Genomic DNA, 72089 nt, shown 5'->3' on the forward strand with positions numbered 1-72089 from the left:
ATTTTAAGGTTATTATTTGGTCTGTTTTAAGTGTCAAAGTTGCATTACATGTCCATTATTTACATATTTTATCCATTTTGATATTTTGACGTGTTTTAAGTGTCAAAGTGTCAAGGCTATTCGCGCACGGTAGTCCTAGTTTAAACCAATTTTTCCGGCGATTCTGAAGTCTGATCAGGGCGTGTTGCATACCATTCTCTTCGTCTTCAAAAGAGCTTCACGATGATACCTTGAAAACCTCAATCGGAGTTTTGTGGAGAAAGTTATGGTCATTCTATCAAAGCCGCGCAAAGTTGTCAAGTGCAAAATTTAGGCAGAAATTCAAGGAAAGAAAGAAGACATTACCTTGTGAAGCCAAATCTTTTCCTTAACCTATGACACGAAAATTCCATATTTGCTATTACTTGGAGCAATCTTTTTACTAAGTTTAAACCCTTTTCAAGTCTGTATATACCCCATAACCTAATTCATAATATTCACCATTCATAGTCACCAAAATTGGGGAGCCCACAAAGCTCCTCCTCCACTCTTCAACCCTAATTCCTCTCTCCATTATTCCATCCACCATTCTTGGAGATTGGAGCAAGGCAAGAGAAGACTAAAAATTGCACAACAATTCATCATTAGGTTTTGTTTGCTTTTTCTTTATGTTTTGTAATTTAATTTGTAGTTTTTGCTATTTGTCTATAAGTAGACAAACTATAAGAATTATTTGGATGTGTTAGTAACTTTTATCAGTTTATATAATTACAATTTTTGGTATCCGTTTTGTTCATTGCATGCTTCTATTCTAAGTGATGGATAATTGCTTCACGTTTGAGCGAGACATGATTTTATCCTTCAAAGTAATAGTAAAACATATATAGGGAGTAAAACATAAATATAATTAACTTACACATTTTGTTTCAATAGTAAGCTCCATTGATAAATATGACGGATTAAGAAACTGCATAATGTTATTTCATTTAGTAAAGTGGACTCAATTCTATAAATCGGAGGCAAATAGAGTGATTATGAGTAAACCAATGAAATCTGAATCTAAATCTCCAAATGCCGTCGCCCAAAATCAAATCGAACATACCAACATTTGAATCAACATTGAAGGTTTAAAAATCAAAATTGACAGCAGAAATCACCAAAATAAGCATTGCATCTAAGGAAAAAACATAAGAAGTTCAACGCATCTGACATTAAACCAGATTGACATTCAAGTTGAGAGACAAAAGCAGAACAAAAATATCTCCCCGCAAAACACTCAGAACCTGAGTTTGGTGAAGAACCAACGGTTTTTCCCTGTCTTGAAGCGCTCCTCGAAGCGCGATTTGGTCTCCTTTGCGGCCGTAACTTTCTTATCCTTGGACTGCAGGCAATCGGCTGTGACGACATCCTTCAGATCCACGTCGAGCGTGTAACGCGTCGGCATGATGTGGTTGTAATTGACGAGCTTGATGAAGCATTTGACACGAGATTTCTTCGCCTGCTTCTTCGCGGAGTCCTTGCGGATGACCTTGCGAGGGTACTTGGAGAGGCCTGCCACCAGGCAGTGGCCGTAGGGGCGATCGCGGGTTCCGTCGTCGAATGAGCGGACGATCACCGCCTTGCGGCCGGCGTAGCGGCCTTGGAGAATCACGACGGCCTTGTTTGGCTTTAGAAACTTCACCATTTCCGCCGCTCTAGAATGGGGAAAACGCGGATCTACATGAACCCTAGCAACTGATTTATACTGATATTTGGGCTTGGACTCATTCTGGCTATATTTGGGCTTATTTAATATTTATGACTGGGCTTCGATTGTTCACTAATTTTTTTTATTTTAAAGGGAAATATGTCATTCTTAAATTAAGATTATTTCTGTTTTATAAATCCAAATCTCACTTCACTACCCTCGCCTACAATCTTTTTCGTTCTTAAAGGTATAGGCCCATTATAAGCGAGTCACTTTTTTAAGTCATGAGATTTAAGGAATTGATATTTAAAGAGTTAAAATGGAAAGAGTAAAGTATGAGAAAGAGAAAAGTAGAGGAATGAAAAGAATAAAGTAAGTGGAAAAATAAAATAAGAGAGATGATTTAATGCTGGAAATGACTCACTTATGGTGGGACATCCCAAAAAGAAAGTGACTCGGTTATAATGGAATGGAGGGAGTATCTACTAGCATAAGTGGAATGGAGGGAGTATCTACTAGCATAATTTGTTGGACTCTGTGATAAAAGTAAATCATGTATAACGTGTAGTAAATCATGAAGGGTATGTTGTGATAAAAGTAAAAGGTTTGCTTGTGGTAAAAAAATTTTTAATCATTCCTCCCATTTGTAAATCATAAGCTAAGGTCCAATATTAGCTCATAAAAATGAGTATGTCTTGTCTTATAGGGAGTAGTATATACTATAAACTTAAATGACGGACATTCAAATTGTGTTTGTTTGGTAGCCTACATAACATCTAGATATATGAGTTATATGAATATTGGCTGCTTGGTAAATAAAATAAGGTCACGTTAGGCCATCAAAGCCCATCTTGGTCTGCTGAGGCCCGGAGCGAATTAGTGTAAAATGGTGGATTATTTAATAGCCCAAAAGAGTAAGATAGCATATCCTTATCTTAAAGCCCTTAAAGTCCATCTTAATTAATTATCTTGTACTTTAACATGTATCAGCAAGATTGAAAGCATAGAGATGTAGCATATCATTAATAGACACCTAAGATAGTATATGTGTAGCTTAGGAGGACATGTTTATATTTCCGTAAGAATATCTAATGAATATGTAAGAGTATTTGAATACAAAAGGCCCAAATGACAGATCCATATCACAGAATCTATTAGCCAAATAAAAGTAAAAGTTTCATTGCACTTAACAGGAAAGTAATCATTGCAATCATGAAATTAGTCGAATTTTGGTCAGTCATATAACCTTTGAAATTGGAATATTAAAAGTCATAAATTTTAATTTTTCTCATTTATCTCATTCTTGAACAAATTGACGTCTTTTTTAATGTTAAAAACGACAATGTTTCAATAGAATAAGATATAAAGCAAACTAAAAGGATAAATATGTTATGAAACAGGTGGTTATTAGCATTATTAAAAGACGATACTTTATACATGGATATGAAAGCTGAGAAAATTTCAAACTATATAATTTAATATTATAATTTTAAAATTGTGAAATTTAGCAGTATTCAATTAAACTTCTTCATTTAAATGTGGCTATTGACCGTCAGCAAATTGCATTTTAGTGAAGAAGCAATGAAAAATTAAATGGCTATGGGAAAATGTGAGATTTGTACACAACTCCGACCAGAAATGACTCAGTAGACCAATTGAAGACCGATTCTAGAAGGAAGAAATTGTCAAGGAATTCAGTGAGAAGGAAGTACGAAACTAGTACACAAAAATTCTATATATATAACCATAGAAAATAATGATTAACAAAATGCAAATTCGCCAAAGCCAGTAGAAAAAATAGGATCCCAATGCAAGAAGACTCGAACACAAGTGAAATACCAAGCCACATGCATCTTCACAATCCAAAAATCAATGCAATCATAACTGAACCATGAATGTGTGATTTGTAATCCCATAACATTATGTCAGTCTAATTCTTTAGGTTTACAATATATAGCTCTGGTGTTCTTATTGGCGAAGCATGATTTAGACGATGGGGAGCCCTTGAAATCGATGCGATGCGATGCAATCATAGTTATGGGGTATTTTTTTTATGTCGACGTTGCCTCAAGTAGTTGCAGCATTAGCGGAAGAATAAATGTCAACCTCAAAAGAGGTGACTGTTGCATACTCATAGCTGCTATTAATAATGGTCTTCCTTACGAATAAGTATCGCAATATCAAATAAATTACTTATATACTTTATATATTATGTTCTTTTCATATCTATAACTTTTATTAATGATTCAAAATCTTGCAATATTGTTTTGATTAATGATGATGGTTTTGTTAGTTTTCTGATTTTGTAATTACAGACACAACTCTATCGTGTTCCTTAAGTGAATGATGTTTTTTTCTTAATCTTAAATTTTCGTGACCTCTCAAAAATATTTAACACAATCAAATAAATGCGTCTCTAATTTTAGATTCTTATAATATAGGTTGTTATATATAGTCTTTTTACTTTCAAACTTTACTTGTAACAAACCATTTATGATTTATCATTAAAGTTATCAATCTGTTTGGTGTTGGTTTGTTGGACACAATTTTGCCTAATTCGTTTGTTGTGTATGTGTTCTTACATGACCTTTTATTTAAATTTTGAAGAGATTTTTATGTTACATTATAAATAGAGGAAGTCATCGGTGATTTTTTTAATTAAAAACCCCCAATATGGGCAGGTGATTTAGACAGACCCCCCAATCCGAGAATAAAATCAAAATATATCGTTCCAAAACATGACTCAAGCCTAAAAGTGGCTTGGATCTGAAGAGAGAACAAAAAACAATAAATTCGAAGCCCCACATTGGGGAACCCCCATACTATCAAAACTAAACTAAAACTAGGATGGACAAGTGGAATAACTAAAAACAAAGTATCATATACTAAACTAATAACAAGATCAATTCACATCACTACGTCCGAAACGAAAGTTAAGATATCCAAGCTCGTCCATCCTAACAAGCGCCTTCAGATACGAATGCACAGAGACTAAATCATAGAAGGACAAGGAAGGGGTCTAGGCCCCCCTCGGTGCAAGAAAGACGGCAGCAAAATTTCTCTCTCTGTAGATGTGCGAGGATTTTAACCTGCTGCTGAGAAATCAAGCTGCGAATCTGAGCCATATAATGTCTTAGATCAGCATAACTAAATTGTCTAGATGACAGTGAAGAAACAAGAGCCGTTGAATCCAGCTCTATCTAAATGTGAGTAGAGTACTCCATAGCCATCGATAAGCCTTGAAGAAGAGCCATAAGCTCCGCCTCGAAGCTCAACGATGCAACTAGAAGAGAATAGAAGGCTCTCAGAAGACCTCCATCAGCGCCACGAACCACTTCCTTTTTTGTTTTGTTCATGATGAATCCCTTCACATTAATTTGAAATTTATGTCTCGGGAGAAAGGAGCAAATAGTTGGTACTGATATTTCCCCATGGAAATTTTGGATTGATTGTGCATGTGAATTGGACTAATGATAAAATGGTAATGCTCAAAATCAAAGATCTCGAGTTTAAATTCACCGTAAAAATGATTTTTAAATTTAAATTTAATTCGTCTATAAATAAATTCATATTAGTTTTGCCTACAATATAATGACATCTAAAATGAAGAATCACCGTGACCACGAGATGCCATTTTTGACATTATGAAATATAACAAGGTTGAAGTACTCCAACTACTGGAGCAGGACACGACCAAACAAAATTGATGTCCATGTGAACAAATTATTAGTTTCTTGCTGTAAATTTAGATAAATTGATACCAACAATATTGAATTTCACATGAATAAAATTAAATATATACCCAAGCAATTAATTTAAGCCACATGACAAATTAAGACAATATAATTTGGAAAACATAATTGAGAATTATTTATTTTAGAACATGTACTTAAGCCGCTTTTTGGCAGTGGTTTCTAATAATCACTTTATTTCAAACTTCATTATTTTACATGAAAACATCGTGATGATAGATGTCGACCGTTGAGCAATACGCATATGTATGACACCTATATAATTAAGAGCCATTCACTTTTTCAGATTTCCAGTCTATATATATATGTTTGAGGGGGATAGGGATTTTGATATTTCATTGCATGACAAGTGATCGTGAGCCTATTATAATAATGAGTTTTGATGAAAAAGTTTGTGTTCTTTTATTAATGACGATCTTGGTTTTAGAAATACCTTCAAAAATCAAAATATATGGATTAATCCATTACTCAACGCATAATGGCTTCAATCCGTGAATAGGAGTTCCGGTTCACTTTTACCAAAAATAGTAATAGGGTTCCACTTTCCACTAACTCATTCCACTCACATTTCATTTAAAACTAATATATACAAGTGGGGATCCTTATTCCATTAACTTTTTTCCAATCACTTTTCTTAACATTTCTTAAAACTCGTACCGCCAAGAAATGAGACTGCTAATGGTGGACGGATGGAGTATAAAAATATATATATGAATTTGATCAAAATTACATTTTATTATATACAGTAATAAATTTGATATATTTATATAATATATATTTAATTATATATGCTATAGTAAAACAGTCCGACCAGTGGTTGGACCGATCCGACCAGTTAAACCATGAACCAGTAGCTTCGCCAGTTCGCTTGCCGGTCTGGTTTTTAAAACATTGCTGCCTAGTATAGCATGATTATGCAAAATTGACGATAGAATTCTCCTAGAATAGCCAACAAATATCCTTTCATAGCCAACCCATTTCTCTGCATTCCATCGATCATATCCATAGCCATCATCCAGAGTTACATCTTAAGAACAAGGTGGTTCCTCAAATGGGGAAGGATGATACACATATGCTCTTCCAAAGACATTCTTTGTTAACCTGATTTTAGAGTCAATTATTTAGTTTCATAGTTAGGTAGTGTTTGGTTTAATAGATAAAATAGTAGCAAGATATAATCGAGGATTAAGTTGTAAGAATATTTTAGTAGGACATGATTGACTATGACTAATTATCACATGACTATTCATCTAGGATTAAGTCATGAGATTCAATCTCATGAACCAAATATAATACAAAATTAATCACGTGATATAATCTTGCAAACCGAACACCCCTTAGTAGATTAGTCAATCGGTTATTTAGTTTCATAGATAGTGGATCAATGGATTAGCCAGTTGGTAGTGTTAGTATTTTCTTTAAATAGTTGTAAGTCCTTTGTGGCATTTCATCAAGCAATTAATAAAATATTTCCATTTCTTTAATTTGCCAAAGTTTTGTCCCTCAAATTTTCATATGTATAATTCTTTTTTAGAATCAACTAAAAGGATTCAAGTTCGTAACAACTTCTCTGTGGACAGCCACCAAACCGCCTAGGATGGAGAGCAAATAAGAGAATCAAAATGAGAGATTATCAAACAAATAAAGAGCGTGTACGATGTATGACTCTTTACCTTCATTTTTGCTATACACCAGTATATCGTAGAAATGATGATAGGTCGATTAATATCCATTAAGTTGGTGTTCAGTTTTCTAAATATGAGTAGTACTTAGTATCTAGATATAATTTAGGATTAAGTTGGTGAGATTATTTTGTAGAAGAGTGTTAAGAGCACGATTCTCTTAACGAAGAAAAACCTGCGATTTCACTCGCAACACCCCAATCCGGCGCCCCGATCGTTGGGGTCGGCGGCTCAATACGTGGCTGGCGCGGAGAACTTCCTCCGTCGGCAGTCTTCAAGGTTTGATAAGGAGTATTGCACAAGTAATGTGGGCAAATTATATCTTCATTATTTTCCAATCCATAGAAAGATAACAATCTACCCTATTTATAATAATCTAAACCCTAACTTACGGAATAAGAAACAAATATAAGGAAAGAAGATATGCAAATCCCTAATATATCTAAACTAAATAATAATAATAATAGGCTCGTAACAACTCCCCCACGGTTAAAATCCACCTTGTCCTCAAGGTGGAGACTACGAAGCAACGAAGAGTCGAACGCAGAAGCTGTGGCGAGTTATCTCCTCCTGGATCAAACGGACACGATTGTTGTTTCAATCTCCAATAACCTACTATTGTGTATTCGATGTAAACCTCCTCAACGAACTTCCTCATGATCGTAACATGAAAGGGCTTGTTATCAAGTTCCCCCATCCTCTTCACACCCATACGAGAGTATATTGACATGTCTTTCAACCCATTAATCGTACCTTCACGAGCATCATGTAGCTCATCTTTATACCGATTATGGAGATTCTCTGGTATTGAAGGACACCAGGGGGACCATGTATCTGCATTCACTCCCTTCACATATGTCTTTGCGAGACAACCATCGAAATTTAATGCTGCAGCTTTACTTGAATCATGATGACCCTCATCCTCAACAATTTTATCCACCTCTATAGCTCGTACTTCCTCATCTACTACTTTCTTCTCGTTGAGCCGCAAGTCAACTTGATTTAACACTCGTGAATCACCTTCAACTCCCAAGGGCATCTCTTCACAAGAAACAAGCTGCGTCGTCGGGCGGATAATTGGTAGATGCGAGGAGGGAGATGGGACAGCAACATATGCAATCGGTGGTATTGCTGAGCGTTGGAGACTTGTCGGACTGAGCAGCGGCTGCAGCACAACCGTGGGCTGCTCGTGGCAGGATCGGCTTTGGGTTGTGGCTGCCGGGGAATTGCTAAACCGATTGAGGGACTCCATATGTGCAGCAACAGGTTCGTGTTGCTGCCTATAGACGTCTTGACACCGCTGTGCGGGCCAACAACTTGGGGGTGAGCATTGCGGTGGCGGCCAGTCGAGAGGCTGTTCGTAGTAGGTGCGAAAACGAGTAGGGTGTTGGGACCCCCGATCGAGCTCCTGTGGGTAGCGATCCGTCGGCCTTTCCCAACTAGAGCGCGGTATAGCGGCCCCCTCGGTTGTGTAAATCGCGGGCATCACCACGCCGGCGTTGGATACCCCTACCACTGTCCCGCCAGCCGTGGTTGAAGGGCCAGGGGGCATCCTCCTCGGCCGTCCACCCGTCGCGCTGGGAACGATGCCCGTCAAAGTCTGCCTCATCCGAAAAATAGGGTGGATCCGGGTAAGGGATACGCGGCGTCCCCAGCTTATCAATGCGCCTATCCATCGAATCCAACAGGAACTCCAATCTATCGAATCGAGCCATGATCTTCTCAAACCCTAGCGACAAGGGGTCGCCCGTCCACGCTGTATCGATGTAGGTGCGTGACATTATGTAGGAAGAGCTATGACGAGAATACAGTGGCGCTGATAATGGGAAAAAATTGGATGCCGATGTCCTTCCACTTTGTAGATTACAAAAAAAGGCTAGCTATGGTGATGGGATCGAATAATGGATTGAATAATGTGGATTTTGGTTTGGTAGGTGGAGTTGGTGGTGATGCGGAGGAAGAGTACGGGATGAAAGCACCAGTTGTTAAGAGCGCAATTCTCTTAACGAAGAAATCCTGCGATTACACTCGCAACACACCAATCCGGCGCCCACGGCTTCGGCGTTCGACTCTTCGTTGCTTCGTAGTCTCCACCTTGAGGACAAGGTGGATTTTAACCGTGGGGGAGTTGTTACGAGCCTATTATTATTATTATTTAGTTTAGATATATTAGGGATTTGCATATCTTCTTTTCTTATATTTGTTTCTTATTCCGTAAGTTAGGGTTTAGATTATTATAAATAGGGTAGATTGTTATCTTTCTATTCATGGGAAAATAATGAAGAAATAATTTGCCCACATTACTTGTGCAATACTCCTTATCAAACCTTGAAGACTGCCGACGGAGGAAGTTCTCCGCGCCAGCCACGAATTGAGCCGCCGACCCCAACGTTCGGGGCGCCGGATTGGTGTGTTGCGAGTGTAATCGCAGGATTTCTTCGTTAAGAGAATTGCGCTCTTAACAAAGAGGTTGATTATGACTAATTATCACATGACTTCCTTCTAAGATTAAGTCATGAGATCATGAACCAAACATAATATAAATTTAATTATGAGATATAAGAACATCTCTAACAATATTAAATCCAAATTAATATCACCAATAAAATCCCATCCGCACCCGAAATCCTAATTAGTACCATAGCTTCAAAAAAGGATTAATAGTAGTCGAAAACCATTATAATTCGAAATATATTTGATTGACTCTTTTCCAATATAGTATATTATTATTGAATATATTTGATTACCATACATAATCACAAATGCCCTTTATAAATATTGTACACGTGATTGACCTCAATTTGTAGACTTATTACCATTAATGCCCATTACATAAATCCCAAAGTTCTATCTCTTGCTTTAAATAAAGCTGATTTTGTGTTAATATAGTCAATATCACGATTACTAAGTGGAAAATAAAAATATACACTCTATATCCAATAATAAACTTCCCATTTACTCATTTACGTCAGTCCACTTATAAACTTTTTTATTTTTATTTTCATCATCCCAATTAATTGGCACTATTATCTTTTACTTCCTGCGTCCCACTTTAAAAAGTCCCGATTATCTATTTTAGTCCGTCCCATTTTAGGAGTTCTGATTACCCATTTTAGTCCGTCCCACTTTAGGAGTCCAAATTAAAATCTTCCATAAGTGGTAATAGACTTCACATTCCGCTAACCTCATTTCACTCATATTTTATTGTATAAAACTATTATATAAATATTAGACCCACATTTCAATATCCACCATCATTTTTTTTTAATTTCTAAAAACACGTGACGAACTTAATTGGGACTCCTAAAGTGGCACGAATGGAGTACTATTTTTGGTAATACACTCATATTCCACTAACTCATTCCACTCACATTTTATTCTAAAATCAATGTATAAAAATATGACTCACGTTCAACTAATTTTTTCCCTTCACTTTTTTTCACTATAATTCTTAGAACTTGTGTCAAGTCAAACGGTGTCGATTAATGAGGGACGGGGGAGTACTATTTTTGGTAATAGACTCTATATTCCACTAACTTTCCACTAACTTTATAACACTTACGTTTTGTTATAAAATTAATATAATCCATCCATCCGTGAAATGTTATCCACTTTTGTCATTTCAGTCCGTCTGCGAAATATTGTCCACTCTGCTTTTTCCATTTTTGGTAAATTAACTCACTTTTTACTAACTCATTACACTCATATTCTATTATAAAACTAATATATATAAATATAGGATTTATGGAAAGTGATCAATTACTAACTAATTAGCAATCACAAGTGAAGACCGAATTTTAGCCATTAGATTACAAGACGTAGTGGTTGAAATAATGTCACGTATATTATATTTTAAATTAAAAAATTTATTAAATAAATTAAAGGGTATTAATGTCAATTCCCTCTCATTAAAACCATCTCAAAACTTTAAATTTACGTAACTCTCTCAATTTAAATTATTTTTTTGCAAAAAATATATCAAATTAAAGATAATTTTATAAGGATTCCAACGAGATCTCAATTGCATAAGTTCCAACGTTGTTCGGGTGATGAAATTGGATAAATTATATTTCAATTTTCGTAAGTGTTGATAAGTAGATTTTATTAATATAGTGTGTGCAAAATCTCAATATAGTGTAGGTAAAATATCAATAAACCCGTGTTGATATTTTCTTGTATTTGAATTGATATTGTTATGTAATATTGTTGATATTTGTAATACACTATATTGATATAAAAAACACCCACGAAAATTATTATATGATAACATAATGACGATATTACCATTTTGTTGATATTTTGTCTACTATTTATTGAAATCTGTGATCTTATCCACTCATTTCAAAATTCAAAGGTGTAGATTTAGTCTTAGTTTTGGATTATGGTGTTATAAGAGCATCTCCAATGCATGGATGTCCCACTCGGACATCCACTAGGACTTCCCAAAAACACCTCCTGTCACGTCACTAGGACTTCTCATCCCACTGCCACGTCACTAAGACTTCCCCTGCACAATCCGCCCTTCCTATCGTCCCCCTTTCCACTAGGACTTCCCGCAATAAAAAAAAATCACAAATTCACAAATAAAGCAATTTACGTTTACGGAAATAAAATTTCAACACGAATACGAACGGGAAAAATTAACAACTTCATTATAAAAAAAATAATTAATACCGGACGTCCGACCCACGCCACAATGGCGGACGTCCGCCCGCCCGTCGCCCGGACGTCCGAGGACATCCGACGTCCTTACGGGACGTCCGTATCCGAGTTGCTTCGTTACAATGGCGGACGTCCCGGTCGCCCGTCGCAGATGTCCGACCGGACGTCCGCCATTGGAGATGCTCTAAGCCTTAGAAGAGAATCCTAGGATTTATATTCTATTAATTTTTTCCACTCAATTTTCTTCATATTTCATAAACTAACACCGAATCAAATGTGAACAATATTTCACAAATAAGAATGAGAAGAGTATAAAAGTAAGAATCCACATTTCATTAATCTTTTCGGCCTAACTTTTTACTATATTTCTTTGGGGTCAAAACTCTCCTAGTATTTGTGAACGGAGTATAAAACCGTTATAGCCCCCACCATCCATGAAACACGCATTGCTGTCATAAAACCTGTCATCAATTCATTTACTCTCTCTCTTCATTCTCATCACCGCAGCTATGGCGTCTTCTTCCGACGACGAGGGGGAGGAGTACCTCTTCAAGATCGTCATAATCGGCGATTCCGCGGTGGGCAAATCCAATCTACTCTCTCGCTACGCGAGAAACGAGTTCAACATGCATTCAAAGGCCACGATTGGGGTTGAGTTCCAGACGCAGACCCTCGAAATCGACGGCAAGGAAGTCAAGGCCCAGATTTGGGACACAGCCGGCCAGGAGAGATTCCGCGCCGTCACCTCCGCCTACTACCGCGGCTCCTTCGGCGCGCTTGTCGTCTACGACATCACAAGGAGATCCACCTTCGACAGTATTTCCCGATGGCTCCATGAACTCAAGAGTACTTCTCTTTTCCTTATTCCTTCATTTTGTGCTTTGAATCGGAATCTGACGAGATCAGTTCATTTGTTCATATGATGGAAGAATCGATTTGTGTGAATCAGTTATAAGTTAATTCACAAATTCCGAGATCGGACTCAATGTCCCACATAGACTAGTCTCATCTCTTGGGCTGAGTTCTTCTGTTTGATAATATCGTTGCTTTCATTGAGAGCCCAAACGACTCGGAGTGGTGGCTGGGCAAAGAGCTGTGTCGATTGTTACGTTCTCAATACCCCACATCTATTGTAACAGCAACTAGTGTGGGGTTTATTGACGAAGTTGATTTTTTCTTCTGTTTGATTTCTAACATTGGGAAACAAGCATTCCTCAAAGAAACAGAGGACAAAAATTTTGAACAGATCTGCTTTTTTTCCCATGTCTAAAAATGTGGAGAGTATACCAACATGATGATATGATCAACCCTATAGAAAGCTTTAGTTAAGGATATACTCCAACAGAAAAGCTGCTTTTGTTTTAGTAGAAAGAAAATTTCTTTCTGGTTAAAAGAGAGTCAATTTCTTTGAGCTCAACTTATATGTTCTAGTCATGATCTTGATTCCTTTCCTTAGTTTCTTAACTAATTTGAAATCAAGATTGTCTGGTTTGTTAGTTGGCCCCTTATTCTGTAATTCTTGGATAGTAGAACAAGAGAATGTGGCTTGCCTTCCTCTTCTGTAGGCAGTTTATATCTGTATATATACTTATATTGCTATTTTAAAAATAGTATGTTTGTGCTCTTGTGACAATCGAATTCAATGTGTGTGTAAAGCCTAAAATTGGTCTCGTACATTTGTCAATATGTCAATAACAATTTTTTTGTCCTACACATTAAGTGTATTAGCTTTTGGTCATAGACAATATGTTGTGTACCAGATTTAACACTTTCGTAAAAAATCAACGATCAACCGCATTTAGGACCAAAAGCTAACACACTTAATGTGTAGGACCTTATGTGTTAATGTATAGGACCAATTTTGGATTTTTAAAACGCGATTGACCATTATGTTTTTTTACATAACCGTTAGATATGTCCAAAACATTATGTTTCGGACCAGAAACTAACACACTTAATGTGTAGGATAAAAAAGTTTTTTGAGCAAATGTACGAGATTAACTTTGGACTTTTGTCCGAAATTCCAAAGATTCATGTCAACCCCTCTCCTATAATTATGGAGAGGTGACATGGAGTGTCTAGATTCTTCTGTCCAACCAAGTCAGTTGATCATTGGTTAAATTTTTCATGTAAAATTCCACATAAATCAGTCAAATTTAGTCTTCACTTTTACCAGAGTAGTCTAGCTCCTTCCCGGTAAATGATGGATTTGAATTCCTTAAATCTGAACTTGTAGTCCAAATTTCCAGATTCAATCTACAAATTGTAGAAATTTGTTCTATTAGAAGGTGAGAATTGCTGTGTCTGAAAGCAGAGGAATATTTATTTATTTATTTATTCTGTTGCTTATTTGTATCTACTCTAGAGTGCATATTTCAAGATCCCTAATGTGAGATCTGATGCTCTTCATCCAGCTCATTCCGACACAGCAGTTGCGAAGATGCTGGTGGGGAACAAACTAGACTTGGACAGCATCAGGGACGTGAGCGTGGAGGAAGGTAAAAGCCTAGCCGAATCAGAAGGATTGTTCTTCATGGAAACCTCAGCACTGGACTCGACAAACGTTAAGAAGGCTTTCGATTTAGTGATACGCGAGATTTATAACAATGTCAGCAGGAAGGTGTTGCATTCAGACTCATACAAAGCAGAATTATCAGCCAACAACAGAGTGTCCCTCGTCCGCGACAGCTCTGATGAACCAAAGCCAAAAGGAGGATCATATACTTGTTGTTAGAGGTGATTCAATCAAAATACTTGACATTCTTGAATTTGCTTGATTTTACTCATCCCTATACTTGTTTGCTTCGCAAGTGTAAATTATACTCTATTTTTATTCTGTTAAAGAAATCACGCAACAGATTTTTTTTAATCATATTTAAAAACGCTGGAAAATCATAGTAACTCAGTTTAGTTTCTTCATTGTCTTGATTTGAAGCACCAACTTTGTATTCAGAATGTCCCAAGTGAAGTTTGTGCATCCACCAAAGTAAGTTCTTTTAAGATTCAATAATATAACTGTTATGTAACTAACGATAAGAATCTTTGACTTCTTCGTCTTTTCTTTCAACGCCAACAACAAAATAAATTCAATAACAACATTTTCGTGCACAATTCGAAAATTGAAGATTATGAGTCTAGTTAAAGTAGCAAATTAGTACTTGATAGCTAACGAATCAATCATTTTTTTTCAATTAACAAACTTGTCCAATCAGGTTAACCTAACCGATGAAGTAATTTTTTCTCTAATTTTTTAGGATTAATTACTTAAAACTCTATGAACTTTTGTCCAATTTAAAATTTAAAACACGATTCAATATATTTTTATAATTATAATATTATTTTTTATTTATAAAAAGATAGACAATCATTTTTAGGAGTACTATTTTTTAGGATTAATTGGGCTTGTTCATCATATCTTATTATGAACATAAATAAACTATATGAAGATAATTGTGCATTCTTTATAATGACTATGTAATACGTTGTGTTATGATATTATAAGTACGAAAATAATTACCCGATGTAAATCAAAATATTCATAAAATTAGAAGAGTTGAGTATGAATTTAAATTCCTAATCCTACGATTAAGAAAAAGATTATGATGGTATTATAAAATATCCAAAAAAATTATGCTAAGATTTGGTCAAATGCACCTACACAAAATTGAAACTTTTATGGTGCCAACCCTTCTGCATCACATTTGTTCACCGGTCCATTCTTAGCAAATTGGCCAACCGCAATTTAACTCGCCACGAAATTGATGGGTTATAATCACAAACGACAAGCTTGTTGACTCGCTGTGCTGGGACACGCCGATGATTAGACAGACTTAGGTTGCTCTCTCCTCTTCACCCCCTAAATTCAAGATTAGGCACCCTTACGCTGCTTTCTCTTCTTCTCCCCCAAATTCAAGATCATTGGGCCGTACAAACATAACCGGATCCTCCCTTCTAGCAGTGGTTGATGGAAGTAGCTTTTGTATAGGTTCCAAAACTCCTCTCTGGGAAAATGCATGCAGATGAAGTAGATGCAAATTAGCAACCCTAAAACAATCTTGATACAGCATAAATTTATGACGAAGAACAGTTCTAGAATGATCATACACTCAAGAACATCCCTAGCAGCTTGTGGACAATGAACCCTTCAGGATACATATTTTTAAAAGGTTCGGGATGTAATTGTGTGGAAAATTCGTGTACTGTGAAAAGATTTTGATGACAACAGTATCCCAGGGCAACAAGTAGATAGTTCATTTTGTATTATATCTCAGAATCAATTGAAAAGGAAAAAAGTCAGACCTGACTTGTGGAAGAGTGAACAAGGAATATCCCTTGACATCTGTGTTCATGTCAAGCACAATTACGGCTAAACGTGACAGCCCCAGTGCTTCCATATCAATTAACTTTTTAATTCTGAGAGAAATGTTTAAGATCATTAGAATGCAGCAAACAATTACCAAAACAAAATCTAATACAAGCCTGTCTAAAATTGTAACTCGGACATATTTACAAAAGGGTAGTCATCGTTAATAGGAAAATCTGAAGACAAATGTAACTGAATTAGATTAAAAATACTGGGAAAAGGGAGCAGATATGGAAACAAGAAATATATCAGAAGAAATACAAACAAGAATAAATCATGTGTACCTGCTTGGTGTGCCACTTGCAATATTGACACGATTCTTTAGTGCAGATACCTGATGAAGCATTAAAGTATATGTCAAACTAGAGATAAGCTAAGGATGTCAGACCTTGGGAGGAGAAGGAATATGAAACTTCGGTGAGAGAAGATTAGTTGCCAGTGCTAATTAGCTTTAAATCAACATAAGTTTAAGGGTTGACAAAAATTGAAATATAGCTACATCTTGTATCTATCATCCAAACAATTCTGAATTTGAACTTACTGGCCACAGCTAACCTAAACCGAGAAAGGAATACTGAAATAGATATTCATCTTCTTAGAACCCTACTTAAATTGCTTTTTGTACAGAATATATATGAGGAACAAATCTGAATGTATTACACATGTGAATAAAGTCAATTTTCAAGAAAGAATAATTCTAAACCAAGATTGCATAAAACACAAACTGAGAACCTGTTCTTCAATCTTCATGTGCTTAGAGAACAGCTTTGCAGCATGGCAGTCTCCTGTCAAAGATCGGAATTCCCTGGATGAGCAAAGTCACTAATTAATGAGTACGACCATGCTTTTGGATTCACAAAAGCAAATCTCAAAGACCAAAGCAACAACCTGAGAAGCTCCAGTGATCTCAGTGCAGACGAACTTATAACAAGAAGTGCAGGACTCCCTGGCTCAACTTTCCCTTCTTGAAGATGTTTTTCACAGAGCACTTCTTTCCATGATGATCCGAAAGCAACTTTTAAATCCCCAACTAAGTTTCCAGGTGCGTCCTGGCCTTGCTCAACAATGCATGTTTCTGTTAATTAAATGACAAAGCAAAGGATACTTAGAACGAGAATCAATTAGACCTCATCCATATGTTATATGTTCACAATCATCCACAACATGTATGTTTCTTACTGAAGATCAATAATTATATATAACCTTGATTAGAGAGCAACGTACTAAAGTAGAGACTTAAGAGTACTAAATGGTACATATACAAGCCTTCTAAGTAGCACGGAATTCTACAAAATTACATCCACCATAATAGTTATAGAGCTCATCTGCAAATTGCAACTATCACTTGCTCCTATATATGTGCATTTTGGAATTCAGAATGGACTGGTCCATGACCTAAATCGATGTTAACCAGTTCTGCATCAATTCAACTAATTTGCACCATAATAGGCCATGTTATATTGCTCTGGCAGGGTTGCAATCTCGGTCCGGGTTGGGTTTCAAAAGATTGCCTCACACATTCTTATACCTCATAGAGATTATTGCCCTTGCACATGAAAACTAAGAAGTACAGTACTTGAAAGAGCTATACATTTCCATATCTTTAATTCGTGAAAGGCAGCTCATATTCACATTCAAAATAACAGGAATCAACAGAGGAATACCGCAATTAACGAATACAGAAATTGTACATATAATAACTTAAAACGAATGATTAAGAAATTTAAAAAAAAAACGAACATTAATTGAAATATTAGGGAGAAAAGGGCGACCTTTGAGGGAATCGAGTTCAAGGGAAGAAAGCTGGCCGTTGGCTGATTGATAGTGGTGGATTAGAAAAGTGAGCTGCTGAGAGATGGTTGGCCGTTCAACGATAACTCTTTCAACCTTTACAAAGGGGGTTTCAGATTCAGAACCATTCTTCTTTTGATTTCTTTTAGAGTTACCTTTACTCGACTTTTTCTTCTTATCCTTAGTTTTGTTTTTGGCAATGGATTTCTTCGGCTGCAACTGCGGCCGACGCTTTTGGTGCTTTTTGGCGGCGCCGGTGGTGCCACTGCCCATTGTTTGCTGCAATGGTAGGGTTTTCGTCTTTCAATTCAGCCTAAGCGTTTGTTTTATATTTATACGGAAAATAAGACTTGTTTTTTTTTGTTGCAACTCCCTCCATTCTCTCGGCAAAACTTTTCAGCACAGAGTTAAAAAAATAATATTTTATTTCGAATTTATTTATAATTTTAAATATTTAAATACTAATAAAATAATAATCCAACATCTGAATATATAATAAAAATACTTAAAAATTTAAATAAATACACAAAATTACAAACCAACAATGTAATAATATTCATATATGGGTAAGAGTTATGCCAAGTGTAGTAGGTCGAACTAGTTTATGTTGACAATTCTTTTATGAAAAATGGACTTCTAAAATTTACATTTTTTAAAAGGAGTTTTAAAATTGAATTCTATTTTCCTTTTTTCGCTAATAAATAATCAATTGAATTTTCAATACTAATTAATCTTATTGTGACTTTTTTATTTAATACGGAACTGTTAATAAATTATTCACATTCAGATTAAAATTGTATATTAAATGAATTGTTACATAAATTTGTTACTCCCTCCGTCCCATTCAAGATGGCCAGATTCTTGAGTGATACGGAATTTTATGAAATGTTATTAAGTGGAATAAAGTAGAGAGGAAAAGATAGTTGAATATTTTAATGAGGAGAGAGGAAAGAGGAGGTTATTTCTAAAATTGGAAAGTAACCATCTTGATTGAGACAAATAAAAAAGGAAAGGTGGCAATCTTGAATGAGACGGAGGAGTATAAAGTTAAATTTCTATCATATGAAATGATATTTTATTTGTATAGTTCTTTTGAAAATTAAAAACAAACTTATGATGTTCTACTCATAGTTGTTAGTTCATAAAAAAATGGATTAGAAAAATAATTGTTGATTCAAAGCATCACAGTTTAAATTTTCGAGTGAACTTCAAAAATGGTTCCTGGACTATGAGTTTATCTCGCTTATAGTTCATGGACTTTAAAAATATCCCCAGTAGTCCCTGGACTAATGGTTTATCTAGAAATTCGTCTTTTTGCACTGTTTTCAGACGAAAATCCCCTTTTGAGGGTTTGAGCAATTTGGACATTTCAAATTTCTTACTGTTCACTAAGTCAGCACATCATTGATTTTGATTTTGTGTAGGTTTTGTCATGATTGTTTTTTCTCTCTCGCTTGCCTCTCTTTTAAATATGACTATATTCTCTCTCCTATCTCATTTCCCTTCTTCTTCTTCTTCTTCCTCTTGTGTCAACCATTCCCTCCGAAAAAACTCGACGCGATTCTTCTTCTTGTTGTTCCTGCTTCCCTCTGCAACGTCGAGCTTGTCTTCATGTCTTCGCTGCCCGTTAAAAATTCGGCTGATGAAGGAGGAGGGAATGGTTGTAGGTGGCTCCGGTTTGAGTACGGAAATTGTATGTGCCAGCAAAGAGCGATACTCAAAATCGTTGTCGACGCAAGAAAGCCATCAAATGGAATGTTGTACCTTTGCGAGAAAAAAGGCAAGGTTGGAGGCTGCAATTATTTTCGGTGGTGTCATCCCAAGTGTGTGGATTTTGAAGGCTGCAATTACTTGGTTAGGAACAGTGGGCGTGAAGACGAAGTTGGAGGAGAAGACAATTTGATTCTGAAGTATATCCAAAGCGGTGTGAAGGTGGAAGTAAAGTGAAAGATTGTATTTTTGTGTTATTTGCTGGGTTTTCATTGAAAGATTGTATTTTTGTGTTATTTGCTTGGTTTTCATTGTTAGTTTCGTTTGTAGCCATTCTGGTGAGTTTGATGAAGTAGGTTTTGACAAGTAGATTACAGTGTGTGGGGGGAAAAATTAGGTGAATAAACATTTTGCGAAGAAGATTTGTAATTTGAAGTGCGTGATCCTGGGGAAAATTTTGAAGTGTTTAAATCGATGTAATTTGATTTTGTTTGATTTATGTGTTCTAAGTATGATTTTTTTGAAGTTTCAAGTTTTAGTTTTTGTGATTTGAATAATTTAATTTGTCGATGAAATTAACCATGGCAGAAATGGGTATTCTTCAATGGGTATGAAATGGGTATACGAGGGTACCTAGTAAGGAGTACTGTATCTAGTTGGAAATCTTACTGAGTTGCTGAAATATATCAGATGTTGTATACTATACGGATAAAACAACACAAAAATATCAAAATTGGCTATCAGAGGCGGTTCCAAAAATAATATCAAATGTATATACCATACAGCTAAATCAACAAAAAATAATATCAAAACTGGCCATCAGATGTAGTACATAAACTAATATCAAATGTCGTATAATAATGTATTGTACGCATAAAATAATATCAAATAAGATACCTGATAGTAATAACTGATACTTCAAAAACTAATATAATTTCGGGTTTTAAAGAAATATCAGATTTAGTCCCTGGGTATTGGGCATTTTATTGACATTTCAAAAATTTAACTTTTTCAATCTGTCAGCCTCACCCGGATTTGCATGTACTCTCATATATACACATATGGGGTGTTGACACGTAGAGAGAGAGAGAGAGGAAAATTTGAGTGACTTTCGAGAAACCCTTCCATCTTCCCACCATTTTCAACCGTTCATCTTCCTTCCCTCGAACCAACCCTCCATTTTCCCTCTCATTTTCCTCTCACCTGCTAGTAACATATGCATTTTCTCACTCTCACTTCTTCTCTGTCGTGACTGGTGACCAAGCAAATCGTCGGTGCCCACTCTCCAAAAGTTGTATCTCCGGCCACAATCTCGAAGGGGACGAATCAGCGACCATGATGCTACCGAAAAAAAGGAGCTGAAAGAAGAAGAACGATGATGGTGCTGGGTCAAGTCGAAATACGTCAAACAATGATGGTGCTGGGTCGAGTCGAAATACGAAGAATAATGGTGGTGCTGGCCCTAGTTGTCCTCGGGTGATAATAGACCTTGAGCAAGAGACATGGCAACTCCATGGTGGACATATCTCCATCTTCTACCCGGAGCTTGAATATGGTACGCATTTTATCCTTTAAAAGTGTTCTGCTATGTACTTGAAACAATGAAGAATTTGTAATTATGTAATGTTGAGGTTAGGGTTCTGTGAACATTGATCGATTTTATGCATCCGAAAATGGTAGACATTTTTGAATTAATGGATTTTGTTATTTTGCGTGACTTTGAACAGAGAATAGGCCCGATTGTTTTACAATTGCCCTTCACCACCATGGTGTGTTCCGCGCTGGAGATTACATTACGGGATTGTTAAACTACATCGACTACGTGAGCATATTGCAGTTTGACCTGTTCGAATTGGCAAGTATGATGGTCAGAGTTGGGTATCCAAGGCACGCTATATGTGAGTCTTATTATTGTTATCCCCATTTCAATGATGGATGCGTGGGTACTCAAATTGGGCATCCTCCTGATCCGCTCATCAAAGAAGACAATGTCTCTCGATTTAGGAAGGTTGCTAGTAGCTCGAAATCGAGGCTCGTTCACGTTTACCTGGCTGAGATGACACCTGCAAACGCTCGGGCACGACAACAGGAGGACCAAATTGAGTTGTTTAAAAAAAATTTGCAGTCGAAATCGTCTAGTAGTGTTGTGATTGAAGAAATAGAGGAGCCCCCTTTGGTTGTACGAAAACTGACTAGGAAGAAGGCAAAGGCTATTCCACAAACACATTTGTTAGGGTGGTATGAACATTCCATCAAGTTTGACGACTACCTCGTTGATAGCCTGGTGAAAGCACGTGAGGAATGGAATGCGAAAGAAAGGGAAAATGAAAGCGTTATAAAAAATCTGATGGATGAATTTGTTGTGGTTTAGGTATCCTATTTGGTGTTATATTTGTTTGTGTTATAACTATAATAACTACCATATCTAAATGTTGACATTACCTTATAAGATGATGTTGGTGATGTTAATGCTGGTGATGCAACGGAGGAAGATGATGTTGATGTTGTACAACATGTATTAAAGGTGTTATTTCTCCATATAAGTTAACTGCATACTTATTGATATGCATGTTGTAGGTTGACAAAGCCCATGGGGTAGGAAGATTACAAGGACACATAGACCATGCAGTTGGACAAGCTGATGTAGCACAAGCGCAAGTTGATGAGGTACTGTGATTACTGACTCTGTATGTATTTTGATATTAGTTTTCATGCATATTGATTTTGATATTATGTACTCTTGGTTTTTAGGAGGAGATTGATGTGGTTAACAAATGCATTTTTGTTGACTTTGCAGCCAACGAAAGCAGTTGAACAAGCTGTTGAAATTCAAACTTCATCTTATGTAAATGTGTCTCATGTTGATGAGGTACTGTCATTGATATTGAGATTTAATTTTAGGATTGAATTAATGTTATGGTTGCATACTTACTAATTTGGCTATTATGTTGTGAAGGTATGCGTGTTGTGTAGGTTGATAAAGTGGTTGGAGTGGGAGTATTACAAGATGAAGTTTGAGATGATGTTCAATCTGTTCATAGTGCATCTGATGAAGCCCAATGTAATGTTGATGAGGTAATGTTACTGCCTCTGTCATTGATAATGAGATTTATTTTTGAATTGACTACATTATGATATGATGTTATGGTTGCATAGTTACTAATGCAGACTGTTGTTCATATTAGTTTTCATGCATAGCATATTGATTTTGATATTATGTTGTGTTGGTATGCATATTGAAGGTTGAGAAAGTGTTTGGAGTGGGAGGACTACAAGATCAGGTTGGACCTTCGGTTTGAGATGAGGCTCAGGTTGGAGATGCGATTGAAAAAACATCTGATGAAGCTCAAACTCATGCTCATGGGGTACTATCATTGATATTGAAGAATTAAATTTTCTTTTTCTTTTGAAATTGAATTGTATTTTGTTTTGTTTGTGAATCACTGACTTTGTATTTATTTTGATATTAGTTTTTATGCATATTGATTTTGACTTTGTAGCCAACTAAAGCAGTTAAACAAACCGATGAAGTTCAAACTGCATCTGATGTAGATGTGTCTCATGTTGATGAGGTATCGTCATTGATAGATATTTAGATTTAATTTTTGGATTGAATTGAATACATTATGATTGTTATGGTTGCATAGTTACTAATTTGGCTATTATGTTGTGTTGGTATGCATGTTGTAGGTGGAGAAAGTACTTGGAGTGGGAGACTACAAGATCAATTTGGACCATTGATTGGAGATGAACTTCAAAATGCATCTCAGGATGCCCAACCTAATGTTGATGAGGTACTGTTACTGTACTGTGATTGATTTTGAGTCATAATGTCGATGAGGTAATGTTATTGTCCTGTGATTGATTTTGAGTTTTGTGTTTGAAATTGAATATTGTTTTGTTTCACAATGATTTTATATTAATTTTGATATTAATTTTCATGCATAGCATATTGATTTTGATATTATGTTGTGTTGGTTTTGAGGAGGGGATTGATGTGGTTAACAAATGCGTTTTGGTTGAGTTTACAGCCAACTGAAGTTGTTGAACAAGCAGATGAACCAGAATCAGTTGCATATGTTGGTAATGCACAGACAGAGGGTGATGTGTACATGACAATTATGGATGGTTTGGAAGATTACGTGCCATTTAAATCACACTCAAAAGGGCAGTTTGTGCCAGACTTTGTTGAAGCAGCTGTTGTGTTTGAGGAGTATCTTGTGCGGCTGACTGAGGCTGAGGAGGGGAACAATGGAGGAGGAACAAGATTTCCACTTGTGGTTGAGGAGGTGAACACAGAGAAAAACCAGGGAGGAAAAAACACAAATGGTGCTGAGGATGTGATCAATGGAGGAACAATAATTGCACCTGAGGAGGATGTGAACATAAACTTGCAAGACGGCCAGGTCGAGGACGAAAATGACGACGTAGACATAGGCGACTGCCATCTGCACAACGAGGGTTTTGATATGCATAGTGATGGTGACTTCCAAGACTTCGATTCATTCATTTCTCTGGCAAGCATGTGTCGGGATAAGCAAATGTTTGTGTCTTATTTCGAAGAAATGACCAGGCAACGCGAAGCTGAGAGAGCCGCAGCCGCAGCCATATCTTCCGCTGCAGCCGCATCTAAATCTACCTCGAACATAAACAAACGCCGCAAATTCTCTCCTGTGGTAGATACTCACAATCATGAAGCCCAACAGATGGCTGAGGATGCTGACATGCTAGATGACATAGCCAATACCGAGTTGAGAGATGTTGATTCAGACGAAGAAGCACCCATGCGTAGTCCTGTTGTGAAACAACCTTTTATACTCACTGATCAGTTGCCACACTTTAGTGCTGGACATATCTTCGGCAGTCGAGACTTCTTTAGACAAGTCCTCCAACAGTATGACGTGATGTCGAAGAGGCCCGTTCATATCAAAGTGAATGATGATACAAGAATGAGAGCTGTGTGGCGTGGGGATGATGGTGAGTGCACTTGGTTTGTGTACATGCATAAGGAAAAAATGGGGACTACGTGGTGCAAACATTGAATAGAGAGCATATTCACACAAGTTCAAAGGTTCAAGAAAATAAATGGATCACGGCCAAGTGGTTGGGGAAACAGTTCACTGAGAATATAAAAGCAAATCCACAAATTCCATTTGTTGCAATCAAACAATGTGTAGATGAGCAGTTTGGTTCCAGACTTAGTCGGATGAAGGCATATGGGGCTAAGGGACACGCACTCGAAGGCATATTTGGGAGCATCGACAAGAAATTAAAGAAGCTCTTCTACTACAAGAATGAGCTGCTTCAAACGCATCCCGACTCGACTGTTCAGATGCATTATGAGAATCATAGACGTACACCAAGCTCAAGTCCGAGGTACCTCAGAATTTATATTTTCCTAGGGCCACTAAAGATCGGATGGACACGGTTCTGTCGACCTATCATCTTCTTTGACGCATGTTTTTTGCGGGGAACATATAAGGGACAAATATTGACTGCCATCGGGATCGATCACAACAATGGCTGGTGGACTATAGCTTGGGCTGTTTGTGAAACTGAAAGCTATGTGAAGTGAAAATGGTTTCTAGATTATCTGGATGAGGACTTGCAGCTATCAGAAAACGACCCTCGATATGTATTCATGTTTGATCAGCGGTAAGTATTGCAATTGGAAATTTTTTCATATCATATTATAACTTGTTAGGTAACAACTTTCGTTTATATATGGACAGGGTTTGTTGAAATTAATTGTTGAAAAGTATCCGCAGAGTGAGCACATGTTCTGTGTACAACATATGTACAACAACTTTAAGAAGCGGTTCTCAGATAAAGAGTTGAAGAAAAGGATGTGGCAAATATCTGATAGCACGACAGTGGAGGTTTTCGAGCAGAGATTGGATGAACTTCGGGTGTACAACCAAGCTACCTATGAGCTTTGGTGGGTGCGGCACCAAACACCAAAAGGCAACATGGGCGCCCAAGGAAACTGCGGAGAGAACAGCCTCAAGTAACACATCTATTTTTCAGATTATATGTATCATATGTGGTGTTCGTCATTCAATAAGAATGCAAGTTTGATTTGCTGCTAGGTACGTCCTCACGAGAATGGAGTTGAATCGCTACATCGAACTGCAGTGCTCTCATGCGGTCGATGTGGACAAATTGGGCACAATAGGCAAACTTGTCAAAATGACCCTTCAGTACCCAACAACCAACATAGTCAAGCAAGTGGTGATGGGAGTCAAGATCCTGACGCGCACAAGGACCGACTGCCTCACCCTCCTACGGAGACAGCTGCTGGGCCGAGCTGTGCTGCTTCGTCATCAACCCATGTTCGAAAAGCTCAGAGATGTGCTCGTCGGAAGGCGGCTGATTGAATTGAATTGTCCTCCAATATGAAACTGTGTTTTTAGTGAATGGCATTACAAATCTCTAAACTTAACTTAATCGTTTTTTGTTGTAAATCATATACAGTCTGTGTCCCTACCGTTTAATACTTGGGTTGCTACTCCTTTTTTGTTTGTTTTTGCCCATGGACTAGTAAAGGGATGTGCAGACTGATAATGATTTTGGTATGCATTTATGTAGGATTGTAGACATAAGTTAGGAGTACCCCGTATGTACATAAACCTTCTACTTGATGTGCTATTATTTTGTGGTATCCACTACCTCTCACATCTCAGATGACTATTAGTACGAAGTATGATATTATTTTGTGTTGTACTTTTTGCCATCTACTACATCTGATATTACTATTAGTACACAATTTGTTATTATTTTCTGTATTGTACTAGTTTGTGCAATAGATTTGATATTAGTTTCGTATGACATGTGATATTAAGTATCAGTAACCAATTTGATATTATTTTCATATAATGCATCTGAAATTATTTATGTATCAGATCAGGCGTTAAGATGCATTGAATTCATCTATCTTCCAACTTCCAACTTCCAACTTCCAACTAACTCATTTAATCATACTCCATCAACCAATATAAAAACCTGCACAACCAAATACATACGCCTCAACACAACACAATGGAGACTACAACAAATCCAAATCCAATCGTTGGCGGAAAATTGTCAGACGAAAAGTTGAGAAGTATCTTTGCAAGATTAAAGCGACACCAAAATGCAAGCGAAGCGAAGCCGACACCATCGAAAATTGAGTTTCGTTTCTCAGCACTGGTCTCAGAAACTGCCGCCAATGTCATAGTTGTCTCAAGCTCAGCTATGACAGCGACATCGAACAATCAACACCTATTCGAATGGGCAATGGAATGGGAACAATGGGTGGAAGATGTCGAACAAGATCCATTCGAGTAGATGTCCAGCAACATCAATTTAAGTAGGATTTCCAACATGATCCATCTCAGTAGCCACTATATTATTACTAGGTACTATTAGTTTTATTTCTAGATTTCGTGTATTACCACACATCGGACCCGTCGAATGAAAATTTAAATGCCCATTTTCATACTTCTACTTCCGACAACGTTAATTTCATAGTGCATCAAATAAAATTTCAAATCAATTTTTCATTCACTACAACATCAGAAACTTCAAACTTCGTAAAATTTGATTGTTATAGACCTTAGAAAACGCATAATCAAATTAAATTGACGCCAATCAAAATTTTCCCCAATAATCATGTACTGCAATCTAATTATCAAAACTACTTGCTCAAATTCACGATAATGGATACAAATGAAACAAACAACGGAAACCCAGCAAATCAAAGAAATCAACTTTGTCCTCTCATCCAACCAACCCCACCTTCGCACCGATTCTGCCCAACCAAGTCAAAAACCGCACACTTCGGATAACACCACCATAAATAAACCTTGCAACATTTCATTTGATTTCTTGTTTCTTGTTACCGGCGACTGTTGCGGAGGAAACCAGAGGAAGAAGAAAGGAAGAGAGATGGAGGAAAGAAGGTGGAGAGAAGGTGTAAAGAGAGAGAAATATACAGTCACACATCAATTACACCACCTGCACAGCTGACACCACTGAAAAGTCAAAAATTTGAAATGTCCAAATTGGCCAAACCCTCAAAAGGGTATTTTCGTCTGAAAACAGTGCAAAAGGACCAATTTCGAGATAAACCCTTAGTCCATGGACTACTGGAGATATTTTTAAAGTCCAGGGACTATGGGCGAGATAAACCCATAGTCCATGGACCATTTTTGAAGTTCACTCATATTTTAAATACTTCAAATAAAAAGATCATAGATTTAACACTATTTAAATTATAAAATAAAACAATGTTTCAAATTATTTTATTTCAATTCAATATTAATTCCATTAAGTTAGATTTATTAGTATATAAAATTATAAAATAAAATAAAATTGAACTGTAATTCGGTTCTCGGTTTGAACCGGAACCGATTTTATATAAAAAGTTGGAACCGGAACCGGAATCAGTGTTCCAGTTCCCGGTTCCTCAATTAACCGGTCGGTTCTGATTCCGGTTAACCGAGAACCGGGAAACCGTTTAAGCACCCCTATGAGGTGGAACTCATTCTTCACTAACAATACTTTAATTGCTTTTTGTCTCTAACTCTCTCATACTTTACCAATTTTGCATTAAAAATCATGCCAAACCCAAGGTGCATATTCTTTTGGGACGGAGGGAGTAGTATTTTGTGCCACTTTATTAAAAGAGATAGGAAAAAATGGGTAAGAAAGAAAAGAAAAAGGAAGAAAGGAGAAAAAAAATTAAGAGAGATAAATTAAATATTGGACCTTCAACGATATTTTCAAATTTTAAGGACCAAAATTGATATATTGGAAAATTTCGCAAACTAAAAAATGTTTCCTCTTATAAATACTAGTGTAACACCTATGCGATGCACATATCTTATATATATATATATATATATATATTCATATTTATGCAATTTAAAATTTATTTATTTGATATGAATAATAATCTAATTAAATACTATAAAAGTATTGGTATAAATATATAATAATAATAATAATAATAATAATAATAATTATTATTATTATTATTATATTTTAGTCATTTGAAATTTACTAATATCCTCGATAACAACAAATATATTAAAAAAACATCCTAAACAAAATGAATAAGAAGTTGAAAATTGTTGTAGCTTCTTAGTGTCTATAACCACATATGTAATATTTAAATATTTATTATTTACAACACTATTATATTTAATTAATTATTTTTAAAAATAATACATACAAATCTGAAAATTGCACTGTTTTTATGTAGTTTTAAGTCATATGTAGAACTAGTCTAGAGCATTTGTCCTAGCAGCAAGGAGCTTAGACATTATTGTATGAGGTTTCGAGTTCGAGCCCTTTGTAATTTCCTGTAATTTCCTCCTTCATATAGAAGTAATTTTTTTTGTTTAGAACTTTTCTCCTCCATCCTTCTCTATCGCGCACTAAATTAATTTGCAAATATGATGCGTTTCTTATTTACTAATATATCTCAAAATAACAACAAATTTTTCCAAGAAATAACATAATGTCATTGTAACTTATGTAAAATTAATTTGTAAAAATGATGCGTTTCTTATTTACTAAAGGATAAAGGATCAACATATATGAAAATAACACCCAATAAAATTGTTATATTGAATTCATTTGCTATGAATATAATTTTAAATGTAATAAATATTAACTATTGATTTAATAATATTAAAAAACATATACATAAAGCATCACCAATATTCTAAAATTCCACAAAACAATATACAAAAACTATATTAATACAACATGAATCTGTCTTACGATATTTTCCATTTGCTCAAGATATGAATCTATAACAATTTGAGGAAATCGGGTTTCTAGGCCATTTGGTCGTTAAAATAACGAAAATGTACCCATTCTGTTATGTATTCCATTTATGGGAAAAACGCCAATGAAACTGGCGTGTCTTTAAGTAAAACCGCCAATTGTAATGGCGTGTATATCCGTAAAACGCCTACCGTGTTGGCGTTTTACAATGGCTGCGTATTTTGCTCGTATTTACAACCAATACACTTACACTAAAACACGCCAACACAGTTGGCGTGTTTAATAGTATAGACGCCTATCTAATTGGCGGGTTTAAGGTATAAAACGCCAAGGTCATTGGCGTTTTTAACATAAACACGCCAACCTGGTCAGCGTGTTTCTGTTGAACATAGTTCCCAGCTCTCCCCCAAAATAACCCTAGTCACATTCCCTCCCCAAAACGCGAAAAACCTTCCCAAAGCCGAAAAACGCAAAAACACTTGCCTTGCTCGGGTCGACCCGGTGGTGGATTCAAGCGTGTAGATTTCGATTTGGCTCATTCTTCCAAACATTAGTCCTCCCAATCGGTTAGTATATCTAATTTTTTACTCATTCTTCCAAACATTAGTCTACCAATATTTGATGGATTATTATGATAGTATATATTGTAGTGTAATTTATATAATTATTTGATGGATTTTTATAGTATTATAAATTGTATTGTAATTAATAGAAGTATTTTGACCAATTGTTATGGTATTATATGTTGTAGCATATCTAATTTTTTACCAATATTTGATAGGTTGTTATGATAGTATATATTGTAGTGTACTGAAAAGAAATATTTTTGACCAATATTTGTGTTTTACATTAATGCAGATAGTATGACGTGGTGTGTGAATTTATATTGGGGTGGAAAGATAATTCCCGGACCAGTTATTTCATATGATCCTCCTTTTGCAAAAGGATTGATTATGTTGGATGAAAGTATTTCCTACGATAAGCTTGTGGAAATAATTTGTGAAAGGATGGGGATAAACATATTTGAAAACAAACTTCAAATAGTATGGAAACGTCATATATTCTATAGATCTTCAATCACATTTATAGGTATTTTACTAGAAGAAGTATACATGCCACTAATGTTTAGTGAGAGTATGGGTACAAGAGGTCAAATTGAATTGTATGTTGAGTATTCGACAATTACTCAACAACATAGTCATCATCTCATGAGTAATGATGTTGGTACGTCTACGAGAGGCCGAGAACCATGTTTCGCTGCAACACAAGATTTTGATGTTGGTATGTCTACGAGAGGCCAAGAACCATGTTTCGATACAACACAAGATTTTGATGTTGGAGACGTGTATTTAGGGGACAGTGACAACTATGATGTGGTTGAGGCCATAATTGGTCCTGATAAAGCCGACTTTCTTGATCCACAATCACCTTATGATTCTGAAGATGTCGACCCGGATAGTACAAACTCAGATGAGCTTCGTCAGAAGATGACCAATTTGTTGCTGCAAGACCATCCATTCTGGTTGGAGAAACAGTGGTTGGAGAAACATCAATTGGAGGAAGAGCAGTACGAGAAAGAGTAGTTCCACAGTTTCCACAGCCTGGTATGAACTATTTTCGCACCTTACCAGGTCCATATGATAGTTTTGATCCAAAAAACTTTGAGTCTGCTGATCCCAATGTGCATTATTGTAGTGAAAAAGATCCGAGCAATGTCAGTTTGCATACTAAATTTAAAACCAAATTGGAATTGAAGTCAGCTGTGACTTTTTGGCATTTGGAAAAAATTCGACAATATACAGTTGCTGAAAGTAAAGGAAAGAGATGGCATGCAGTTTGTAAGTGGCCACAAGGAAATCAGAAAGATAAGTCCTTACCGCCATGTTTGTGGGAATGCCGAGCAACATTGAGGAAGCATGATGAACACTGGCAAATTAGAGTGTTTAGCACTGCTCATACTTGCATGGGGATCGTAATTATAATGGGCATGCTAATCTTTCGTCGGGTATGATAGCGTTGAGTGTTCGCCATCAGATAGAAAACGATCCTTGCTACAAGGTAAAAGCAATTGTGGCGGATATTGAAAATAGATTTCATGTGAAAGTTAGTTACAAGAAAGCATGGTATGCTCGGAGGACAGCTATTGAGCTTGTGTATGGTTCGTGGGAGTGGAATTTCAAAGTTTTACCAGCTTATTTGAATGAGTTGCAAAGACGAAATCCTGGCACAATTGTCGAATGGTTGCATGATGACAGATTAAGCAACAGTATGAACAAAGTTTTCAAGTACGTATTTTGAGCTTTTGGTCCAGCTGTGGAGGCTTTTCAACTATGCAAACCAGTTTTAACCGTTGATGGAACTCATCTACGTGGACGATGTCGAGGTAAAATTCTTAATGCCGTTGGATTTGATGCTAATAAGAAATGTTTGCCTATTGCATATGCCATTGTTGATGAGGAAACCATACAAAGTTGGAATTGGTTTATGGAACGTATTAGACTTCACGTAGCCAAGCATGAACTATGTGTAATATCAGATAGGCATGTGGGAATCATAGATGCAATGAATTCTCCCATATGGAAAGAAGAACCCAATGTGGGTCATCACAGATTTTGCTTGGTACATGTTAGAAAGAATATTTTGCAGAATCACAAAGGCATCATGGTCAAAAAACTTGTTTGGAAAATTGGTATTGCTACCAAGAAGCGCAAGTTTAAGATCAGACGTCGTTTACTTCGAAACGTCAACAACGAGGCTGTGCAGTACCTTGATGCCGTGGAGTTAGAAAAATGGAATTTGGTGTATGACAAACACAAAAGATGGGGTGAGATGACCACTAATATGGTGGAATCTTACAACAATGTGTTGAGAGGCGCAAGACAACTCCCAATTAAAGCTTGCATTGATCTGATATTTTGGAGGACAATAGAATGGTTCAATGATCGGTCAATTGCATCAACACAGTGTGCCACACCACTTACCCCGTGGGCCCATGAAAAGGTGTGCAAAAATGATGTAAAAGGTCAATTACATAATGTGAGAGTCCCAAACACAATTGCAGGGCTTTATGTGGTTCGAACAAAGCGTCGAATTGGTGGAAAGGGTGGTAATAAGTGGAAGGTAAAGTACTTGGAGTCGAACTGCAAATGCCAAAAGTGGCAGATGTGGAGACTTCCATGTTCACATGCAGCAGCAGTCGCGCGGTTTAGAAACGACAACATGTTGTCGCTTGTAGACCCCGTATACCACACAAGTGTTTGGGTACACCAATATTCTACCGTGTTCAATGCACTCAGACACCAAGATTATTGGGACGTGCCTGAATGGACTTTGAAGTGTTCACGTACTCAGCTAATGCCTCGAAGTTGCGGTCGATACCGGACAACTAGGATTCCTAATCAGATGGATGCTCGTGAAGCTAACCAGCCACGAGCCCAACGCTGTTGTAAACATTGCCGTCAACCAGGTCATGACAGACGTAACTGCCCGACTTCTTGAAACTTTGGACTTATGCACTGTGTAATATTTGGACATCTTTATTGAGTAATATTTGGACATCTTTATTGAGTAATATTTGGACTTATATATTGCGTACTGTTTGGATGTATTTTATTGTGATTGTAGATTGAGTGATTAAAATTGCCCCAATCCTTAAAGTTTGGACTTATGCACCTATTAGCGAAAATTTCCCAAATCCACTCCAAGTGTAACACACCAGTTCAATTGGCATTTTTTCAATAAAACGCCAACCTAGTTGGCGTTTTTATAGAGAAACGCCAACCTTGTTGGCGTGTCATTACAGAACGTTGCTAAATATTGCGAAAAAATTAGCAAAAATACTTCCAAGTGTAAAACGCCGATTGGTATGCCGTTTTTTAAGAACCGCCAACCTAGTTGGCGTTTTTATAAAGAAACGCCAACCTTGTTAGCGTGTTTAGTAGAAACGCCAACATTGTTGGCGTGTCATTACAGAACGTTGCCAAATGTTGCGAAAAAATTAGCAAAAATACTTCCAAGTGTAAAACGCCGATTGGTATGGCGTTTTTGTAAAGAAACGCCAACCCTGTTGGCGTGTTTGGTAGAAACGCCAACATTGTTGGCGTGTCATTACAGAACGTTGCCAAATGTTGCGAAAAAAATTAGCAAAAATACTTCCAAGTGTAAAACGCCGATTGGAATGGCGTTTTTTAAGAACGACTCTGTACAGATTTTCTCACTTCACTTATCTCACCGTTTCTACCTAGCCTAAGAGCCTGCTTAATATTATTACAATGCTCAACTCAAAATTCAAACAAAAGTTTAAGCATAAAAATGTTCTATTCAATAAACATGTAAAAATTGTTGTAGAAATGTTACAATGAACTCAATAAACAAACAAAACTATAAATAAAAATAGTTCGTGAAACGTTCACTCGTCTCGCCTTTTCTGCATAAACAAGCTACGGATTCCCTTCCCGATTTTGGTGGTAGGGATTCTAGACGGAGGAGTATCTTGAACTACAACATTCTCTAAATCAATACCAAAAAAGTCGTCTCTCACAGAAGACCGAGGTGGAGATTGTTGATCGCTAAGACCGATATCTTCTCCTATACCACCCGTGTGGCTGACAGAGTGACGACCCCGCATGGCAGATCTTGGTGGAGGTGGAGCCACAAAATCGTCATCAGAATCATCAACCAACTGAGTATCCATCCTTGAAGATGACGACTCTGCACCGACTTTCTTCTTTCCACGCCGCTTCGCTTTTTGCCGTACGGGCATGTCAATGTCCAGCTCAGAGCGCTGGGAAGGACGGTAGTCCATCGTCTCAGCTTCCCCACATATCTGGAGGCCATCTTCAACCATGCTAGAAATGGTGAATAAATCCGGTCATCCCGTCATGTCTTGCTCCCTAAAAAAGTGCCGTATTTTGTGAAACGTCTCCACCTATAATTTTCAGTATTAATTATATTTCATCATATGAATATAAATAAAGAATAGTTGTTGAAATCTACCGCATAGTTATGAGAGGCCGCCGTTTCATGGAAGCCCTCAGGAGCATGCACACCAGGTTTTGTTAGGTACACGACGGTTATCCGGCGAAACCAATCCATGTACTCATCAGTAGCAATAGGCTCGAATGAGTACTCCAAATCAACATACACCGTCTCGTGCCTATTATCCCAATCTTGTATATGATTGGCGTGCCACTGAACCCAGTTCCGACCTGCTTTGCCACGTCGATCCTGTTTCGTAAAATCAGATCCGTGGAACCGGTCGCCAAGCGGGATATACGGTTGGACAATCCCAAATTGTCACAACACTCGCTGTGGCAAGTGTGGCTCAACCATATTCCAGCAGATAAGTGTTGTGATCGACGTCCATATAGGACGACCGGCAACACAAACATCCGACAGATTTTGTGTGACATACGGCCTCCAAATAAACTAAATATGAAACATATTTAGTCAAAACAAGTTCAATCAAAACAGCAAACTAGCAACAATTTAGGTTACGTAAATTACCTGATTGGCATGCATTCTGGAGAACTGATCTCTGAAAGTTTCAATGCAATGCCCGAGTGCTTTTACATAAGAGGCCCGACCAGTCCATCTACAAAAATTAAATTATGAGCGAACAACACGAAAATCTATAAAAATTATGCTTAAAAAAAGTAATTAGTGGACAACTTACGCAACTGCACATGGTAAGTAGTCTATGGCGCGGGGTTGACCATCTGCGGTCTAATAATTGGGATTCTCTCCCAAGCCCACAGCTGTAACAATGTAAGAGCTCCCCCCGACATCGGTCCTCTTACCAAGTGCAGCTCCACATAGATTGTGGTACAAGCAGGCAAGAGTCGCACCATCCCAGCTATAGCTACTACATTGTTCTATATCCATGAAAAACTGAAGGTAGAAGAAGGGAATTTTATTACCGGTGGCGTTCGGGATTAGTAGACCACCCAATAACAACATACAATACACACGAGCACGTTGATTGTATATGTATTGGTCGTGGTCATCACTTAACTCAATCCGCAGTTGATTTGATAAGCTTGTCTGCTTCCAGTTCATTTCTTTTAGATCAACTGCATCTGGAATAAAGCCAAGAAAATCCAGACAAACCTCCTTCCAATGGTTGACATCCTTAGTGGGGATGTAACCCGTCAGAGCATCACCGTCAGTTTTGAGGCCCCATAAGACCTCCACGTCTTCTAAGGTCACAGTCGCTTCACCGACTGGAACGTGGAACGTGTGAGTCTCTGGCCTCCAACGTTCAATCAAAGCGGTGATAAGATGGTGGTCAATGTCTTTCAGTTGACCACACCTCAACATCCCGCCGAACCCCATCAAATCTATAACCGCCAAAACACGAGGATGTACGGGAACATCCCATATGATTCCTTCGCATCTTCTACACCGTACGTCTTCTGATGGCACTCCTGCCCATATGTTATTAGAGACGTGTTGTCTCTGCAGATATAATACGGAGGGGTCCTAAGGACCACATAAGAGCCGACGACGAGAAGTTGAAGAAGATGCCATAAATTACCTACACAACATTCATATTCCAAATTAAACAATAAACAAATCTAAACAAATTCAATAATTACAAACAATTTCATCCAATATCACAAAATGGAACACCAATATCAAATAATTCACAATACACTACTTCAAAATCATAACACAATTCACCTACACAAAATTAACAGTTCAAATAAACAATATACATCAATTTGCCCAATTTCAATTTACCCAATTTTAGTTTGACCAACCTAACAATTTCAATTTCAATTTCAACATAACAATATACACAAAATTAACAATTCAAACTAAAAAATATACATTACCCAAAACTCACAAAAACCAAATCAATTTGCCCAATTTTTAAGCTATAAAAACCCTAGGATTTTGGTTTATAATCAAATTTATACACAAATTCACTTAAACCCAAACAATCCAACATAATAATCAACACTAACGTCATACAAACAATCCAATATGCACAGTATTTCAACTCAATTCGCAACCCATTACAAACCCTAGCTAACTATCCAACAATTACTCTAATAATGTAAAAGATAAGCATACTAACCGAATACATTGGATGAATTTGGGGAAAACTAGCACCGATTGATGAATGGAGGGCGAAATCACAGAGTCACGGAGGAATTTGCGAACTGTTGGCCGCTGCTACTTTGAGAAAATCGCGAAGTGTGTGTGTGGTGTGAGTTTTTCGCAACTTGTTGCTGCAATATGATCCTGTATAAACACGCCAATAGTGTTGGCGTCTTTTTATTAAAACGCGCTAATCGTGTTGGCGTCTTTCACACCAAACACGCCTCCCGGGATGGCGTCTTTAACCAAACACGCAATTTTATTCGGCGTTTCTAATTTCCTAAACACGCCATCCTTATAGGCGTTTTTACATATACACGCCAACGGTGATGGCGTGTTTTAACGTACTGTATTTTGAGAAAATACGAGTAAAATACGATAACATTGTAAAACGCCAATCTGTTTGGCGTTTTTTTTAAAAAAAATGCCAATTCCATTGTCGTTTTTCCTATATATGGAATAGATAACAAAATGGGTACATTTTCGTTATTTTAAAGGCAAAGTAGTCTATAAGTGCGATTTTCTCTAACAATTTCCCATAGTGGACAACAAACTATATTATGCCTTCAACCAAAGTAACTTAAAAAATATATCCAATAGAAAATAAAAATAAAATGATGATTCAATACTCATTGCGAATCAACAATCTTAATATCGATGAACCGAGAAATAGATTGTGTGATAACAGGTCGACGACAACACCAATTATATCTACAAAAAATAGACACCGAAGCAATGTTATTAAGCAAATAATAATAATAATAATAATAATAATAATATAAAAAGTTTACCAAAAAGTGCCTATCCAACAACATTTTCAATCTACATTTGATAACATATAATGGTTTTGGACAAATTAACTAAAAAAAACGTAATAAGATAAGAAACAACCCCATACATACGATCATGAAAAATACATTCCATGTAAATGACATTTGATTTGTCACCATATTTAGTCATTTCAAAAATAAGCACACACCAAACTCTGATACCTGATTTGGTAATGCTAGGCGCTAGAAAATTCTTTCTTTCTCTAGAGGAATCATGATAGAATGAGAGAAGATAAAGAGGAAGTAAACTCTAGTACCTAAGCTAGAAAATGATGGATATTTATAGGGAAAAAAATATATAAAAAGCTATCCTAAACCCTAAACCCACCGTACATCACAAAAATAAAAAGGCCTAATTTATCTAGCTAATAATTACGATTAAAATAAATAAAATTGTGGTTTAATTAGAGACCCTAAAACTTCCATTTCAATTGAATAATCATTAGTGATTATTTTAGTGTTGATGGTTAAAAAAACGCCCAAAGAAGTTTATTACTCTTTCAAAATAATCAATGACATAATTAAATTGCTTTCATTGGTTAGCCATTTCAATTGACTAGTGATCATTTTTTTGCTCATTAATTAGTAAATTTAGGCGATGGTTTTAAAAAAACGCATAGAGAAGTTTTTTAATGTATTCATATAATCAATGGAAATATAACACTTAGTATAACACCAAATATAATCACCAAATATAATGTTCTTAAGAATTTGTTAAATGCTCTTAAAAATTAGTCAAAGTGTTTATTAAAATATCAAAACAAATATTCATAACAACTACTTATAAATATTCAAATTCAAGCCTAAAACTTATAAGTATTTAAATTTAAACCCAAAATTTATAAATATTCAAAAATAAGACTAAAATTCGCCTTTTATATATGTATAAATAGATAGATATCTATTTTATAAAATTGTACAAAGTAGTTACTTATGTTTTCTATAAACTAGTTATATTTATAATTCAACAATATTTTCAATATTTTGATGTACAATATTTGGGCCTGATTAGTGGTTAAATAAGTTGAATCAATTGAACCATGAACAGATAACTTGACTGATCATTTACCAATCCAGTTTTTAAAACATTCGTTATAGCCAATTCCAACACATTCAAAACTAGGAACTAAACCCAAAATTTTGATAATTAATTAACCGATAACCCACGAACTGATTAACCACTCCTAGGTATACCAATTAATCCTAATTATCTCGCACCATAACACCACAAAAGTAAGTGTGTCTAAATCACAAAATATATGTATATGGAATACTTGAACAATTGCTTTTCTTACAACTTTCCTAAATAGGAGTATAAGAATATTAGGAACTTACCACACAATCATATGTTTACACCCCCCCTCTACACACACACCTACAAAAATACAAGAAAGGGAAAAAACGTAGAAAACCACTCAAACAAACAAAAATCCCCTTTCCTCCGAGGCAAAAATCTTGCACACAAAGGAGATGAGTTATCAAGCTATTAAAAACCCTTCTATCTCTCAGCAATTTTTCATTTGTTACATGTTTACAGTAGACACTTATCATGGCTTGTGTACCTACTCAACTCATGCTGATAATTTTAGATAGTAGCGCTTTGTCTCATCCATTTTGTGGCTGACCACTTCTCTCCTGATAGTACTTCACATCCACCATGTAAGCTGTTCGGATCCGATTTTCCATCAAGACCCTGACACACAAATCAACACCATACATCAATTTTAATAATTCAAATTATTCTGTACACGCTGAATCCGTCTGTTGAGAACACAGCTCAAGAGACGAGTTCAGCGTCCACAGATACTCACACCATTGTTTTCTCTTTTCTTTTTAAATATACACAGCTGCCTCCACAGGAGCACATGATATCAACCTAGAGGTGTTGGTGGGGTTCGGATCTATGACCTCTCAGTCACAAATTCACCGTGCCACCACTAGGCCACCCTTTGAGGGGCCTTTTATATCATATACTTCACATACAAACTAACCATTAATCAATATTGGGGAAAGATTGACACTAATTAAAATAAATGTGCAAAGTCACAAACCATGCTCCAGAAAAGCACAGCATCTCCCTTATTCGGCTTCACACACAATCCTTTGGCCATCTTCCCCCCGCAGCTACACTCGCCAGATCCAGCCTAAGATCGGATTTTGAAGATTAGAACACAGTTCGAAGCAATGTAAAAAAAACCTTGAACTTCAGAGGATTTACTAAATTTACAGATATCCCACAGCACATAAGCAGGTTATGAAATTCAGGTTCATATTAGTAATGTCAGGAGCTCAGGATGACAAACACATCAATCCTACAGTATTTCATGTAAAGCTCCAAGTTGTTATTGAAATTAGAAAAACTCCCATTCTTTATGAAAGCAAACGATATGGACTCTGAACGTGACTTGGGCACTTTATCATGTTCATCTCATTCTCACCAATATCTAAACCACACATTTGGAAGAAGAAGATATTCTACCTTCCGAATTCGAATTAGTAACTCAAATTTTGAGTTTGCATCTCCTTAAGTACATTCCAGAATTAGTAAAACAATTTTTTCCCGAGTTATGCAGTGAAGAGATGCTGGTTGTTTGTTTGGTCTTTACTTTCTCGAGCTAATGTGCATTTAACGCTTGATAATTTCAGTATGCATAATATTGCATGTTTGAGCTTCTCAAGTTTGAGCGCCGGTTAGGAAATAAACCCTACACCTAGTAATTATTTCTGACCCACATCACTGAAGATTATTTATAAACCAGCAGTTGCACCGAAGAAAGCTATAATATGAGATAGTTATGGTTTTATTAAACACATAACAGGTAACCACCTTTGGGAAGTATGTTTCTCCCCCCTCAACATTGTCGCTTAGATACATGAGTATGGTTGCCACTCTCTGACCACCGTACTTCAAATTGAACTGCAAGAAGAACCTTGGTTATATTTAAATATGGGATATTTTGATGATAACCACAAATTTAAACTGGAAGAAATGGTTAGAAGAACAAAACTGACTGGTGCACAGAGCCTGACAGACTTACGGTATCAGAGAAATAGTCATGGTGTGGCCTGTAAAACTGATTCTTTTCATACCTGTGCTTCTGCAGATGTTAGCCTTCAAATTAAAATATCAGTTCCGTGTTTGATTTAGAAACTGAACAAGTATACACATACTAACTCACCTCAAAACCTGTATACGTTCCCCATTTTCAACTGGTACTTGAGCATACACAGAAATCCGTTTCTCAATTGCCTGAAGGAGTAATAAACTGTCAATTAGTAGTCAATTCAAAAGGTGGCCAATAAAATATAGAAAACATTGTAACTAACTTCAAGTAAAAAACTACTCCGACAAAACCAAAATTCAATTTGAAAAGAAGAAAGATAAAAGAGAGCTGGAGTATAACGTCAAGCAGATGTTGGCAAAGATAGCTGAAGTTAAAATTTCATGTCACCTGTATCATTGGATACTCTCTTTCTTCAGCTGTCAGAAACATTCCAGAGCTTGTCCTAACTTTACTCTTTATACCCTGAAACAGTATAATAATATAATGAAATACAGAGAAAAATCTGTAACTCAGACTTAGAATAATGTATACAAAACTCAAGCAGATCATACTAATTCTAAGTGAACTAAGAAAATGTGACGAAATATGGAATTATATCCATCAATAAGAATGCAACTATGCCAAGAAACGACCAATTTCAATCCAGACTATACAGCAAATGAAGGTATTCACTACACTCTGACCAGAACCCACAAATCATTCAGAAGAAACTCTGACCATTACATTAAATTGAGTGAGAGACAACTAACTGATTCAACATGCACTAATTGCAATAACCATAAGGTTTTACCAGATAATAAAAAACAAAGACTGTGTAATGATGGGTAGATCAACAAAACTTTCAATTAGAATGCTAGAACTAACCTAGCTCACCTTTCCAGTTCTTGCATCCACTACAGTAGAAACCTCTAGACGAGGTTTGGAAATGGCTCTGAGGTAATCGCACTCCTGTAAAGACAAGAGACATGGAGTCGATCGATCCACATATTGAATTTGTAAATATTCTAGTTTTACAATATCCACAAGGTGCGATAGATTTCTTGCACAAAACTAACTTCTGAACTGTAAGTTCTTTTTTCTCGTTGATGGGTTAGCATAAAACAATTCATTGATCATTATGTTTTTCTATACAGACAGAAGACATACTTTTGTTGTCAACCACTAATTCCCCGTGGAAATTTGTTAGCAATATCAAGTAATAAGCAATAACAGGAGATAAATGAATAGGTTTATGCCCACTTGGGGAAAAGGTCTCTAAGAATCCTTGCACATTCCTGTTTATTTCTTTAATAATTCTTTAAATTTCTTTAGAATATAATATCAGTGCTGTCTAAATGAAGTAATAAGCATACCTCGGCACTTAAGAAGTTATGAAACACAATAATACGTGGTGACCAGCTAACAACTTCAGGTTTTACCTGCATTACAAGGTGGTAAATTATTGGCAAAAAACAAATGAAGGTCTAATATAAAAACAAATTCATATCAGTGATGATTGGCAGATAAGATACAAGAATCTTTTTACCCTGGGTAAGTCTATGCAAAATTCAAAATATTATGTAGCATCTTAGATTATCTCTCTTAGTGACAATTTTTTGTAGTAAAGCATATCCAGGTTGGTACAACTTGGAGCTTTCACAAGATTTGAACTAACTGGTTAATTCTCGAATGCACAATAACTATTCATTACTTTTGAAGGAAAGAAATAACTTTAGAAGCTTCCAAAGAAGAAAGTGGATTTCTTCAAAGGTTCTAAGGCATTTAGAGGACTTCATATGCACACGTCTCTTTGGACTGTCTAAGAAGGTTGAGCACCTTTCTCTTTGCATCTCCACTTTGCATGCAACTTCTTGCTGCTAGTTTCGGGATTCTATGTCTATATAAATGAATTGTCCCCATGAAGCTAAAACAAAAGAGGCTACTTTGTCAGCTGTATTCAACACCGACATCAGTCCAACCACAGCAAAGTACACCCTTTAAATATGTCTAAACTGACTAGTCAGAACTTGTTTTAAGATACTTCAAAGCACTGTGACCTGTAGTGTCTTCACTATCAATAGATTCAGATGAAACTGGAACACGATGTAGGGCACAAGTCATACAATAAATAAGTATATTGTGCATTTAATGGGGAAGCACATCTAGTATGCTCCATAACGACAAGGTTTTGTCTAGAAGATAATGCCGGGCGAAGTAGTAAAAGATAATTAGGAATAGGTGCACTTATTCACCATGGTAAATCATTTGGCAGTTTAATTTATTCGAGCGCACAAATGACTAACAAAAAATTGGAAACAACCAACATACATATCCAAGACGCAAAACTGAAGCTTCTTTATCATCCCAATATGAAATACCTGATAAAAGAAAGCACAACATTACCAACTGTAATTTTTACTATACAAGCTAGTCCCATATCGTGAGGATGTGTTAGTTAACATAGCTTAGTGTTACAATAGGATATCTAGTAAATTAAAGACTACCTCCATTCAGATGCTGAATTCTTGTCAAAGAAGAGTTGGCCCCTACAAGATTTTGAGAAAAGGTTAATTGATAGACATTTAAGTCTATGACTAGTACTTCAACAGAAAAAAGCATCCTTCGACATTGATTTTTCATGAGTCAATAACACAAATGGCAGAACAAGTATGAAAGTACACCACCAGTTATTACAAGTAAAAGCTACTTTATGTAGTATTTGAAGAAAATGCAAAAAACTTCAATCTGGAGATGCAAACTATATTTCAGGAAAGACAAATAAAAAATTAACCTTTTCTACAAAAAGTGAGTTTCACAGTCCAAAAAGGTCAAAATTATAAGCAAATACACTATCGGAAAATGAAGAATTCCAAATAAATGCAGATCATAGTACTGATGGAAGAGGATGATGAACAAGAAGTGCCTAACTCAGATCATGAGGATTGAGAAACCATGCTGCTTCCTTGAAAAAAAAGCAGCATTCGACTTGACACTATAAAGGTGTCACATTATCAAAGAAACAACATGGTGGGAACAAGGAGTCTAGTGAGTTATTCAGTAAGATCAAAAAATGAATCAGAAAGTTCAAAAATATACCAGATGACTCCTCCAATCTTCTAATAAATGCCAACTGAAGCAAAGCTCCTGAACCATCAAATGAAAAATGTCACTTGCGAAAACTGCAGCTACAATAGTAAGGGGTAAAACTAAAAACAGAAATGAAAATGAAAATGCAAAGAAACTGATTTAAATAGTAATCCTTACAAAAAAACCCCAAAATGCTACTCATCAAATAAAGCCGCAAATTGATTTAAATAATAAACGATCAACTTTACTCTCTAACAATAGAAAATCATGGATACGTCAGTACTGTTTTGAGCTGACCACTTCAATGATAGACCAAATAAATCGGAAATCATTCGGATCCGAGAAATTGTAGATTAGCAAATAGTAATAGCTTACCAATACAACGGAAAAACCTAGCATCATTTTAAACATTCAGTAAATGACCAATTATATGGGTAGAGCTCACAAAAATGTGAAGTCATATCACATTGGCACGCATATAAAGATCTGGTAACCATATTGAATTATTCAAACAAGAGAGAGAGAGAGAGAGATTGATTTAATTAAATTGGGGATTACCGAAAATCATTCCAACAGTTACAAACGTGAGGATAATGAAGATAAATCTCATAGAAGAAGCAGCCATTTTGGTTTGGAGAGAAAAACGAGAAGAGCGGAGATTGTAAATCGCGGCAGATTAATTAATCTTTTGTTACAAATAAAATCTCATTCTTCATCCATCCCTGGGCAGTTTTGTCATTTTAATGTACATTTTTTCCGGGTAAACACATGATCTATACAAAATGTTTCGCATTTATTTTATAATTAGTTTATATAGATTATACAAAAAGTTTCATGAATGTTTCGCATTTATTTTATAATTAGTTTACATAGATTATACAAAAAGTTTCATTCGTGTTTCAATTTAGTACATTCCATTATTTTTCTTTACACATAATTAGTTTACATAGATTATACAAAAAGTTTCATTCGTGTTTCAATTTAATACATTCAATTATTTTTCTTTACACGGTGTTAACTATTTGTCCATGTGAAGTACAAAATATTTCATAATTGTTTCATGTTAGTACAAAAGGTTTTATCATTGTTTTACATTGGTACAAAAAAAATTCATCATTATTTTATGGTTGGTACATCAAATACGTACAAAGTTAACATTGTTTAAACAAAAATAATGGAATGTACTAAATTGAAACACAAATGAAACTCTTTGTATGATTTATATAAACTTCAAACCTTTTGTACTAAAATGAAATAAATGTGAAACATTTTGTATGAGTTATGTATTTAACCCTACATTTTTTTAGTACAATTATGTTTATGATTAAATTAAAAATGCATTATGAATTTTGTAGTTTGGTATTGTGATTTGTGAATTTTGCTCTTAAGAAATGAAAAAAAAACCGGCGTTAGAGCATCTATATTGCACCACGATGGAGGGGCATCAGGTAGAGCGGCTTATTTGGCCGATTCCGATTCTAATCGGATAAAAAAATCGGTTTTAGATCTCTGGCAATCCATCAACTGTCGAATAAGCTTTTGGTTCTTGTAATAATCGACCAGTTCAATATATAAACCGAAAAAATCAATTTCTACTTCAATTTTATTAGTTTAAAAAATTCAATAATTAGATTAATTATTGATAAACATAGGTTTTGAGAGAATTGATTTCATTATTGGTTGAAGAATTACACCAACTTTACACGCCTCAAATAGGCTCCACTATTTCCCACATATGGTAAGCTCTTAATTTCTATACCTAATTCTATACAAGGTATGAAAAAGATATCAATCAATCACTAATCTTCCATTCTTGATTGTGTAGGATCTTCCCTTGATTGTGTAGGATCTTTCCTTCCAACACTCCCCCTCAAGTTAAGTGACGCGATCCCTGATCTTAACTTGTCCAATACTCCATGAAACGATTGAGAGTTCATAGCCTTCATCAATATATCAACCAATTGATCTTCTGATCTGACGTAAGGTGGCTCCACGATCTTTGCATCAATTGTGTCTTTTATAAAGTGTATGTCCACCTCTACATGCTTGGTTCGATCATGTTGAACCGGATTCTCGGCGATACTAATAGCAGCCTTGTTATCACACAGTAATCGGCATGGTTGGGCCGATTTGAGTTCCAACTCAGTCATGAGTCTCCTTAGCCATAGTATTTCGGTTAATCCACTCTTGATTCCTCGAAATTCTGCCTCCGCACTCGACAGAGCTACCACTTTCTGCTTCTTGCTTCTCCATGTCACGAGATTGCCTCCTACAAAGGTGAAATACCAGGCTGTTGATTGTCGATTATTTGGGTTTCCTGCCCAATCTGCATCCGTATATCCATGTACCTCTAAGTGGTTGTGCTTTTTGAATAACACTCCATGTCCTGGTGTGCCCTTCAAGTATCGTACTATTCGCAGAACGGCCTCCCAATGTTCTTCCTGAGGTGCATGCATGAACTGGCTTACCACTCCAACGACATAAGCCAAATCCGGCCTAGTATGGGATAGATAAATGAGTTTTCCCACTAATCTTTGATATTTTCCTCAATCAGCCCGTTTAGCTCCTTCTCGGATCTGTAATCCATGATTCTGAACCATTGGAGTATCTGTTGACTTACAGTCTATCATTCCTGTTTCTGCAAGGATGTCGAGCACATACTTTATTTGATTGATGAAGATGCCCTACTTCGACCTTTACACCTTGATACCCAAGAAGTATTTCAGGGCACCAAGATCTTTCATCTCGAACTCTTTGAACAAATTCTTCTTCAACTGACTTATCTCCTCTTCATCATCCCCGGTAATGATCATGTCATCAACATAAATAATAAGACAAGTGATCTTCCCATTTCTCTTCTTGAGGAACAGTGTGTGGTCCGAGTTGCTTTGTTGATACTCATACTTCTTCACGACGAAGCCAACTGGCCCAGATACTGGCTTAGATGTTGCTACCTCTGCCGCTGGTGATATATATCTCCATCCCTGGTCGGGTACAGTTTCCTTTCGATTTATCCCTTGTAGCCGTTACCCGAATTCGCGCAAGTGTGTCCACACCCCCCAAACTGACTTGACGAGGAATCCATTCTCGCGAACAAACACAACTTCAGTAAATCTTCCAAACCAAGCTCTCGGGGATTGCTTCAAGCCATATAAAGTCTTCTTTAGTTTTCAAACATTCTCATCCAAAAAATCTCCTTCGAAGCCTGGAGGAGGTTCCATGTAGACCGGCTTGGTCAACTCGCCGTGTAGAAAGGTATTCGTCACATCAAATTGATGAAGGGGCCAGTCTTTGTTAGCTGCGATCGAAAACAGGACCCTTACTGTGTTGATTTTGGCCACCGGTGAGAAGGTCTCAGCATAATCCACACCGTAAGTTTAGGTGTATCCTTTTGCTACGAGTCTGGCTTTGTATCGATCAATAGACACATCTGGTCTTCTCTTGATAGTGAACACCTACCTACATCCCACAGTTGCTGCTCCTTTGGGTAGTTTGCTAACTTCCCAAGTTTTATTCTTCAATAGTGCATCCATTTCTACAAGCATTGCATTCGTCTAATGTTTTTTCTGCCACGCTTCTTCTGCTGTATAAGGGATTTCTTCTTCCTCATAGAGGGCAGCCTCAAAGGCTCTCGCCATCTTTGTCAGGTTTGCTTGTGCGAAATTTGCGACAGCATACTGACTTCATCTTCCTATCTTCTCCGGGAGTATCTTTTTGGTGGAACTCTCCGAGTGCTCCGGGGAGGAAGTATGTACCTTCCAGTGCTCTCATCTAGAGCAGTCTCTGTATCAATTTGGTCAGGAAGAATGTTTTCTTGAGGAGAATCAGAGGTTACCTCGGATATCGGTTGAGGAGGATCATCGGGTGGTGGTTGAGAGGACTCTGTGGTCGAGACGTTCTCGGTGGCCGTGCTAACTTTTTCTGTTGAGTCCTCGTTGGAGTGATTTGACCGAGGCACAAACCAACTTAGGTAGTCAAAAGTATTTTCTGACTCACTCTCCCCCTGACTACTAAAGTTGGTGTGGTAAAAGAATTCTGTTTCCAAAAAATTGCAGTTCATTGTGGTTACGACTTTTCGTGTGTTTGGGTCATAGCATCTATACCCTCGTTGATTAATCCCATAACCCACAAAGACGCATTTGGTGGCACAAGGTGATAATTTGGTTCTCTCGTGTTTTGGGACATGGACATACACTGTACATCCAAAGACTCTAGGCTGAAGGTTCAAGTGTTCAGGAATTTTGGTGAGTTTAGTCAAGGTGTCAAGGGGTGTTTCGATTCAATCATCAAGGCTCGGGTGATTTCAAGGATGGTTCGATTTTTTCTCTCGGCTACCCCATTCTGTTCGGGGGTATAAGGGCAGGAAGTTTGATGGATGAGGCCTTTTTCGGTAAAGAAGTCAGTCATTTTTTGGTTAACGAATTCTCTGCCATTGTCGGACCGAAGGGTTTTTATAGTGGTCTGGAACTGGGTTTGAACAAGTTTAAAGAAAAGAATGAATTTTTCAAGCACCTCGGATTTGTGTTTTAAAAAATATATCCATGTCATCCTAGTGCAATCATCTACAAATATGACAAAGTATCTAAAACCATTCCCCCCAACAACAGGCGCAGGACCCCAAACATCAGCATGAACAAGGGAAAATATGGAATTCATACGAGTATTTGTAGGTTTAAACGATTGTCGGTGGCTTTTGGCCAAAACACAAGTTTCACAGGTAAAATCTTTCGGAATAGAAAGTTTAGGAAAAAGTAACCTAAAATAACCAGGGGATGGGTGTCCCAATCGTTGGTGCCAAAGCCAAATCTCTCTTTTCGTGGACCCGTGAGCCAGCATCACACTTCCTTGTTGAGCTATCTCGTCCACGTAGTAGAGTCCTTGGCTCTCAGTGCCACGCCCAAGTATCCTTCTCGTCCGAATATCCTGCAAGATACAATAGTCGGGATGCATCAGCAAAGTACAGTTTAGTTCCTTCGTCACATGACTTATAGACATCAATCTTTTGGATAAGGTAGGAACATAAAGGCAATTTGAAAGTCTCAATATTGGGGATATTTGAATAGTGCCCGCCCCGGCTACAGTGATTAATTCCCCACTGGCAGTCTGTATATATGTCTTAGTAATATTACTAAAACTAATAAAATCATCCTTACTTGGGGTCATGGTATCGGTGGCCCCACAATAAAAAATCCATCCCTTTCTCTCTCCCTCAATTCCATTGTTCACAATATATGCAGCGGAAATGGGCTCAAACCGATTTTTAAGGTCAATAGGGCAGATCTGGGTATTTTTAGAGATATCGGGGGGGGGGGGGGGCTTTTCATAATAATCCATAAATCGTGGGTCATCATATAAGTCATCATAAATGGAGGGTTTTTTTTGTAAATCATGGGGCCTTTTATATAATTTTTGGAAACTAGGGGGGTCGGTTTTGTGAAATTCCATAAAAACTAGGGTTAGGGTTGTGAACCCCCAACCCTTCGCCTCCATTTGATGCGGCGCCGCCTCTCCCTCCGTTCCAGCTCCTCCTCTCGGCAAAATTTCCGGCTCCGACGATGCCTCCGCCTCCGCCTCCACCGGAGGCTTCTGGTCCCCTTTCCTTCTACTTCACTCGTCCACTCGGTGCCTCCCATTTCTCGGGATTCGGCTTTCCCGTCTCATTTCCGACGGTTAAGTTGATTGCCATCTTGGCCTTCGCCGTTTGCCTCTCCTCCCACCAATCGGGGTATCCCACCAGTTGGAAGCATGTATCTCGCGTGTGCTTTTGCATTCTGCAATGGGAGCACCATAATTTTGATTTGTCCGCCGGTTTGCTTCCGGGGCGGTGTGCGGTGGCTATCGGTCGTGGGTTCTCTCCCCGATGGGGTTGTCTCTGTCCTTGCGCTGCGAGGCCGTGACCGATTCCTCCAGATGCGGGATCGGTTCCCCTGTGGTTGTTTTTGGCGGTGTTGTTGAGGGAACTTGGTGGGGCTGGTTTTCCAGTTATGTGGGAGTAGCCTCCCCTACTCCCGATTTCGACTTTCATCAGTCGCGACCACGACGGGTAATTTCCTCCGTTAAGTTTGAATTCAATAGTTACATTCTTGGTTGATGATTCTCCAATCAGTTTTTCGTCGGCCATTTTGGGATTGATTGGGATTTGGTTTTTTCACTTATTTCTCTGTTTTTTGGTCGAGATTGGTATGATGGGATGATGAAATTTTTCTGAGCCCTAATTCATAACCTGCTCTGAAGCCATGATAAACATAGGTTTTGAGGGAATTGATTTCATTATTGGTTGAAGAATTACACCAACTTTACCCGTCTCAAATAGGCTCCACTATTTCCCACATATGGTAAGCTATTAATTTCTATACCTAATTCTATACAAGGTATGAAAAAGATATCAATCAATCACTAATCTTCCATTCTTGATTGTGTAGGATCTTCCCTTGATTGTGTAGGATTTTCCTTCCAACAATTATGTTTTAATTCAAAAACTGATTTCTACTTCAATTTGTAAGATGAAATTAAATTAATCCTTTGAAACGATAACTTCTGTATAATCTGTCCACACGTCAGGTCTCTGTTTGGTTTTCCTTTTGTTTAGTTTCTTGCCTTCTATTCTCTCTTTTGATGTAGGTTGTAGTTCTTCAGCTTCAACTTGTCCTCTAACAACATATCTTCATCTTGATTAAAATCTAAAAAATTGTGCTTCAATAAGAGATTTAGACATCCTCCACAATTCACAAAATATAATTAATAGTTACACATACACATACAACAACACACTGCACACACATGCACGCGCACAACAACTCATAATAACACGCGCGCACACACTATACACATATACCACATACACATGTCAACTAGTGGCGTATCTAGAATTATCAACTTGGGGGCATGATAATTAAGTACAATATCGAAGCTTCAGAATATGACTTCAACATACTTTAAGATTATCATAATAGACCTTAATGCCATCTCCAATGATAAACTAAAACCTAAAATGGGGTAGGCAATTAGATCCAATGATATTCCAAAACCAATCCTTTTTTAGTTTTAGAGTAAAAATAATACATATTTTTAGGTTTAAACTAAAAAAAACCAATTTTTTTTTAGAATTTTGTGAATAAAAAGGCATAATATAGAAAATATTCTTTTAAGTTTGAGTTTAGTGTAAATGATTGGAGTAAAATCATATGATGTAACATTTACACTAAAATGAGTTTGAATATAATATAAATGGTTAGAGATGCTCTAATAGTTTGAACGTAAAATATACTACTAACACTTATCTAATGTTTATTGTATAAAAGAAATATCCATACGAATTTACTTCAAATTTTGTAGATTAAAATATAAAAAACATTCATTTGAATTATATAACAATAATGTAATGTTTATTATAAGAAGAAAGCATTTAGTGTGTCCATTTAATTCAATTTTTGTAAATAAAAATTAATAAAAGTCATTTATTCAAAATATACTCCCTTCCGTACCATATTACTCGCATATATTTGTCCTAGGGCTGACAATTTTCGACACGACACGATAATCTGACACGAATCCGCACGAAATTATTAGGTTGGGGTCAAGTCTTATTGGATCTGTGTCCTTATCGGGTTGACCCATTAAGAACCCGATAATTTCGGGTTGGGTTCGGGTCGGATGCGGGTCGGATACGGGTAACCCATTAAGAAATAATATTATTATTTTTATTATTATTTAAAAATATATATATATTACTTTAATGTTTTAATTTTTTATAAATTAGGTTTAAATAGTATAAAATGAATTTTAATTTTGTTAATTAGGTTAAAAATTAAGGTTTAATCGTGTAATATTAGGTTTTAATCGTGTAATATCATGTTCGAGTTGTTATCGTGTCGTGTCAACCCATATTATATAGTGTCGATAACGGGTTCGTGTCGGGTGCGGGTCGTGTTCGGATTTGAAGGTAGCAGGTCGGGTTCGTGTTCGGATTTACAGTTTCCTTAACAGGTCGGGTTCAGGTTAGGACTTATTGGGTTAGGTCATTATCAGGTTGACCCGATAACGACCCAATCCGCACGATTTGCCAGCCCTAATTTGTCCTATGATGATTTTTTATAGTAAGAGGTTTATAACCATTACGTTTTTTGAGTTCAACGTCTAATTAATCAATGCTTTATGTAGGATCATTCAATCACCCGGACACCCAGGATATACTACTTAACTGGATTTAGAGCATCTCCAATAGTTTTAGGCTAATCACAAACTCCTTCTATCACATCATCAAGACTAAAACTCCTTCTGACATATCATCAGGACAAGCAACTGGACAAGCAATAGGCTAGCCACAATAAACAAAATTATAAAAAACAAATAATTAACAATCACACAAAATACGGAATTAAATTTACGACACAAATAATTAAATTTACGGCATCCAAATCGACCCGCATACTCTCGAGCATTGAGTGAAGAAACCTCTTCTCCACGGGTCAGTTGCCGCCCTCCATTCAGCTAAGATCTTGTGCATCTGAGCCCGCATTTGTTGACGCGCGAAGAAGGCGAGTTCGGTTGGCGACGTGCCAACAGGGGGGATGCCGACTGGACCTCTTGGGACCCCTGGGCAACCCCCCTCGCTACCCGTTGCGCCCGTCTTTGACCAACCGGGCGAGTGCGGCGAGTAAACGATGGAGGGGATGAGAACTCCTGAACATCCTCGGGTAGGTCGTGGGAACCACCGTTGCTGCCGCTGTAATCACCGGCATAGTTCAGTCGCTGCTTCTTCGATCAGCCAGCATTGACACCTGCCCGAAACTTCTCGGAGTCCATCAGCACCTCATAGCAGTTCCAGTAGGTGAACTCCTTATAAAGCCCGGGCACGGGGAAGGCTTTCTCCGCTACCCTCCTGCAGTCCTCGTCAGTTTGGCCACTAGCCTGCATGCGGAGGGCGTTGGTGTACAAGCCCGAAAATCGGGAGACCGCAGCCTTGATTAAGTCCCACCCCTTCCGGCACTCCTCCCCTCCGGGCAAAATGCCTTGTAGGCTGCTTATATTTTAGCCCACAAGTTGACGATCCTCTGATTGTTCGAATGGAGGGGATCATCGCAAACACTCACCCAAGCCTTGGACAGCGACGACTTCCTCCCTGCCGGGCTGTCGTCATCACCCGGCTGCGACGACTCACCGACCACCCTTTTGCCCTTCCCCTTGCCCTTCTTCTTCTTTGGTGCGCCCCGACCTACTCCCCCCGATTGAACGGGAGTGTCCGCATCCTCGAGATCTATCCCCAACTCCTCTAAGGAGAAAGTATCACACCCAGTGAACTGCATCTTCGATGGGGTCGATGTGTGCGAAGAAGCAATAAAAAATCAATATTGGGGCGATAGACATTTTCCCCCCCGGCGTCCCTTGCATCCCCGGCTGCCCACCCCGGCATCATCTGCCCGCCCTGCATCCCCTGCCATCTCGGCATACTACCCCCGGCTACCATCCCGGGCATCATCTGCTGCCAAGGGTACATTTTGTAGTACCCGACCATCGGACCCCATTCACCTCCCACAGGTACCGTGGGAGTTTGAGACCCGCTCGTCACCGGAGTAGACTCGTTGTTGTTCTCCATTTTTCTTTATTGCTCTTGTACAGAAATTAAGTGAGTGAGAAAACTCGTTAAAACAAGCGATGCGAATGAAAATGACGTGCAAATCGCATATATATAGTGTTTCAAAAAATAAAAAATAAATAAAAAATTGAGCTGGCCGATCGCTCCTCAATCGGGAGCCTGCAATGGCGGCCAGCCGACCGGCGAGCGGATCGGCCAGCGCCCGAAAATCGGCGTCGGGTCACCGATTTTTTCACCGAAATGGCGCTCGCCGGTTCCAATGGTTCGGCAAGCGGACCGGCCAGCGCCGGGAATCGGCTAGCCTGTCCGCTCGCCGCAATTGGTGATACTCTTAGGTGTTTAGATATACCTTCCTTAAGCGTTTGCTAATGTTTCACTCACCTTTGAGAGAGAGTGAATGCTTTACAAAAACTAATACTACCTCCGTCCCTCTTAAAGTTTCTCCCATTTTTCAATTTTCGTCTATTCCACAAAATTTGTCCCATTGCACTTTTTACAATTTTTGGTAGTGGACTCCTTATTCAACTAACTCATTCCTACTAACATTTTATTATAAAACTAATATATAAAAGTAGGACCCACATTCCACTTACTTTTTCAACTCACTTTTCATTACATTTCTTAAAATCCGTGCCGGGTCAAAGTGGGACAATATTTGGGGGACGGAGGTAGTATTTATTAGTTTGTTCTTTTTGGAAATGAGCAAGCTCGGTAAAAAAGTTGAGTACTCCCTCCGTCCCATTAAATATGCAACATTTGGGAATCGGCACGGGTTTTTATGTAGTGTTGTTTTGTGAGTTAATGAAGAGAGAGTAAAGTAAGAGAGATGAAAAAGTAGAGATAGAAATGTTTCCATTTTAGGAAACGTTTCATTTTTAATGGGACAAACTAAAAAGGAAAACGTTTCATTTCTAATGGAAATGGAAACATTTCATTTTTAATGGGACAAACTAAAGAGGAAAACGTTTCATTTCTAATGGGACAGAGGGAGTATGTATTAGAACTTAAAACGAGTGTTTTCCTCTAGCTTTTCATGTCGGCTATAGAAGGGAATAAAATCGACAATGTAGGCTGAATAATTTGGATAAGATTACTAGCTTAGACAGTTTGTGAAACTTACGAACTAAAAGTTGGGAAGTATATGAAACTTAGGAAAAGCCTTGTGGTGTTTGCTTGACTTCTACTTTTGCAAAAAGCATGACTGTTCATGTTCCTTTTAAGGTAAGTTTCTTATACTTCCTTGTTTCTGCGATTTGGTCATATTCAAACTTATTCCACTATGGTTTCCAGGATCTATGTAGAACAAAGAATGACATTTCTATCATATCAGCAACTGAATACACAGATGCAGTTCACAACTTCGTACTGTCTCAAAAATTAACATAGTTGGGGACCTTTCCATAGGTTATGCTCCTAACTTCTAACCAGTCCCTCGGCGCTCTCCTTCGCACTCTATCCTAGGAGGAGTGTCTATCCATAACAAGAGTTTGCCTACAATAGGACTCTCATTGAAGGAACGGCATAAAAAAAAGGCCTACAATAGGACTTTGCACTCTACAACTCAATTATCTCCCTTTGAGATTGTGTATGGTTTAACTCACTTACCCTATTGGACTTGTCCACGATAGACTTGTCATTGCCTTTCATGCTTGATGTAGGTGGGGAGGAGAAAGCTAAGTATGTGCAAGACTTGCACGTCCAAGTGCAAGAGAGGATTCGAAGAGAGCGAGCAAGTGGCTTGAAAGGTGAACAATGAGCGCAAGAAGATGGTCTTTAGCTCCGGAGATTAGGTTTGAGTGCATTTCTGGAAGATCTGCTTCCCCTACAAGACCAAGTCAAAAGTTTCCCCACGAGGGGATGCTCCCTTCCTTGTGCTAGAGCGCGTGAATGACAGAGCCTATGTAATTGATTTACTGGGTAAGTACAACGTTAGTTGTACTTTCAATGTTGCTGAATTGAATCTCTTTGACTTTGCGAGAGACGAGTCGTATTTGAGGACAAATCCTTTTCAAGAACGGGGAGATGATACGATCATGGAGGCTGAGTTTGACGAAGCTCAAGAATCTATCTGTGCTCGTCTTGGGAGAGGGAGACACGCGGCCGAGTAAACCTCACCCAAGCTCACCTGGTCCAGGTGACGCCGCTGCTGGGATAGGGGAGGGAAACAAGCGGGTCCCTGCTGAGACCAAGCGGACTGCGTGGGAGCTCGGCGAATGGTGCCCCAGTCCAGAGAGTTGGAGCGGACGACTCGACTATTCTACCAATGTCAAGCGGCCCGGGTGTGAGAAGCGGGCCCGGGTGTGAGAAGTGGGTCACTCTACTCATCTGCCGAGTCCGAGCGGGCGGGCAGCTTGGGGTATCCAAACTCTGTTGCTTTTCCAACTTTGTTTATGTTTAATTCCATGTTTAGGGGGCTAGCATAAATAGACTCTTTAGCTTATTTCTGCATTTTAGACTTTGATTAATATTGTTATCACATTGCGAGTTTCCTTTTTGAGGTTTTTATCCAATTAATTCATTGAAGTTTGCTTGTTTTTATTCTTAGATTGAATCAAGTGTAGATATGCATTAATGGTGGGTGTATCCATTGAGTAGTAGAACCATAACGCGATTATGTTTAGTGTAAGGTTGCTTCCATCTTTTTGGTCGGGGTCTTAAGGTCCTAAATCTAGTTGTTCATCATATACACTTCCTTCCACTTTCTATCTTCCATCCAATTCATTTAGGATCTAGTTTTTGTGGCTAGATTCGGTCTATCTTTTTTTTATTTGTGTTAATTTGAGGATCAGTCACTTTGGGAATTATCTTAGGTTATAAATACAGATCTGGTTTTGGGATTGTTTTAGTGTAAACCTAAAAAATGTATATTTTTCTCAGAAACATATAATATGTTTGGTTTTGTAGTACCATGGAGGTTTTTCCTGTTGCATTTAAGTTTTGCAACGTTGTTGGAGATTGTCTTATTCATGAGAACAAATCGTTTATTCTTGTTCGATTTTCTTCTCTTTTCAGCAAATTTGTTAACTTCATTTCTCTAAATTATCTCTTAATTGATCTAAACTCAATCAAAATTATTTAAGTATTTAATTAAGTATTCTGTCCCATGCTATTCGCATTTTTTTGTCGTAGATTAGATACCCTAATTTTTACGTAAAATAAAAATAAAGCAAATAGTTTGGGATGTATTGTAAAAGAAAATTGTCATTAGCATGAGGCTGAAATATTGATAACAAGGGCAATTTCATCTTTTCACGCCATATCTATAACACAAATTTGAACACTATTTCATAGAGTTATATTATATACAAAATAGTTTTAAACATAACACAACATTATAAAATAACACAAAGATCATTACAACTTTAATTATAGTTTTTTTTTTAAAATTAACTTCATATATTTATATCATATATATGAAGGAGGAAATTACAAATCAACTCCTATAGCAAGGAGGAAAGACAAATTACGCCACCCAGGGTTCGAACTCGAGACCTCCAGGATGGACGCGGTATCCAGCACCCTTTACCGCTAGGCCAAGGGGCTTGGATAACTTTAATTATAGTTCATTATAGGGAATTTAGAGATTTGAAAAACAATGATGTCATCTTACATAATTTACAAATCCGAGTTCATTATAAGTTTAATATTAGTTTATTATAATGAATTATGGGTTATCTTATAATGATATTGGCGTTTAAGGTTTAAGAGTGATTTGGTATTAATGATAGTCCCTATTTCATATACCAAAATTGAACAAAAAAAATATTATCTTGTCAGTAATTTGATGTAGGCCCGTGTTTCTTATCAGAAGTTACAAATCTTGTTATCTCTCAATTAATCTATTAAACGAACTCTACACTTATAGAGACACAGATAAAGCACACAATACACTTATAGAGACACAGATAAAGCACACAATACACTGTGAACATACACAACATGCAAGACACAATTCACACACACATACTCACGTACTCCCACTGTCATATAATAGATGTTACATTTTTCTTTTTATTTGTCTAAAAAGGATGTCATATTTCCTTTATTAGAAAACGTTCACTCCTACATTAATATAAATATATACTATTTTCTCTCTTCGCTTAAAATATAAAACTATATCTTCTCGACTAATGTAGATTGTGTAGTCTAATAATGTACCTCGACTAATAATGTAATGCTTTTTATTCTAATAATGTAGCTCGAATATTATTATCACAATTTTTACGAACCGGAACCGCCGTATTTGGAACTGCGGGCCGGTTCTGGTTCAAGATTTTACGAACCGAAACCGTCACCGAACCGCCGGTTAATCGGTGGTTTCACGGTTCCAGCGAGGTATCCGAGGTGTCAGCCATTGGCAGCTTTTTCAGGCATTTTTTTAACCGGAACCGGCGGTTTTTTTTAACCAGAACCGGAAAAAACCGGCAGTTAACCTTGAAACCGACGGTTTGCCGGTTTTACCCCAAAAGAAGGATTGTGAAGGGAATGGTGGTTTGAAAAAGTGAAGAAGGTGAGTGTAGTTCAGAATCGGCTGAATTTAAGTAATGAAACAACTGTATTTATGGTGAGAGAGATGAGAGGGGAATCGGTAATGTACCTTTTTAAAATGACCGTTGATAAAAAAAAATCAATTTAACCTGCGGTTATAACCGGAACCGGCGGTTTGGATTTGACTATTTGATTTGGATTTATGAACAAGACAACACTGGTAAAACGTAAAAGCAACCTTACGTATCTATTCTTGGGAACTGATCGGCTATCGAGAGTTTCTGATACTCTCGATAATGGCTAAGGAGATTTTTGCCGTTCCCGCTTCCACCGTCGCCGTTAAGCAAGCTTTTAGTGTCAGCGGTTGTGTCCTAGACGACAAAAGGAGCAATCTCTCCGCCAAAAACATGGAAGCCACTATGTTACTTGATGATTGGGCAAAGGCGGACATGAGAGCACAAGGACCGGATTTCAACTTCTGTGTAGAGAGTGATTTTGAAGACTTTTCCACCGATGACGAGGTCAGAAGCGAGGGTGCTTAACAATATCAATGACGGGGGGAGGGGGGCAGTGAATGGCGAGCACGACCGACCAAAAAGGTAAGCAAGGTAAGAGAACTATATGGGCTTTGATTCCTCAATAAAATTGTGGATACGTAGGCAACTCAACTTAAATTTGAAAAGTTTAACTTTGAAAGTCTAAGTTGACCTCAAGCCTTTTTCAATTTTTTCCTTTTCCCCCCATTTCATATTTTTTTATTTATGTTCCGACGACACTTGTAAATTATATCACATTGTTGTATATTTGTATATGTATTGTAAATTGTAATGTATCATTTTCTGTTACAACTCAAATTCAATAAAATTGATATGATTTTCACCTTATTCGTTTTATTTCAATTTAAATTATCTATTGTGTTGTTCCAATTTATTGTATAAGTCCAAATTTCAAATTACATAGCAAAAAAAAACCCCGCCAAAACCGAACCGGAACCAGAACCGCCTCACGGTTCGGTTCCGGTTCCGCCTTTTCTCAAAACTGGAACCGATTCTATGCAATAACAATTCTAGCTTAGACATTGTCTAGGTTGAAATAGCGGATGTGAAGGTCTCTGATAAGAATATCAGCAAACCAAGCCAACAAGCACTGCTGCATCTTAGCCCATCTTCTTCCGATAGCTACCTCCAAGCTCATGGTCAAGAGAATTGACATTAATCCCAAGAACGAGTTGGGGAAAATTGTAATTTGATTCATTATTTTTCAAGTATCCTATTCCCTCCATCCATATTATTTGTCTCACTTTTATTTGACACGGGTTTTAAGAAATATAAAAATGTGTAATGTAGTCTTATTTTTATATACTCCCTCCGTCCCCAAAGAGTATGAACAATGAGTTCAGCACGAGTTTTAATAAATAAGGGGAAAAGTAAGAGAGATAAAAACAAAGGGTAGTGAAATAATGTCAATGGAGAGTGGGGTCCACACTATTGTAGTGGTATAAGTTGTTAATAGTAATGGTATAAGTTGTAAATAAAATGATGTGTAGGGGTAATAAGTTGTTTGACTTTTTTTAAATTAGAAAGTTCATACTTTTCAGGGACGGACAAAAAAAGTAATAGTTTATACTCTTTGAGAAAGGAGGGAGTATTAGTTTTATAATAAAATATGAGTGAAGATGGAACAAATTAGTGGAATGTGAGGTCCATTATCAAAAGTAGCCAAAACTATGTGTGACAAGTATTGACAGATCGTGTAAAAAGAAAACTAGCGACAAGTAATGGCAAACGGAGGAGTAACTCTTTCTTGAGTGCTTTTGTAGAATGTAGAAAATGAAATTTTTATAAAGGGAATTTGATAGAAAGAACTGATTTTATTGCTCTTGATTGAATGAATCTACAACAATGGATACATCTCTTTATTTATAGAGATAGCTTCTTGATATATGCACCATGGTGTAGAAAATCACAAGCTCCTCACCTTCATAGCCGTTGCTTGCCTTTTACTTCACTTGCTGCTTCATTTCTTCATTTAATCTTGATATGAACTAAGAGTTGATCGACAAGAACAAAACTAGAAGTGAGATGGAAGAGAAATATGTTGGAGAAAGTGTAGAATCTTTATTAAGCCTTTTTGGAAACCAAAGAGAATGAATTGAATACAAAGAACTCGACTTCTACTATTTATATACAACAACAAAACTAATGAAGTGAATGAGACTTCACTTCTTGATTGGTTGTAACAGCCAAGCTCAACCTCCACTAACTAACAAATCCTAACGGCTAGTAGACGTTGGCTCTCAACTAACTTTTGAATTTCCTTCCTTTGATTGTGTGTAGCTCTCTTTACCATTTCCTCCCTGCTTCCTCACATTGCTTTCTCTAGTTACACATTTCTAACAATCTCCACCTTAACTGATGAAGCAATGTTCAATCATTAACCACACACATTCTGACCAGCCTGCAGCAGTAAGAGAACTTTTCTTTACTCAACGGTTTTGTAAGCATATCAGCCGGGTTATGGGCTGTGTTTATCTGCACCAGCCTCACCCTACCACACTCCACCTCATCTATTATAAAATGCAACCTTACATCAATGTGTTTACTTCTTTCATGAAATATTTGGTGCTTAGCAAGACATAAGGCTCCATTATTGTCACAATGCACTGTGACACTTGCTTGATTCACTCCAAATTCTGCTATTAATCCCAGCAACCATTTCCCTTCCTTAACCGCTGATGTTAACGCAATATATTCAGCTTCAGTCGATGAAAGAGCAACCACATTCTGCAAGCTAGATTTCCAACAAACAGTAGATCCAAATAAAGTAAAAACATACCCTGTTTAGGTCCTTCTTGTGTCCAGATTTGATGCATAATCTGAATCACAATATCCCACTAAGGGTTCCTCCTCATTTCCACCCATATCAGAGAACAAGATACCCAGTTTATCTGTACCAACCAGATACCTCAGAGACCATTTTAAGGCACTCCAGTGTGATTTGCCAAAATCTGCCATGTACCTGCTTGTAGTGCTTATAGCATGAGCAAGATCCGGCCTTGTGCATATCATCAGATACATTAAGCTTCCTACTATATTGGAATAAGGTACCAGCTCCACCTCCCTTCTTTCTTCTTCTGTTTTGGCCCTTTGTTCTTTAGTTAGCCTGAAATGCATGGCTAGAGGGGTAGCAGTGGTTCTCATATTGTCAAGCCTGAACTTCTTGAGAACCTTACAGATATAGTCAGTCTGGAACAACCAAATTCTTCCACTCTTTCTATTTCTAATTATGCCCATGCAAAGAATTCTTCTTGCACTTCCCAAATCTTTCATTTCAAAATCAGAACTAAGCTGTTTCTTTACCTTTATAATTTCTGCAATGTCTGGACCTGAGATGAGCATATCATCTACATATAGAAGAAGATAGGTATGCCCTTTGTTTGGCTGCCTCTTTACAAAGACACGGCTATCATACAAAGATCTAACAAATCCCAGATTACTCAAGCTCTCCCCAAACTTCAAGTACCATTGCCTGCTACTTTGTTTGAGTCCATATAGGCTCTTCTTCAACATACACACCTTCTCTTCTGATCCAGGGACCTCAAAACCTTGTGGCTGACACATATAAATCGTTTCTTCCAGATCTCCATTCAGGAAGGCCGTTTTAACATCCAACTGCTCTAATTCCCAACCTTCCTTTGTTGCTACTGCCAGCAATATCCTGATGGAATTGTGCTTAACCACATGTGAATATACTTCATTAAAATCAATCCCCTCTTCTTGGTTGAATCAGCTGTCTCCACTTTCTTTTTATACACCCATTTACACCCAATGGTTTTTCTGGAATCTGCTTTATCCACTAGAATCCAGGTTTTGTTGCTCATTAAAGACTCAACCTCCTCCTTCATAGCCTACAACCATTGATCTCTTTCTGGTCCATTTATGGCCTCAGTGTAGGTTTTAGGTTCACTGGACTCCAGCTCCTCAGCCACATGAAGAGCATAATAGAGCATCTCATAATCATCAAATCTGGCTGGCCTTCTTACTGCTCTCCTTGGTCTATCTCTTCCCAGCTGATGCTCTTGGGAATCATTTGGTGGAGTAAGATCAATATTCTCTGAGTCTTGTTCCTCACTAGATTCTCCACCTGCTCTACTAGACTCCATCCTTGGATCATGGTTTTCAACTGGTGGTAAATCAAAATCAGTGATCTCAGCCTCTCCATCAGCCTGCCTTTCATGATTTCTGGAAGTAAAAAATGGCATATCTTCCTCAAGAAATACAACATCTCGGCTAATAATGACCTTCTGATTGTTAGGCTCCAAGCACCATAGCCCATATCCCTTCACACTCCTCTTGGATAGCCTATCATCACACATTGCAAGGCACTTGGACTCAGTTTGCCCTGCTTGATGTGTGCAAATGCCTTGCAGCCAAAAGGTTTCAGCCTTGGATAATCTGGTTTGGAGCCATACCACTTCTCATCTGGGATTGATCCATTAATAGCAGAGGATGGACATTTATTCAACAAATAAGCTGCTGTGCACACAACTTCTGCCCAGAACTCCTTCCCTATACCCGAAGAAGACAATAGGCATCTTACCATTTCAAAAAAAGTGTGGTTCAATCTCTCGGCAGTGCCATTTTATTGTGGGTTTGCTGGAACGGTTCTGTGCCTTTTTATGCCCATTTCCTTGCAATACCCATCAAATTCCTTGGACAAATACTCCAAGCCATTATCTGTTCTTAGAACTTTTGGAGTCAGGCCCTTCTTTGTCTACATTTCCTTATACCAGGTTCTGAAAGTCAAGAAAGCCTCAGATTTTTCTTTCAAAATGAAGACACACACCTTTCTTGAGAAATCGTCTACAATGGACATGTAATATCTTCCACCACCAAGACTCTTAACAGGAGATGGGCCCCATAGGTCAGAGTGTATATAATCTAGAGGTGAGGATGAGCTATGGTTACCTGCTGGGAATGACAATTTTTTTGATTTCCCTAACAAAAAATCCTCACACTTCTCCATATCCTCCTGTCCTCTGACTTCAATATTCCCACTTCTGATCAAAGCTTTCAGAGTTCCATCTGCAGGGTGGCCTAGTTTCAAGTGCCATTTTCTTAATTCACTCAAAGCTGTAGTATTAGATTCCCCAACAATAGCAGTAGGCTGTAAATAATAGAGGCTACCTGCTCTGTGAGCCAACAACTTCACTTTTTTTTAATCTTTGATGACTTTCATTTCACCATTTTCAGATACAAACAAGTACCCTTTTCTTTCCAGAGCCCCTAATGATATGAGATTTCTTTTCACCTCAGGGATGCACCTGACATCAAACAAGATCTTCACCGAGCCATCATTTAGCCTTAGCCTTATGCTTCCTACTCCAACAATCTCACATGCTTTGTTGTTACCAAGTAGTACTGACCCCCGGGCTTCAGCAAGTTATGGAACCATTCCTTGCTTGGACAAATGTGAAATGAACACCCAGAGTCCATGATCCCAATTACCCCTTTCTATTTTATCAACCACATTCATCACTTCAGCCACTTCTTCACCATCACTACTGACCAAGTTGGTGTGGGATTTTCCTTCAGATGCCATCTTCTTCTTCCATCCATATCAATCCTTTTTCAAATGTCCTGGCTTCTTACACCAATGACATGATATAGTTTCCTTCACACCGGATCCTTCAGTTTTTGGCTTCACAAAGCTCTTCTTGAACTTTCTGTTGTTCCATTTCTTGATATTCAGAGATTCTGCCTGAGGCTCAGTGGTTCTTGAACCAAATTTTTGTAACTCTTTGGCCATGAGTGCAGAGTACACTTCATTGTAGGTGATGGCTTTATCCCTACCATAGAGAATCGCATCCCTGAGTTGATCATAGGAGCTCGGTAATGCATTCAAGACCAGAATCGCCTTGTCCTTATCATTTATCTTTACATCTACTGCTTCCAGATCATCCACAGACTTGCAAAAATCCTCCGGCTGTTCCACAATGGACTTACTCTCTGAGAAACTGTATGAATAAAGTCTCATCTTCATATATAATCGATTGGCCAGTGACTTGGCCAAGTAGACTTCATCAAGTTTCTTCAAGATTCCAACAGCAGTTGTCTCCCCTTGAACTTCTCTTAAAACCTTGTCACCTAAGCATAAGATAACAACACTATGTGCCTTCATTTGCATTTCATCAAACTTGGATTGGGCTTTATCATCTAGCACCGGAGCCTTGGCTTTCCCATCTGATTCAGCCGAAGTCAGAACAGCCGCCAGCCCTTGCTGCACCAAAACCGCCCTCATCTTCATTTTCCATAGGCCATAGTCATTCTTGCCCGAGAACTTCTCTGCTTCGAGCCTAGCTGCCATCGTCACACGTTTCGTTTGATCATCACGCAATTCCCACAGAGGGCCCCAATTGATATGAACTAAGAGTTGATCGACAAGAACAAAAACTAGAAGTTAGATGGAAGAGAAATCTGTTGGAGAAAGTGTAGAATCTTTATTAAGCCTTTTTGGAAACCAAAGAGAATGAATTGAATACAAAGAACTCGACTTCTACTATTTATATACAACAACAAAACTAATGAAGTGAATGAGAGTTCACTTCTTGATTGGTTGTAACAGCCAAGCTCAACCTCCACTAACTAACAAATCCTAACGGCTAGTAGACGTTGGCTCTCAACTAACTTTTGAATTTCCTTCCTTTGATTGTGTGTAGCTCTCTTTACCATTTCCTCCCTGCTTCCTCACATTGCTTTCTCTAGTTACACATTTCTAACAAATCTTAATAGCTTTGATAGGAGAATTTGAATCTATTGCCAGATCATTTGCAGATATTTGATTGGGACAATGGAGAAGAAAATTAGGAGGGAGAAATGATTTAAAATTTGTTAAACAAAATAAATAATTATATTATCTAGATTATTTCTTACACTAAGGGGGTGTTTGGTAGCTAAGATAAGCCCTAGATAGATGAATTATCTTGATTTATCTTGATTTATATGAGTGTTTGGTAGGTAAGATAAATTATCTATATAAGACTTAGGCCCATCTCGGCCCATCTCGGCCCGAAATAAATTAGTTCATTTTCTCATCTATGTTATCAGCCCAAAGAGGTGTGATAATTTATCAGCCCATATTCATCGCCAAGATAAAATATAAAATTACTAAAATACCCTCTTCTTTCATCTCTTTTATGAAAAATCCCCATCTCTTTTCTTTCTTTCTCTCTTTTCTTCTCTTTTTTCTTCTTCTTCTTCTTCTTCTTCACATTTTCGTCTCTCTGTTCTTCCTTTCTCTTTTTTTTTTCAATTCCAATCGCCTCCTCTTTTCCGTCGGAGCCGCCGGCGCGGTGAGGGGAGTTCTGCCGCCGGCCTACGCTGCTGTCTCCCGGCCGCTACCTCCGTCAGACGCCGGAAGAGGCCGCTGTTGTCTCATCGGGAGGACGCTGCGGTTGTCGCCGCCCGATTCGTCCCTCCGTCGCCCGGGTCAGGCTACTGCCGTTGCCGCCGGGTGGCGCTGCTCGCCGGGAGGACGCTGTGCAGCCCAGGAACATCACCGAGGAAGGCCCGAACAGCCCCGCACAAGCCCGAAACAGCCCCGATTCCCTCCGAACCGCCCCGAAACAAACTTTAATCACCCCGATTCAATCCGCAAGATAAGTTCTCGCACTAAATTTTGTTATTTCGATTTTTATTTTGCCGAGGGAAAGTTTGATTGGGATTGTTCGATTTGTTTGAGTTATGCGCGTGTATGATGTACAAAATGCTAACATGACTTGCAATTTGGGAAAGGATTTATACCTTCGTTGTTATGAAATTGGTTGGGCCGAGAGGGATGAACTCCGTTGGAGATGGTAAGACAAGATTAATTTTATTGGGTTAAATTAGTCATTTTGGGTCTTTATCCTAATTTTTGTCATTGCTACCAAACAAGAATGCTGAATAAATTATCTTAGATTTAATCTCAATTCTTATCTTAAAGCCCATCATACTTAATTATCTTAATGTAAGTTAACATGTCTACCAAACACCCCCTAATACTACTATTAATGTCAAATGTCGACAATTTTCTGTTACAAACCACGAAGATGATTAAGTTACGCTGTATAACTAAATAAAGTTTCATTGAATAACATACTACTACTAGAGTATATGGTTGCACTTTATGATCTATATACAATCCAAGTCACGTTTGGTTGGTGCAACCATTATTAAAACCACGTCCAGAAAAGAAGTTTTACATCCAGATGTCGGAAGTGCAATCTCCACCAGGATACCTCATCTCGTGGGCGAGGGACGGGCCATCCGGCTCAGCTCCAAAGTCCACGAAGAACCTAGGGTTGATCTCTAGACCTCCCCTCTCCGTGTCGACATCAATCTGGAGCATGTGACTGCCTTTCTCCACCATCTCCGGATAAAACTGACGGTCCCAAGTACTGAACATCGAGTTTGTAACGTAAAGGCGCTTCCCGTCCAAACTCAGCTGTATCATCTGTGGTCCTCCTCTTAGTTGGTTCCCCTACATTATTGAAAAATTGTGAATTGCTTGGGTCTCAACTCGATAAAAGCTCGTATAGTGTTATTACTAATTGAAGTGTAGTAGAAGCTCTGCTACACTTCAATTAGTAATAAACGAAAAAGCTCAATTGCATTAGCTATTTTAACTATATAAATAAAGCTCGAGTTGGACATGATAGTAAATAAATCGAGCTTGAGCACAACATTACTTGATCACACCGGAAAAATTAATTGAGACATTTCGTTGATAAGCAAAAGAGGCATACGAAGTTGGGTTTGGTATGTTGTGCCATCTTCCGCCTCCACCACCACTGGACTTCCTTTCTTGATTATGCCTTCAACACAAACCTGGCCTACCAAATGTGGATTTGCAGGATCTTCAACATTATACTGTCTTATGTCTCCATGGAACCAATTGGAAAGGTAGAGGAAGCGATCATCGAGCGATATCAAGAAGTAAGTTATAAGACCAGGCATCTCTGGTTTAATCCAGTTCTGCACCTTGAGTGGCTTCACTGATATTGCTAACTTGTGACCCCAAGTCTCATCCGGCTTCTTGAAAAACCTTACCATATTGGTTGCAAAAGCGCATGCCGCGAAGCCCGTGTCTTTGGCTGGATCATGCAAGAATCGTACCTGTGGATAGATCATCAGAAACACTAAGTGGCTGTTTGGTAGACATCTTAAGATAACACAAGATAATTAGTGTAAGTGCCTAACATGGGCATCATCTTATCTACCAAACATTCAAATAAACCAATATATATAACTCCTATATCTTGGCTTTATCTAGGCTATCAAACAAGTTATAGCAACAACTACTAACCTCCAAAGGTAGGAGGCCATTATTTCCAAGATCCAATGTCTGTTTCAGCTCTCCTCCTGGCCAGCTGTAGACGTGCAAATGTCTCCCGTATAAACCATCAGAAACATGCTGAAGGTTGAAACCTTTGGTAAAAGTGGCTGGAGCTCCACATGATGTGCTGATCATGGTCTTGTGTCGAGGCTGGTACCAGAAATCATAGCCATAAAGGGGGTTGTGCCCTGGTTTCTCCCACCTGCCGCAAACATTCCCATTTATTAAGGTCGCTTTCCAGACGGAATACAATATTTCTAAACAATCCATGACCAGATGTCTACCTTCCTTTGACATTAAAGTCGGAGTCCAGGAGTAGAAATCCATTTCCTTCAGCATTTCCATCTTTATCTCCAAGACACGACACCATGATTTCACCAGACGCGAGACAGTGAGGTGTGTGAGGATATGCCAGCCCCGTCTTCTCACTTATATCCTTGGGATCAACGACCTTATGTAAAGATGGAGCCCTCGGATCCTTTTGAGTATCAACAGCATATATGCGCCCAGACCTGAGAAATAGATAAGAGTTAATAATAGTATCCAATAATTTCCTATAAAGATCATAGACATGTGAAAGACTCAGAAATATTGCTACAAATAAACAACAAACAATCCATTCCTAAAGAAGGGAAGCGTAAAAAAAGGACTAGTTACAGTAGCGAAGGGAGAACAAGAAAGCGTCTAGCAGCTGATGGATCTCCATGGCAAGAGCTGCAAGCATTCCATCCAGAGTGGTGCAGTTCGTCTCCAAGGTAAGGCATGGGCAACCTATGAATGACTTTAGAATATGTTGGCGAATTTGGATCAATATCCACAGTAGCAAGGTAATCTGGCTTCTCTTTTCCAGTTCCTATTAACGTTAAAAAATGCAGCAAAATTTCCATGAATTATCTACTAAAGATGAAGAAACTGAATGGAAGAGAAAGCAGAAATATTACCATTATGTGTACAAGTAAGATAGATCAAAGTTTCGTTGGGGCCAGACATGGCTTGAAGCGGAGAAGCATAACCTGGTCCTTTCTTGCAGCACCCATTTTCCACCACACCCAAATTTGTTGCCATCATATCCTTCTCTAGCTCTCTCTCTCTCTCTCTCTCTCAAGTCTAGCCTCTTTTGTCTTGCTCTTGCTTCTGAAATGAAGCATTCCAGAGACATATTTATAGCGCCTTAGGTTTTTCAAGAGTTGTGTCATGGCACGACAACAATCCTAACCTAACCTAGGCATGGGAAAAATTAAATGATTAGTTAATAAAATCATGGTGCAATAAGTTACTGCTCCCTAAAATTCAGTATCTACTATGCATATGTCATTCAATAGTGTAATACTGCATGTGTTACATAAAAGATATCTCCATTAAAAATGTCGCGTTTTTATTTTAAAAAAAAGTTATCTCCACTTAACATAGACTGAGATAATAACAAAATATTGAGTTATTATAGAAAATATAGTCAAACATATCAAATTTAGTCTTCACCTATAGTGAAGATTGAAATAATTATATATCTATAAATATATAAAAAAGGGGATGTGATCAAATCAATAGGTGAAATTCTGCCAAAAATCAAAGTAAATCTGAGTCATTGGATCTTGTGAACTGTTAGATTAATGTCACGCGTCATCTAATAATGTAGATTGTGTAGTCTAATAATGTAGCTCGGCTAATAATGTAATGCTTTTTAGTCTAATAATGTAGCTCGGATATTATTATCACAATCATCCAATCTAAGATCCAAGAGATGAGATTTGCTTTGATTTTTGACAGAATTTCACTTATTGACCATAGTGCGCCCCTGTAAAAGAGGTTGAAATCTATATATATAGAGTCTCATTATTCACAAATATAGTCTTAAAGACCGAACTAGAGACCAAATTAGGGCCCTTAGATCTAGTTTTTAGTGGATGAGATGAGCTAATGTAGTGAAAATTTTCGTAGTTCATTACATACCCAAATTACTTCAACACGAGGGTATTTAAGTCATTTTATAATTAGGGTAAAAGTTAGAATTCGTAGATCACAAAAATTTCACTCATTCTCATACCCCGCCTCTTCTTCTCTCAAAACCTCTCCGAAAACCTCTCTGAAAAATCAAGGATTCTTCATCTTCATCAATCATCTCCGACCGATTCAACTGAAATTGGCGACAACCATCCCCGATTCAGCATCTCCATCGGTTGATTCAACATATCCATCGATCATATTCGGCCAATTTCAACTGAAATCGACGACAATCATCCCCGATTCAACATCTCCATCAACCGATTCAGAAATCTCCATCCGCCGAGATCGACATCTCTTCAGCCTAACCCGAAATCGGCGTCAATTCGAAATGGTTGACACACGCAAATCGTCGTCGACCGAAGGTGAAGGACGCCTATTACGTTTTGGCGGTACGTCTGGTTCAGGTAATACACATTTGATTTTTTGCTTTGATTTTTCATTAGGAGATATTACTTCAACATTTTATTGTTGCATAAATCGATTACTTTAGGATAGATTACTTCACAGTACTTCTATGATATTTGAGAGAAATATATCAAAAAGTGTGGCTACAGAAATCATCGATTTAGTTCATTTCATGAGGATATTACTTCATTTCATGAGGTTATTACTTCATTTCACGAGGCTATTAATTTAGTGTTTGATTTTTCATTTTTTTATAATTTATGTAGTTAATGTGTGCTTATGGCTCATTTCTGGACTCAGAATTATGTGGCATAAAATGATATGCATTTTCTAAATGTGATTTATTACTTTATAATTTGGAAACATTGCTTCATAATTCAGATTTCAAAGCACAATACTTTAGCCGCCGATTTTAATGGTTGACACAAGAAAATCGTCGATGGAAGGTGAGCAACAGTGATTGCGTTCTGGCAGAACGTCTGCCTCAAATAATACACTCTTTTGAAGCTTTGTAGTGTTTGAAATTCTAATTTACTACGTCTATTTGTAATTTGGTTTCTGATTTTCGTCCAATTATTTTATGAAGCAAACCAGAGGAAGGTCAACGTATGCGTCAAATATACTCGTAGGCCAGTAGCTAAATCATAGCCGGTGGATAAATCAAAACACAAGAAAAGTTCGTTTGATGCTCAGTACTGCAAGCCAAATCCCTATGCCAAACGGTAAAAATAAATTTATGACCTAGTCCTAATTCATGGAATGAAGTTAATTGTGTTGTATGAAGAAATAATAGTCGAATGAACTAACTAAACTATTTGATGAAGTAATAACCTCATGAAATGAAGTAATATAAACTAACGTGTTTTGTATGCATATTTTGCTAGGAAATAAGATTGAATGAACTAACTAACCAATTTGATGAAATAATAACCTACTGAAATGAAGTAATATAAACTGACATGTTTTGTATGCATATTTTGCTTTATAATTACATTGAATAAACTAAATAACTTATTTGATGAAGTAATAACCACATGAAGTGAAGTAATATAAACTGACATGTTTTGTATGTATATTTAGCTGAGAAGTATACTTGTAATGAACTAAAGAACCTAACGATAATGTTACAAACTATTTTAATGATGATATAAACTATGTTTCAAATGTTGAATTGTTGTTATGTGTTTCTTATATATATGTGAAGATAACACAAGGGAAAATCCTCTAACTCACAACAGGGTGAAAAATCAAATCGGAGGAGAGGGATGAAGAGTTTCGGAAGATGTAGTTGAGGCATGGTGACATATTGATGAGGACATTTGTGCAATCACTGGATGGGCCGTCCCCACGCCCTAACAAATGGGCGGTGCCCAAAATCACGGCTCAGCCCATTGAGATGGGTTGGTGTGTCAAATTTGGATGATTTCTTGTATTGGAAAAGTTTGTATTTTTTTTTCTTTTTTCAAATGGAGAGTTTGTATTTGGTTATGGGGTTTATACAGTGAGGATGATGTGGTTTACAAACTTTCTCATACAGTGGAAATAGTTGACTATTTTGGAGAAAATTCAAATGATTTTATTCACTCACAGTACTAAACTATTGTAATGAATAATAAACTACTACAATGATGTAATGAACCTCCTGGGATGAACAATAAATACTAATAAATATTTGATTAATAAAACACTTCACACAATCTATTCGATTTAAAGTTTGTCAAAAATTTAAACAAATTCAAATTCAGAGTGTGATGAAGTAATAAAACAAATGGAATGAAGTAAATAACTTCAGTAATGAAGTACAAAACCTACTGGAATGAAGTAATAAACTATAAAGAAGTTAATGAAATACGAAACCTGCTAGAATGAAATAATTTTCTACTATAAGAAAATAAGCTCATCTATCTTGTCACAATTCTTGAATCATGCTGACCAACCTCGCCAAATTTTGCGGATTTACAGCCAAGCTTGGACACATCCTTTATTACTTTCTCAAGGCGTGAAACTTTCCGACTGCTGTAACCCTTGGTGTTGATGACATCAGGAGGGTGAACTTCAATTTCACTAGGGACTTGCGATAAATTCTAAATCATCTTTCTCTTGTCACTTTAGGACAAGAGAGCCCCCTCGCTACGTACTTATTTTTTCATTTCTTCAATGATATATTTTAATGCACGATTTGATCAATATTTCTCTCAATAAGCCATGCGACATCGTAAAAATCTGCATATCCACCACCACCACAACAACAAGAATCATCATTCAACCAGAATTTAAGTTCATTCGTCCATGCTATTACTTCATTTATAAAGGCAATTTAGTTCATTATAAGTACAATTAATCACGTACTTATGCATACAATACACTTCAGATTATCATTTCATATTAACCGGAATTAAGTTCATTCAAACATGTTATTACTTCATTCAACTAGATATTTGGTTCATATTAACTAAAGCTTTACGCAAACTTATGCATACAACACAATTGAGTTCACGATACTTCATTCAACCTGCGGATTACTTCATTCAACCTGCGGATTACTTCATTATTGATTTGTTTATTCTACCGGCATGAAAAAATCAAAAAAATATTCATCGACAAGGTTCAACAAGAGATTGTTCATCACATTGGTTAAAATACTTTATCAATCGAGGGTATTTTTGCCTTCATTAGGTAGCCAAATTACATCAACCGAGGGTATTTTTGTCAAATTACATTTATAGTTTATTACTTCATCCAGTAGATTTATTACTT

General features: G+C 37.4%; 4 protein-coding genes and 1 pseudogene across 4 annotated transcripts; 1 reads left to right on the plus strand and 4 right to left on the minus strand.

Annotated features, from left to right (window-relative positions):
* Positions 1-1119: 1119 nt before the first annotated feature.
* LOC121773279 (60S ribosomal protein L27-3-like) lies at positions 1120-1695 on the minus strand. The gene has a single exon (XM_042170099.1). The coding sequence runs from the start codon at positions 1661-1663 to the stop codon at positions 1256-1258; it is 408 nt and encodes a 135-aa protein (XP_042026033.1). The 5' UTR covers positions 1664-1695; the 3' UTR covers positions 1120-1255.
* A 10503-nt stretch (positions 1696-12198) lies between these two features.
* On the plus strand, positions 12199-14675 carry LOC121775408 (ras-related protein RABA5d-like). The gene is made up of 2 exons (XM_042172489.1): positions 12199-12608; positions 14177-14675. The coding sequence occupies exons 1-2, from the start codon at positions 12272-12274 to the stop codon at positions 14494-14496; spliced, it is 657 nt and encodes a 218-aa protein (XP_042028423.1). The 5' UTR covers positions 12199-12271; the 3' UTR covers positions 14497-14675.
* A 600-nt stretch (positions 14676-15275) lies between these two features.
* On the minus strand, positions 15276-18228 carry LOC121775311 (protein CMSS1). Its single transcript, XM_042172385.1, has 6 exons — positions 17898-18228; positions 17014-17200; positions 16858-16930; positions 16410-16459; positions 16062-16175; positions 15276-15763 (listed from the first exon to the last, which is right to left on the minus strand). Exons 1-6 carry the CDS (start codon positions 18187-18189, stop codon positions 15631-15633), a joined length of 849 nt encoding a protein of 282 aa, XP_042028319.1. The 5' UTR covers positions 18190-18228; the 3' UTR covers positions 15276-15630.
* A 20344-nt stretch (positions 18229-38572) lies between these two features.
* On the minus strand, positions 38573-44161 carry LOC121775553 (prolyl 4-hydroxylase 1). Its single transcript, XM_042172642.1, has 12 exons — positions 44024-44161; positions 43475-43522; positions 42883-42924; positions 42707-42756; positions 41752-41817; positions 41273-41347; positions 40787-40861; positions 40514-40584; positions 40373-40424; positions 40162-40251; positions 39386-39478; positions 38573-39027 (listed from the first exon to the last, which is right to left on the minus strand). The coding sequence occupies exons 1-12, from the start codon at positions 44088-44090 to the stop codon at positions 38920-38922; spliced, it is 837 nt and encodes a 278-aa protein (XP_042028576.1). The 5' UTR covers positions 44091-44161; the 3' UTR covers positions 38573-38919.
* Positions 44162-65662: 21501 nt separating this feature from the next.
* On the minus strand, positions 65663-68005 carry LOC121773878 (annotated as a pseudogene).
* Positions 68006-72089: the final 4084 nt, after the last annotated feature.

The sequence above is a fragment of the Salvia splendens genome, chromosome 17, assembly GCF_004379255.2.
Source record: "Salvia splendens isolate huo1 chromosome 17, SspV2, whole genome shotgun sequence".
NCBI lineage: Eukaryota > Viridiplantae > Streptophyta > Magnoliopsida > Lamiales > Lamiaceae > Salvia > Salvia splendens.

Excerpts from the sequence above, each read along its gene's own strand:
- LOC121775553 (XM_042172642.1), bottom strand. The coding sequence starts at position 44,090 with ATGGCTGCTTCTTCTATGAGATTTATCTTCATTATCCTCACGTTTGTA. Across the intron at positions 40,862-41,272 it reads TGGATGCAAGAACTGGAAAG|GGTATAAAGAGTAAAGTTAG; the intron begins GTGAGCTAGGTT and ends ATACTGTTTCAG. Across the intron at positions 40,252-40,372 it reads ATGACTATTTCTCTGATACC|TTCAATTTGAAGTACGGTGG; the intron begins GTAAGTCTGTCA and ends TTCTTCTTGCAG.
- LOC121773279 (XM_042170099.1), bottom strand. The coding sequence starts at position 1,663 with ATGGTGAAGTTTCTAAAGCCAAACAAGGCCGTCGTGATTCTCCAAGGC.
- LOC121775311 (XM_042172385.1), bottom strand. The coding sequence starts at position 18,189 with ATGGGCAGTGGCACCACCGGCGCCGCCAAAAAGCACCAAAAGCGTCGG. Across the intron at positions 16,931-17,013 it reads AGATCACTGGAGCTTCTCAG|GGAATTCCGATCTTTGACAG; the intron begins GTTGTTGCTTTG and ends TTGCTCATCCAG. Across the intron at positions 16,460-16,857 it reads ACATGAAGATTGAAGAACAG|GTATCTGCACTAAAGAATCG; the intron begins GTTCTCAGTTTG and ends ATGCTTCATCAG.
- LOC121775408 (XM_042172489.1), top strand. The coding sequence starts at position 12,272 with ATGGCGTCTTCTTCCGACGACGAGGGGGAGGAGTACCTCTTCAAGATC. Across the intron at positions 12,609-14,176 it reads ATGGCTCCATGAACTCAAGA|CTCATTCCGACACAGCAGTT; the intron begins GTACTTCTCTTT and ends CTCTTCATCCAG.